Here is a 70690-nt window from a genome sequence, read left to right on the forward strand (position 1 = left end):
GTATTGCATCTGTGCATTGCTTTTGATAGTATGGCCATTTTTACAAAACTACTTCTGCCTGTCTGTGAACATGGAAAATCTTTCCATCTTCTTGTGTCTTCTTCAATTTCTTTCTTCAGTGTTCTATAGTTTTCATTGCAGTAGTTTTTCACCTCCTTGGTTAGATTTATTCCTACTTTTTATCTTACTCCAGTTAGAATGGCAATCATAAATAATACAAACAATGAATTCTGCAGAGGATGTGGAGAAAAGAACACTTTTACACTGTTGATGGGATTGTAGATTAGTACAATCACTATGGAAATCAGTATGGAGGTTCCTCAAAAGACTAAGAGTAAAATCACCACATGACCCCACTTATACCATTCCTAGGCATTTATCCTAAAGAATTAAATGCAGCATACTATACCAATACATGCATACCCATGTTTATAGCAGCACAATTTACAATAGCCTAACTGTGGAACCAGCCTAGTGTCCAACAAGAGATAAATGGACAAAGAAAATGTGGTATAAGTAGACAATGGAGTTTTATTTAGCCATAAAGAAGAATGAAATTATATCATTTGCAAGATAATGGATGGAACTTGAGAACATTAGTTAAGTGAAATAAGTCAAATTCAGAAAGTCAAGTGTCATATGTTTTCTTTCGTATGTGGATGCTCAAGAGAAAAAGAAAAAAGAAAGTAGGGAGGGAGGATCCCATGAAAATCAGAGGAAGATCTGTACAGAAGAGTAAAAAGAGAAGGGAGAGATAGTTAGAAGAGGCATAAAAGAAGAAATGCTAGAAAGTGATATTGGCCAAATTATATTGCTACATTGTGTGCATGTATGAATATGTAACAATGATCCTCTATAAAACACTAATGGAGGGGGGAATGATGTGACACGTAGAAAGCGTACAGAAGTCATCTTGAAAGAGCTGTAAATGGCCAAATGTGGGAAATCTCAAGGAATAAAATAATTAAAGTAATAGATTATAGCTTAAAAGCAAATATTTTCATACTAATATAAATAAATAATTGACCAAATAAAGGAGAAGGCATTATGGAAATAGATTTGGTGGCAAACACCAAAGCAGTAATTTTTGCAGGCAAGAATCAACAGTGAATGCTAACATTAAAAACAGGATATGTGCATAGTCTCAAGATATTTCTGCATGAGAACTTATTAATGCTTACTAATTACAAGGGGAAAAGAATAACTTCTTGCACCTCTTTAGCTAAGAAAACGTCTCTTTAACTAGGGACAACAAGATCCAGTCTGGATCATAGTCACCGGAGATAGATCTTATTGACATTGAGTGCTTCCTCATATGCACTAAAAAGGGCACAAAACCACTTCTGTGGTGTTGCTAAAAAAGCGCAACTTGAGTTTAAGCATAAGAAAATACTAGAAGAAATCCAAATCGAAACACATTCCACAGATTTAATGGTTAAGACTTTTTTTTTTTTTTTTTTTTTTGTACCAAGGATTGAACTCAAGGGCACTTGACCACTGAGCCACATCTCCAGCTTCATTTTGTATTTTTATTTAGAGACAGGGTCTCACTGAGTTGCTTAGCACCTAATTTTTGCTGAGGCTGGCTTTGAACACATACATTGTGATCCTCCTCTCTCAGCCTCCTGAGCCATTGGTATTACAGGCGTGTGCGCCCCCCCACACACACTTGGTTAGGAGTATTCAAATGTACCCTGTAATAAACAGCAAGGAAGACTGAGACCCTCCTGTCTCAGAGGGAATGTCTGGGCTGGGCCAGAAAAAGTGGGACATTGGAATAAGATTTATAGATTAGTTAAGAGTATTATATCTATTTTAATAATTATACTGTAACTATGTGAGGTGTTTATGTTTGAGAGAAGTGGGTAAAAAGTATATGCAGATTCTATTATTTTGCAACATTTTTAAGGCTAAAATTATTTCAAGATGAAATGCTTTACAAATAGCTAAACCAAACATGACAATGGCAGAGAATTTAAAGCTAACAAAGTATTCATTATCTCACCTATAATTCTCTGTAGACTAAAATATTTCAAAGTAAGATAGAAAATGAAGGATGTGTAAATTTTAAAACTGAGCATAAGAGTCTCAGTTTCTCTCTCTCTCTCTCTCTCTCTCTCTCTCTCTCTCTCTCTTTCTTTTTGGCAGTGCTGGAGATCAACTCAGGGGCCTCCTGCATGTTAGGCAAACATTCTACCACTGAGCTACATTTTCAGCCCAGAGTGTAAGGAATTTGATAATCTAAAGAGATACTGTTATCAGAAATCAGTTTTTAAACAATGAGCTACCATAGTGAAGGCCCAGGCATCATCTGTTGGTCAGGAACCTTCATTGAAGACTAGAAATACAAACTCTGGCAAATTGAATAGTCCTAGTCTTCTGAGTCCATTCTAAGCAAAATGGTTAATGATTTTCCTACTCCCCTGCTTGGCTTTCTCTGTGGTTCATGTCATTTTCACTTGGTTCATGTAATTTCACATTACTCTAATATTTTTCCTGATTTACCTTCTATCTAATTCCTCATCAGCCTAAAGACTTGGAGTTCACTTTGTATTTTAGCTTCAGAAGTAATTTTAAATGGGGAATAGGGAAATCAGGTGTACGAAATGAGCTTTGAGAAGATGATGAGCTCTACTGAATCTGAATGGCTTGGTGAGGACCTTCTCCTGGAGATGTCCCATTGACTGTTGGGAAGGCACGTCTGGAATTTGGACTTCAATTAGAGTATGAACTGGGTGATTATCCACAGAAGTTGTGAGATCCAAAGAGACATCACCAGTTAGGGAAAGAACCTTAAAGAACACCTAAATTTAAGGAGCAAGAAAAAAGATATCGGCATTTAATATGAAGGTGGGTGTGAAAATAGAATTGTGTTCTTATTACTAATAGTGTTAAATGTAGTAATAAACTCAAGAAAGATGAGAGCTGAGCAAACACAGTAGACTGAGTTACTAGAATGTGGCCCTCCCTCGGGGCATTGCATCAGATTCACCCAGGAAAGCAACTGCCAGAAGCTAAGGAAAACCAGAGTGAGAGGAAATGGATGGAGCGGATATTTGGTGGTGGTGAGAAGAAAGATGGAATGCATAGTGACCTTGATGAATAGCTGCACTGAGGGAAGGATTTTAGAGAAAGAAACAGGAGCCTCCTTGCAGGATAGAAGGAGGCAATATAAGAGAAAAATTAGATGCTAGAGAGATGGAACAAAGTCAAGGAGGGGATGAGAAAGAATGCAGGGCACAGGCAGAACCCTACAACAAGATGAAAAGGTGAGACAACTATCTTCAGGGCAGGAGTGAATATTAGACTAAAAAGTAAAGATATGAAATGAAGGAGAAAGACTGAAGAAGTTTCAGACTAGAGGGCTTGTAAGAAGTCAGAGTCAGTCAGAGACTGAAGAAAGAATATAGGGTGAGATTGAATGAAAACAGAGAGGGTTAGGAGAAAATTGTGGTTTTTAAATAGATATATTTGACTCCACTGCTACCCTGTTTTTTCAACTGATCATTGAGAAGCTGAGAAACCAGCCTCTACCTCAGAGTAAAGCCTATCCAAGGAAGCGGGCGTGACCTGTGTCCTTGGAAAGACCCACAGAGCACTCCTAGGCACATTCCCACCCTGCTGAGTTGTTTATCTACAAATAACAGGAGAGATCTGTAGAGCCAGGTGTCCCTGACTCAGTCAGGCTAGGTGAGGACCCATAGCAACCCCCTAGCAACCACCAATCAGCATGAGACAGAGAAAATACCTGGGATGCCAGATGACCCCCCAGTAGGTTATGGTGGTTGATAACATGTTGAGAAACCATATAGTTCAGCACGAACTCCCCTCGTGGCTTAAACCAATAAGTTCAAATGAATCCCCCTCTTGTACTAACCAATCACCCCTACCCAACTTGTTCCCATCAGTGACTGTGCTAATCATGTTTTAGAGTTGTTTTATGATTTTCCCACGGTGTGTGATGATTTGCTAAGAGATGCTATGATGTATGTAAGTCCCTGCCTTCTCCAAAGAGTGTATAAAACTGCTGCAAACCCTGGGCTGGGGCCTCTCAGCATCACCGGTTGCTGTGTGCATGGAGGACCGAGCTAGCTTGCAATAAACACCTCTTTGCTGCTTACATCGATCTTGGTCTCTGGTGGTTTTTTGGGGGTCCCGAATTCGAGCATAACACCTGGAGATAAAAGGAATCTATACATGCAGCACTTAATAAGAACTTAATGGGTTAAGCAAACGATAGCATGTCAGTGGCAATTTTATCGCAGACTTGGCCAAATCTTTTGGCTGACAGTTTGCTGTCTTGTCATCATTATCTTGTTACCTCTCTCGTGATCCTCTTCTGGGTTCTTCTTGGTCTTCTTCCAAGAGTGTGTGAGTTCTTCCCTATCTTACTAACTCAGTTTTGTATATTAGGAAATCAAAACTCAGTGGTTAGATGCCTACCAAGATGATACATCCATAAAATCAAAATTAGAACTCTGTCTTCACTATACTCTGTTAACTCTAAGCCTTTTGGGAAGAGGCACTGATTTATCTGCATCCAAAGCAATTTTTTTTTTAAAGCACTCAAGAAAAGCTGCCAATGTGAGCACTGTCAACAGAATCATTCCTAATAATCTTATTGCTTGAAAAAGATTCTTCATTAAATTTGTTATATTATTAGATAGGAGTTTGTAGCAGATGGTAGATACAGAAAGTAGCTCCTTACAGCTGAAAGCTGTTGGCAAGAACATTTAGAAAGTAGAATGATGGATGACATAGTATTCAATTTGGGGAAGACAGTGAGTCTACTAAGGTGACCCAAGAGTCAAGCTCAGGCGTAGTCCTATTTAACATCTCTTATGTTTCTTGCAGCAGGCATAACAGCATGCTAATGGAATCTGAAGATAGTCATCACTGATAGGTGAGGAAAATACTAGCAAGGCAGGGAAAAGAAAGTAAAAGGAACTTGACATTATTTAAAAAGAAGAGGGTTAGGGGTTGCATAAGTTTTAAAGTAGGAGGAGATTTTTTTCACTAAAAGGAAATGCAGATACACTATAGTGGGGAAGAATTCACACACTCTTGGAAGAAAACCAAGAAGTTCCCAGAAAATATTCAGGAGAGAGGTAATGAGATAATGCAGACAAGATAACAAACTGTCAGCCACAAGATTTGGCCGAGTCTCAGGAATAAAATTACAACTGACATGCTATCATTTGTTTAACCCATTAAGTCCTAAGTTTACAATTCCTGTGAATACTTCAATGAAATCAACACAGGTGCAGGTACATTAAAATGTGTCAGAAATCATGATCTAAAGCTTATATATTTTATTATATCAATTAATAAAATTGCATTATAACAAAATTATATTCTTACTATACTATCATATGATTATATTAAATGTTGGTATATATTTAAGTTTTTATAGGTGTTTCATCACCTAAGATGATGGGATAAATGGGTTAAAAAGGGGAGGAGGAGGCACTTTTGTGAGTTTGTATAAAATATATATGTACATACATAAATATAGACTATCTCAGAGAGGATACAGAAGAAAATAATAACCTTGGTTACCTTCTGTGAAATCAACTGGCACCCCACAAATTACACCCAGCCTACACTGTTATATGTGACCACATACTATAGAAATTTTGAGTTATCTTGGGCTAAGTATAAACTCTCCCATTTAACATAATCCTCATCATTCTCTAATTTACCTTACTGAGTTACCAGCTGATTTCACACTTTTATGATAGCTGTTTGATTCTCCCAGGGGACTTAGTTGGCAGAATCACACATGGCCCCCCTACACAGACAAACATAGCCAAATATATAAAAGAAATCTGTACAGATGTATGTGAATATATTTTGAAAGATTAACAACAATAATCTCTGATAGTTAGATCGTAGGTGACTTTTCTGATTATCATCATTTCTAAATGTTTTTCTCTAAAAAGATATTATATTTATAAGGCAAATAATAAAACTGGTCTAGGTTAACATGTGCAAAGCTCTGGATTCAATCCCCAATGCATTAAAAAAAAAAAGATGGCTTATCTTAAATTCATGTTTAAATTAACAGTCATTATCGTTCTCTAACCCAGTGCAATTGCAGCCCTTCCAGGGAGAAACAGTAAGACAATTACCCTGATGGATCTTGCTGTCTGTTTCTCCTTTGCTACTTCTATGCCTGTCTCTGTATCTGTCTTCAACAAAAGCCAGGGAGGATGAATGCATGTGAGTCAATCACACACATCAACTGATAAAGCAAACCAGCTAGCAGGGTACCTCTTTGCAAGAAAGGAAATTATTAAAAGGAATTTGTTTACTGTTAAGAACTAATATTTTAATGAATAGTTTTTAAAGTATTAAGAAATAGCGTGTTTTAACAATCATCCAGTTCCCTTTCTCAGAAGTAGTCAAAGTTACCAGTTTCATGTGCATTATTTCAGAGGTGGCAAATAGATATAGGTCATTATAAATATTTTATCTTTGGGAAAATTTTGTCCAGAGTTAAGTCTATTGTTTTTCTCCGGGTATTATAAAGACGAATTGGAAATATATATATTTAATAATATAAGCAGAGAGGTGCTTTCAATATGTTGTGGAACATCACAGTGGTGCTTGTAACACAGGAATGCATAAAATTGTTTATAATAGCGGCTGCAGGGACCAACCCTTTTCTTACTCTGCTGCAGCCACAGGAAGCAACAAGACAAGCAGCGTCACCAAACATTTCAGCCAGGCAAGCCAACCGCCTTCATGATCTTAATGGTTTTTTCCTAATCTGATCATTATTATCCTATTCCTTTCCTGTTGCTGACAAAAAACCTATAGAGAGTAACTAGTTTTAAAGTGAAATGGGCTTGACTGTAAAAATATGCACCCTTATGTTTTAGTGACAATTTATCTTAGTCAGAGTTAAGTGAATTCAAATCCAATCCATCATATTTCTGCCTCCAAATCTCCTACGTAATCTTGAAAAGACACGGTTGTGTCTGCTTCTCCTAAACCATTTATCATTTTTTAGAGAGAAAGTTTCCCACATAATTAAAAATCCCCTGTGTGAATGCCTGGATTCTGACCCCAGTGGTGTCTCTGCTGAAGAGTTGGAAGAGGGACTGAGAGGTAGGTGTGTGTGTGTGTGTGTGTGTGTGTGTGTGTGTGTGTGTGTGTGTACGATGGCCCAGGTGAGATGGAAAGTCCTTCTTTAACAGCTCCTGCAAACACGGGGCTCAAGGGATTAAGGGAGAGACTTTTCACCTTATCATCAGAATGTTACCACATGACTGGTGACCTCTGTAACCTGGTCCTGACCCAGAGAGAAGCTGGTGTTTACGAAGCAGGAGTGAGCTCTCTCCTCTCCCCTTCCTCACTCCTGCAATCTAAGTGGTGTGATTGAGGCATGCTGAAAGGTAAGCCTGTCACACAGATCTCTCCAGCAGCCTGCCGGAACATGGAAATGTGACAGAAAAGGTCATGACTCCCAAACAGAAGGCTCCCTCGTGATTTTCTGCTGCCACTTTTTAGGGTAGCAAGGCTTTCTTCCACTTACTCCAAAGCCTGGGGGGTAAAGACTTTCCCAGGCTCCCCTTCTGGCAAACCCTCCTCCATTTCTCCTTATTGGGAGCTTGTTGTGTCAGCCACTTGGAAGCCACACTGTGCTCAGAGCCTACCTGGGAGGTCAGAAGCAGGGCTGAGTCAAATTGCTGACGATTCTCACAAGCTTCTTGAATTCACTTGGCTTGACACCTGGGCTGTCTGGTTCACTCCTGACCCACGCACAAGAGGTCCCCGGGACATGGACCCTACCTTCAGGAACAAACCTTTGGCTTTCCTGAAGCCACCTGACACCATCATGCCAATACCTCCTTAACAAGAGTCTCTCCATCACTGTTCCCACTCTTGAAGGCTTGACCCTCTATCTTTAGCAAACGGAAAACAGACCTCAGGAAAAGGCTAAATTTAAGGAGCATCTACTTCAACATTGTGCCAATCGTCTTCAGCCACCCACACCCATTCCCGTTCTACTCTATGTCCTTGAGGCTCAAGTCCCCAGAACTGACAAAGGATATGAACAGCAGAGATGTGGCTTGGAGGTAGGACTCGGGCAATGCATCTGGGAAACTGTAATGAAAAGTGATATTGTTTCAATGGCTGGGCAGCAGCTGCCCCATTTTCCCTGTTAAGAGAAAGACAATATATATATATATATATATATATATATATATATATATATATATATATATAGTCTTCTAGAAATGTGTACGTGTATATATATATTTTTATTTCTATTTGAATCTGCCTGTGTTTCCCTCACTGAATGTGGAAGTCACGTGACAATGCATGAATCTATTGAGTGGTTTTGTATAAGACAAGCACTGCTTTACACAGACCCATACTTTTAAGATTTGTGAAGACCTTCCAATGGAAGTAAGCTAAGCATGATAATGAAGAAGGAGAACACCTATGTAAGTTTCTGGCTGGAGACTGCAGGACTGTTAACACTGGTGTCTTAGCACTCAGCTATGGCCCAAGGCTATTTGTTAAAACAACATTGTACTGGGTTATAGAACCTTATCTTAAGAAAAACAGGAGAAACCTAATGGTTTCAAGATGAGCACTTAGGGATAATCGGAAATCAAGGTGAAACAGTCTGCCTCAGGAGAGAGACAATATTTCTACAAGAACTTCAGAGGGAATGGGGATGAAGACATATCAGGTAGACATTGCTCCAGGAGCCCCAGGTCCCCAGCCACCATCACAGTCAGATCTGATTCCACTCCCTGGGCGTTTTCTGGCCTCTAACTGCCTGCCTATTCACACTCAGAGAAAAGCCGTTGTTCCCCTGGCTCTCATTCCCACTGTACCCCTCTGCACTCTGGACCACACTGCCCTATTCCAGAAGCCCAGGCTCCTTGAAAGCTTACCCATCAACTGGCATCTGACTTTATGGCACATGGTACCAGGCAGCCTGCACCCTCTCCAAAGATCTTTCTTACCCAAGTGATAGGTACTACAGATGGCTAATGTACCTCAGTACTCAATGATAAAGTTCTTTTCAATTTTAACCAAACCTGAAATAGAAAAATAAAACCAAATCATACTAAATATAACAATTGGCCCTATCATAACTTTAGATGTGAAATTTCTATCAGTAGGAACTATAATGGAAAAGTCAGCTGTATGTGGGAAAAGGCAGTATAGGGTGACTTAAATTGACATCCATCTAGAAGCAAAATGGTCCATTAATGTCAGAATGTGTGTGAAAACAAATTTTGTGTGTAATTAGTAGATACAGGTACTGTTTATTTTTATTCAGAGGACTTTTTTTGTGACAGCTTCATTTTATCAGCAAAAACATCTCATTCAGCCTTAAAACTATTTCCAGCTGATCAAAGACACCACCAACCTACAAAGGGACTTTCATGTAAGACCTATGAACCAGGGAGAGACTAGCAAAATGGCAGGGTGAATCTTATTCTAATGACTTTCCGGGCACTAAATACCGAGAACAAATACTTCTGCTCTTTTGTTATAGTTTTTTTACCATGGTGTATTTCTCTGGGAAACATCTGAAATCATTTTCCCTGATAAACAGTAAATGAAAGTTTCCATTGACTTTTTTTCTATCATCCGATGGTTTTCACTGAACACAGAAGACAGCCAACATTTAGAGTTAGTTTTAAGGAGTCCTTAGCAAAATGTTACCCTCCCTTCCAAGCCACACTATGAGCTGGGCAGCTTCCAATGCTTAAGTCACATAGACTTAAATGAGGTAAATGTTGAGGAGGGATTAATCATTTTTTTTGAAACTGGTGGATATGCTATTTTTATTTAGAAAATCAAATCATGCCAATGAATTCCACTAAAATGTATAATTAAAATACATCAATAAAAAACAATAAAAATAAATCAATCAGTAATGCCAAAAAGAAAAGACAAGAAAATCAAATCATGTAATTGAAAACATTTCAGTCTCATATTTGTCAAGAGGCCACTGGACGCCCTGAAGGCAAAAACAGCATAGATATCATATTATGTAATCATTTTCTAGATAACTAGCAACAATTATGACCCAGCCTGCAAATCTAATGTGAATACACTTTGGAAGCAGACATTGAAACTTGAGACCAATGAACAGAAGGTAGAAGGCCTTTTAATGGCACGGAACTGTTGTAAGCTTGGGGAAATGCCAAAGAGTTTAGAAAACCCCTTCAGTCACTGATTTGCCAGAAACAAGAGCTTCTATGACCCAACCTGCCTCCCAAATTAAGAGGAGCTAAAAAGTCCTTCTTGTCCATCCTCCTGCTTGAAGACAGAGCAGGCATCAGTCCAGGGAGACAGGAATCACCTATGCCAAAGTAGCTATAGGAGAAGTCACAGCTTCCTCCTGAGAAATGTCATAAAGCCTGTGTACTCCACCACCATCACCTCTTCCCTTTCATCTAGCCTGATTGCTTTTTGCTGTGAAGAAATATCTCTTCCCTTTTAGTTTAACCTTAGTGAAGACAAAGAACACTTGGTTGCCATTTTCTTCATCACATATTTGTTTATTTCTTAGGGTACACCGTCATCCTTAGATATGTAGCCCAACAGCTAATGGCTTTGACTGATAAAGCACAGATTTCTCCAGTCTCTGACCTCAGTTCCTTTTTAAAAAAAATACTACTCATTTTACCTCCATGACTATTAATAGGAGCAAAGGCTTTGAGACCACTTACGTAAACAAGATCGTCCCCTAGAAACATGAGGCAATTTTCTCATTGCCTTTTCATTTCCCCCTCAACTAAAAAGGTAAAAATGACTTTTCTTAATTTGAGAACTTGTGAATTCTGTGCAAATTTCTACTTCCCTAGCCTTTCAGCATTTTCAAATAGAGTCATACATTGAACAGCAATGTTTTGGCCTATAACAGACTATAAATGACATTAGTACCATAAGATTATAATGGAGCTGAAAACTTCCTATCACCTAGTGATGTCATCATAGCATAACACGTTACTCATGTGCTTATGACGATACTGGTGTAAACAAACCAACTGTGCTGCCAGTCACTTAAAGTATAACACATAGAACTATATATGGTACATGATACTGGATCATAATAATAAACCATTATGTTACTGCTTCATGTAGTTACTATACTGTACTTTTTATTGTTATTTTAAAGGGCACTTCTTCTATTTACAAAAATAAAAATTTGCTATAAAACAGCATGCCTGTTATGCAGGCAGCACCTTATGTATCTTATGTTCACCACATCAGAATGTGGCATCAAGAGGCTACATTGGGCCATGGCAAACATCTGTAATCCTAGCTACTCTGGAATCTGAGGAAGAATAATCACAAGCTCAAGGCCAGCCTACACAGCTTGGTAAGACCCTGTTTCAAAATAAAATGGGGGAGTGGCTGGGAGGTGGCTCAGTGGTGGAGACTTGCCTAGCATGTTCTAGCATGTTGGAGGCCCTGGGTATAATGTATAATCTCCAGTAAAAAAAAAAAAAAAAAAAAAAAAAAACATTGATTCAGTGATACAGCGCATGTTTAGGATGTACAAGTCCCTGAGTTCAATCCCCAGCAGCACCAAAAAGGAAAACAATTAAAAAGAGACCAACCACTATAATTTTTAGATGACAAAATCACCTAATGATGCAATTCTCAGAACATTTCCCCATGATTGTATTTTATTTGCACACCATATGGCTATATGTGCAATGGATTCCCTCCCTTCTTTCTTTCTTATCTTCCTTTCTCTCTGGTTCACATCTCAGTATTTCCCTCTAAATTCTTCTGTTTTTATCTTCAATGACTTCCCCAGTCTATTGTGTGTTATCTAGTCCTAATCTGCTATTCTGACTACATTTAATGTTGACAAATCCCCATTTTAGCATTCTCCAAGATCTTAATCGGGTTTTATTTTAATTTAATTCCCCTTCAATCATTAACATCTCTCCTGAGTGTTCCCCTTTTATGTTAACATTGGGTCCTACCATAGAAAAGTTAGCTTGACTTTCTTGGGCAATTTTCTTGTATATATTTTGTACCTCTTTGTATTTCTAGTCACTTCTCTGTAGTCTACTCACATTTGCTGGAACATTACACCTAATCCATTATCCAGAAAATGGAAATATAATACTAAGTGGTTTACTATAGCCCCCATTTCTTTCATAATGTCATAAAAATTTATAACACTTAAAAGCCAATGATCCCTGAGGTCATTTATCCTCAAGAAAGAAACTAGTTTATTCTTGTGGAGCAAAATCTATATCAGATGTAGTTCTCACATTATAAGATATGTACCCTTAATGCATAACATCAGGGCAGCCTGCAAGGGCCCAGCATCCGGTCAGTGCCCTCGTGGTGCAAAGCCCATTAGAAGGAGGCAGGTGGGCTCTTACCATTCAGAGGTAAAGGACCAGCGTTTCAGAAATTCACTTCAGACTGGATGCCAGATGTGGTTTCCCAGAGAGATAATGATCCCCTCCAAACAAAGGGAAACAACTGAGGAAAGTCATTATGTCACTGTTAAAAAATGTCCTTGATTATCCTGCCCTGGCTGTTACCTAATCTGAGTTTTATTTCTAAAGGCTCCTGAGTGAGAAGACTTAAGCATTGCACATACCTAGTTCATGAAGTAATTGCTTTCTGTATACATCAGATATTGGTAGCAGAATGTGAGCAATGCTGGGGAGTGGAGGGGTGAGGTAACTGGGGAATAAGGTAGTAAATAAAAAGTTTAAAAACTACACCCAGTTTGACAGAGCTCTTACACAAATTGGAGAAAAGGCAAGGATCCAGCAGATGAGGACTGTTTACAGAACACCAGCTGGCCTGAAGTGACTTCTCCAGAGCCATCTGCTTCTAAAGAGGCCCTCACCTGGGCTTCCTGGGAGAGCCACGGGCTATTGGCAGTACGGATCCGGGCGTTGACATGGCTGACAGCCTCGTCTCCAGGCAACCTCCTTTGGGAGTAGCCAGTTGTCCAGGTATTAGATTCAGTCCCTCAGCATTAAGCAACTGTGCAACTAACCTTTTCTGGTGACCTTCTTTCAAGCCTTCTGCTCCTACTCGGCTCCTGTGAGTTAGCAGTTGTCTTAAATCCTTAACCCAAGAAGTGAGTGCTACAGGTATATTTCATATCATTAAGAATTAGTCCTTCACATCTTCTGCCACCAAAATATTATGCCATCATTTGAAGTGATGATGCAGTTTAATTTCTTGACCCCAAAAGGGTTTTTTATTGTAGATTATTACATTTAAAATGCAGATTATAAAATGTTAATTTCATAGCTTTTAAATAAACATTTATGTAACTCTATTTACAAAAAGGTACTGAAAAGTCTGGAAGGACTGTAACAGGGGTCCTCTCTAGAGGGTTGGAATACCAGTTTTTTGTTTTTTGTTTTTTCTTGTTCACTGTTATTTTCTAATTATTTGATGAATGTGTACTACATGCATAATTTTTAAAATAGTAAGTTCAGAGAAAGAAATTTAGCCTCTAAATATGTGGACCAGTTTTTCACTCCTTTCTTTTTTTATGTTTGGGGGGTCTTGAGGCAGCAGCTGTAGAACAGGGGCTCCATAGTTCCCCCGCTCTGGGGAAAATCTGCATTGGCCACAAGAGTTCCTTCAGTGCTCTGTGCCCTGAAAGGGAACAGAAGAGCCTTATGAAGAAAATTGAGGCCTTGGAGAACCACTAATTAAACACAGAAGAACCACAGAAGGTTGGTGGAGGGGTGTCCAAGTAGCATAGCTTTAAAGATTTCTTTAAAGGAGGTAAAGCTATGCTTTAAATAAAATATATTGATTTTGAAACTGTTGCTATGACCTTTTGTTGATGATCAAAAGCAGATAGAATTTTATTCATAACATCATGGTATATTTTTTTATATTTTTACCACTTCTACCAAATATGAAACATATGCTGTCCTTGGGCTAGTCTCCAGTTCTCCCCACTACCCTCCTTGTATCCAGGTCCACCCCATCCAATATGATGGTACTCTTTATTCTTTTATTCAGTCAACCAACATTGTACACAGATCTTTTCTTTCTCTCTGAGCTAATCATTTGTTTCAATAATATACAACTGTGTTTAAAATTTACTCTGCATGTAATTTCACCTCCTAAGAATATTTAAGCTCATTTTCAAGAGATCTGCTAGGTGTCCCCAGAATACATACTTTTCTTCTTCCAGAGTAATAGAACACCCAATTTTGCCCGGGGCACATGGCCATCCATAATAAAGTCCACATTTTCTAGCCTTCTTGCAGCTAGTTGTGCCAATACGTTTAAGTTCTAGCCAATGTGACATAAGTAGAAGGGTCATATGCAAACCCCCGGAAGTGCTCTTAAAGAGAGGGAACATGCCTGCCTGCCCTTTCTCCGTTTTCTTGGAAATACTGATGAGATAGCTTGGAGTCCTGGCAGATGCTGGAATCCTGAAGTAAAAGTAATATGCCAAGGAATGCAGAGCAATGTGTAAGGAATAAGCTAGGTGTTGGCAATATTAGGAAACTTCTCCAACAGCCTAGACTTCTTTTTTCTAGATTGATTTTATGTGAAAAACAAACTTCTATCCAGTTTGAGCTGTTTTTATTTGGGGAGGGGTTCTGTCACTCCCAGCAGAAATTAACTCTGCTTGGTAAGAACAATGGTTATATTTTTTTTTTCATTCATTCTACAAATATTTTCTGAGCACTTACTCTGTGTCAAGCACTGACCTGGCTCTGGAAATGCAGTAGTGAACACACCGGCAGGCCCCCTCTCCTTCTCCTCCCCTCTTGGAGCCTGCTTTCTGCTCAGCATCCACATGGGTACAAACACAGTGCTATGCCCCAGGCAGTGCTAAAACATTTGATGAATGAGTCAACAATGAACACTTTCATTTATCCTTTGCTTTAAAAACTGATGTAGTATTTTTTAAATCTAAGAATCTTTCGCCAGGCACAGTGGCACACTCCAGTAACCCCAGCAGCTCGGGAGGCTGGGACAGGAGGATTATGAGTTCAAAGCCAGCCTCAGCAACTTAGCAAGATCTTAAGCAATTCAGCGAAACCCTACCTCTAAATAAAATACAAAAAAAGGGCTGGGGATGTGGCTCAGTGGTTAAGTGCCCCTGAGTTCAGTCGCTGGTACCAGAAAACAAAACAAAAAACACTAAGAATCTTTGTACAACCAATGCTCAAGAACAAAATTACAACTGTTTTAAAAGAAATTAAAATTGTTAACAAACTTTTCTTGTTACCACATCTTCCCCCTGAAAAAGAAAAACAGGTTAAAAAAAATTAGCAAAACTAAGTAATACCTCCTAAGTTGTAATGACTAATGATGACAACTCTAAATAATGTATTTGTAGTGTTTCCCATGCCTTTGTTTTCTTATCCATTATGGCTATATGTATAGAACCCTTGTAAGAATTAAATGAGAGAATGATTCAGATATAGTTAATAAATAGAAGCTGTATTCAGTTGACAATAAGTTTTAACAGTTTTTAAAATGGTTATACTCTTTGAGTAATTCTATTTCTAGAATCCTGTCCTAAGAAAATAATCCTACGTATGGGAGAAATTTTTATTAAAAAAAAAAAAAAGTTCATCCCAGTGTTTTGTAAAATAGGGAGAAGTCAGAGATTTAGTGCCTTTTCCTGCCCCTCCCACTTCAATCTGTTGGTGGGCCAAGGCCTGGAACTCTCACCCAAGCGGAGATGCCTGAACCCAGGGCTAGCTGGGAAGATGCCAACAGCGTGGAGAGGAGTCAGGGAATCAAGGAGAGCCAATTCCTGGCAAGGCAGATCTATGAGAAGGAATAATTCAAGATGTCAAGTACAACAGGGTAGGGCAGAGCAAGAAAGCCAAAATGAAGCTTGACCCCTGAGATCAGGCCCCTCGTGGAAATGGAACGTTCCAGAATGTGGATCCTGGAGAGATGCCCTGAGAATGGGTGGGAAAGGGAAGAGTCTCAGACACAGTCCGTGGGTGGGCCAGTACACAGGGTCAGAAAAGAAACAAGATAAACTTCCATCAGAAGGGGAATGGCTACATACATGAATGAATACCACAATAAAATATTATGTAACCATTACAAAATGCTGGTGAGAAAGACCATAGCAATCTGAAAAATCCTTGGTTAAAACTAAGCATACCTGTTTAGCACATATAGTCCTTGTGGCATACATGTACTTACAGTGGTGAATGTTTTTATAAATGTACATATGTACTTATATATGAGTACATATTGTGTGTAAAAGTACAACTGCATTTATATGTTTTTTTTAATTAATATTTTTTTAAAGAGAGAGAGAGAGAATTTTTTAATATTTATTTTTTTAGTTCTCGGCAGACACAACATCTTTGTTTGTATGTGGTGCTGAGGATCGAACCAGGGCCGCACACATGCCAGGCGAGCACGCTACCGTTTGAGCCACATCCCCAGCCCCATTTATATGTTTTTGATAGCAACTATGGCATACCCATCGAAAATACTTAGGGCAATCATAAGAGAAAGCTAATAATTGTTTGATTAAGAAAGTAAAATAATGATGATTTGTTGAGAGCCACAGCCAAAGGGGCCCCAGCAGACTTCCAGCTGCCAGCAAACTTCCAGCTGCCAGCTGATGATTGGCTCACAGTAGCCCCAGCAACATCTAGCTGATTGGCTCCTCCACGGAGCTGCTCACTGGGGGACTTTTTTGGCTCCGCCCACACAACCCAGCCAATCGGCCTCAAGAGCAGGAGGATTGTGGGAGGTGGTGAGGCTCCAGTGGGTGAGAGGTTTGTGGAAGCCGGTGGTGGCAGTTGGGCTCTGAGGGTTTTTTCCTGAGGAGCTGTTTTGTTTGGCGTTTGTAGTTCTAAAAATAAAGTTAGTTTCTTTTGACAAGTGGCTCCTGAATTGTGCCCAGCCAGACTGCGGCAATGATTTATGTTTACTTGTTGGGAGCCAGCGACCGCACCCTGAATATGGCGCTGGTCTCTGCTTCCGCTTTGTTAGCGGTTAGAGTTGTTAGAAGTAAACAACTCCTTGTAAGGCTGTGGGGCTGGGCTCTGGCCTGCTTCCACTGCGCTGTACCTATTAGACTTTTCCACGTAGTGCTAGTTCATTGGCGGGGCTGGGTACTTAAGCTAGGGCAGACCGACCGCTCGCTCTCTGTTCCTGTTTTCTCATCGTGCTTCAAGGGTCCTGAATAAACTGCTGAAAGAAGAATCCTGTGTTGTGTTTCCCTTGCTGGCGAGGGGTCGCGACAATTGGTGGCCCGTGCGGGGAAGAATATTCCTCGAACCCAGGATCCAGAACTTTCAGCAATCAGGGTGGTGCACCGGTAAGTTCCCAGGTAAGTGGGAATCCGCAAGTAAATAGCGGGAGGTTCCTCTGTAAATAGAGAGAGCGGGGAAAATAATAGAACGGGCGCTCTTCTGTAGTTAAAGAGAGAGCGGGGCTTTTGTACTTTCACTTTCTTTATAGCTTTGAAAACATTATGGGCGCTACCTCTTCAAGCCCAATTTTGTTGGCCCTGGATGGGCTGCTACATTCAAAAGGACTTAAGGTAAAGCAAAGCACTTTGCAGATGTTTTTAAGAGAAGCTGATATAGCGGCTCCTTGGTTTGCTTTTTCAGGGAGTCTTATGATTCCCAGCTGGGACAAATTAGGGAGAGATCTGGATTTCGCTTATGAGCAAGGTACTTTAGAGGATGGCGTTATACCACTTTGGAAGTTGGTTAGAGGATGTATAGCAGACGGTAAATGCCAGGAAGCTGTGGGTGAGGGTCAGGCCATTCTTGAACAACTACATGAGGAAAAATCTAAGGGGTCATATAGCGAAGTGGCAGAGAGTATTAAGAGTAAGAGTAGTGAAAAGGCAAAAGAGCCTGAAAGTAAAAATAGGAGAAGGCTCTATCCAGACTTGACCGAACTAAAAACACCCGAGGACACAAGTGGCTCAGAGAGTTCTGAGGACCTTGATATATTGTTACAGCAACTACGTAAGATAAAAATGAAAAGGAAAAAAAGGGAGACACAAAGCATGAAAGCCTACCGCGAGAAGGGGGATAAATCTAATTTTGATAAATCTAATTCTGAAGAAGAGGTTGAGAGTTTAGAAGAAGATGCAGTGCCTGTTGCACCGCCCCCATATGTGAGGGGAGTCCAAGGCTCCAGGAGAACTTTTCATACACAAGTTTGGAGAACAGTTAATACAGACATGGGACTAGCGTACCCGGTTTTTCAGGACGCTAATAGGGGAAGATACCATGAGCCTTTGAATTTTAAAATAATTAAAACTTTGGCAGAATCCGTTCGCACTTATGGTGTAGATGCTATTTTCACTCTTACTCAGGTGGAGCGGCTTACACTGATTTAGTACATTTACTACAATCAAAGGGCTTGCTTATTTTACCTGATAAAGTACAGACAGGAGACTCTATTGATTATCTTGGTGCTAGTGTCTCTTGTAAAACTATTACAACCCAAAAGGTAACTCTTAGGACTGATAATTTACATACATTAAATAATTTTCAAAAATTATTGGGTGACATAAATTGGATTAGGGGCTACTTGCATATTCCCAATGTTGAATTAAAACCCTTGTATGAAATTCTTAAAGGTGATTCAGATCTTACTTCTCCTCGACATCTTACTGAGGAAGCCAGGTCAGCGTTGCTTAAAGTGGAAGAGGCTATACAACATGCTAGCCTTTGCAGGCTTCAAGAGGATAAGCCTCTTCAATTATGTGTGCTTGCCACTGTACGGCAACCTACTGGAGTTTTGTGGCAAGATGGTCCTTTGTTGTGGATACATCCACGTATATCCCCTGGAAAATCCCTTGAGTATTATCCTGATGCAGTTGCTTCTTTAGCTGTGTTAGGGATACAACAAAGTATGCAATTTTTTGGTTTTCCTCCAACGTCTGTGATTGTCCCTTATACGTGTCAACAAATTCAAGTTTTGTGTGCTAACCTGGATAATTGGGCTATATTACGATGCTCTTTTCCAGGAGAGATAGATAATCACTATCCTTCACATCCTCTTATTACATTTGTTAAGGAACATCCTGTCATTTTCCCTAAAATCACTTCTTCTATGCCTATTCCACGAGCTGCAAATATCTTTACAGATGGATCTAAAACTGGTATTGGAGCCTATGTGGTAAATGATCAACCTCCTATCCAACATCAGTTTGCTCCTGGCAATCCACAATGGGTGGAGCTGCAAATTGTCATAAAAGTATTTGAACAATGTCCGTTTCCTTTTAATTTAATCTCAGATTCTGTTTATGTAGTTCAAGCTTTAAAGGTGTTGGAAGCAGTGGGTCCCATACACACATCAGGAGTAATGTCTTCCCTTTTTCTCCATCTTCAAACATTGATTTGGAATCGCTCCGCCTGTTTTTACCCCTTGCATATTCGAGCCCACACAGGTTTACCGGGTGCTCTTTCTGCTGGCAATGCCCAAGCTGATCTTGCTACTCGTCCTTCTTGGGTGTTCCCTATTTCCTCCTTAGATCAAGCTAGAAACTTTCATAGTAAATTTCATATTAATGCACGAGCACTTCAGAAGCGCTTTACTATCTCCCATGCTGATGCTCGGCAGATTGTATTGGATTGTCCTAATTGTATCATTTTACATCATCCCCTTTCTGTGGGCGTAAATCCTCGTGGTTTGCAGCCTTTAACTATATGGCAAATGGATGTCACTCATGTTCCCGACTTTGGCAAACTTACATATGTCCATGTGTCTGTAGATACTTGTTCTGGCATTATCCATGCTTCTGCTTTGTCTGGTGAAAAGGCTGGAAATGTTATCACGCATTGCTTGGAAACCTGGGCAGCCTGGGGAGTACCACAGACCATTAAGACGGACAATGGTCCAGCATATACTGGACGACAATTTTCTTCCTTTTGCAACCAGATGGGTATCCAGCTTGTCCATGGTTTACCCTACAATCCACAAGGTCAGGGTATTGTAGAGCGCACTCATAAGACTCTAAAAGAGATGTTAATAAAACAAAAAGGGGGAATTGGCTTAGGCCACACCCCTAAAGAGCGCCTCTCCCTGGCTCTATTCACTATTAATTTTTTGAATCTGGACATCCAAGGGCGCTCTGCTGCGACTAGGCACTGTTCGCCCTCTGCCCCGAACTTTGGGCACGTTAAGTGGAAAGATGTACTTTCTGGACAATGGTATGGGCCTGATCCCGTGCTGGCATGGGCACAAGGTTCTGTCTGTGTTTTCCCACAGGACCAAACGGAACCGTTGTGGGTGCCAGAGCGCCTCGTCAAGCTCCGTCAGGAAGGAAGAATGAAGATGAACAAGATGAGGTGCTTGATGCTTCTCCTGATGGTGATCGGACATGAGGTCGTCTGGACTGCAGAACGACTCCTCTGGGCGGTGGTAAAGACGTGGCCATATCCATTGCTCGTTACTTCTCAGGCTGGTGTACTTCCATTTTTCTTCACTACTAATGGCTCTGCTACCATGGATTGGCCGACCTTGCCTATGGATACTGTAGCAGCTATTGATAACTTTTCTACTGTTTCATTATTTGACACATTGTGTTTCTCTGTACATGTTAATTACTCTGATTCCGTACCTTGTATTATGTTAACCAATCAATCTTTGGGCTGGTTTGATAGTGATGGTTCCCGGGGCTCAACTAGTAATGCTACTGTAATCAATGGTGTTTTTCCTGCTAAGGTATTGAGAGCCAATACTTCTATTCCTCAACAACCGGCATTGTTGCCCCGTAGTAAAGCCATAAAAACTAGTTCACCAGCTTGGACTGGATGTCAGGGCTCATTGACCCCTCAGTTTATTAATTCTAACAAAACCTTTACCTTTTCTTTAACAACCACCTACAAGAATGCTACTTTTCTAGGGTTCAATTTCACTTATAATAATCCTACTCAAGCTGCTTTCCCTCGGATTTATTGATGGAGGTAGTGTTCAAAAATGTAACTACACTTACAATACTTCTGCTGGTAGTTTCAAAGAGCAAGTGAAAGTCAATTTCAGTGACCTATTTAGGTTTGCACCAACACCTGTGTGTGTATGACCCCCATTCATGTTATTGGTGTTCAATTATTCATCTCCTTTACTCAATTGTTCTAACCAGACGTGTAGACTTGTACAATGCTGGAATGCCTCTTTGGAGGACTCTGTTGTGGTAGTACGTGTGCCCTCCTACTTGTGTTTATTGATGATGATAATTTGCCTGTATTATTGCAAAGAAACAAGAGACTTTGGTATAACTGCAGCCATTGTGGCAGCCGTTGCAGCGTCTGCTGTTGCGGCGGCTGCTGTGCCTACTGCTGATGCTGTGAACAAGCTTGCGGGTACTGCTGCAACAGCCATGGAGACTTAGACTATGATGAATCAACACCTACATCGTGGCATTGTGCTTCTAAACCAGCGGGTAGATCTACTACAAGACCAAGTGGACATTTTGAGTCAAGTGCACACTCATGGGTGTTTATTGCCTATGGATGGACTATGCATTACTCCCTTAGCTTTCAATAACTTGACTAGGGCCGCTAATTTGTCTAGACAACTGGGAGCTATGCTTACAGGGGTCTGGTCAGCAGAGTTTGATAATCTGACTATGCTTTTAAGACAAGAAATTGTTAGAGTAAATAATACGCAAGTCCATATTGCTCCCGTGAAAAGATGTAATATCATGGTTGTCTAAGTCTTTTAGTTTCTTGAAGCAATGGGCAGGCATGGGTGCGCTGGCTATGGTCCTGGTACTTGCCATTGGATTGTGCCTGTGGTGTCTGGTTCGTATGCGCAAGTGGCAGCGGGTGCAGAATCTTATGCTTGTACAAGCCTTTGCCGCTTTAGAGGCAGGACAGTCCCCTCAAGCATGGCTCACCATGCTCAAGTGATCGACACAGCACAGGGTGCGAGGCAAGGCACTGCACTTGGGAGCTCTAGGTTTGAGTCCCAAGAAAAGCATGTCCTATTGCATGTGGGTTTGATGTCGACGCCCCACCTCCATGAAAAAGGCATTGGTAGGAATGGTGACTCGCCTGGGGAGGCGCCCCTCAGGAGTGTGCCATTATTTACGGCCACTTTTGCACAATGGAGATAGGACCTCTACTTTTACCTGCTGCTTGTAAAACAAAAAGGGGGAACTGTTGGGAGCCAGCGACCGCACCCTGAATATGGCGCTGGTCTCTGCTTCCGCTTCGTTAGCGGTTAGAGTTGTTAGAAGTAAACAACTCCTTGTAAGGCTGTGGGCTGGGCTCTGGCCTGCTTCCGCTGCGCTGTACCTATTAGACTTTTCCACGTAGTGCTAGTTCATTGGCGGGGCTGGGTACTTAAGCTAGGGCAGACCGACCGCTCTCTCTCTGTTCCTGTTTTCTCATCATGATTCAAAGGTCCTGAGTAAACTGCTGAAAGAAGAATCCTGTGTCGTGTTTCCCTTGCTGGCGAGGGGTCGCGACATTTACTCTCTGATAATTTGTTTTTAATCTATAGGTTTTAGATTAATATTTAAGAACTTGTAGGTAGGTAGGCACAGTAACTCATGCCTATAATTCCAATCACTAGGGAGGCTGAGGCAGGAGGACCACAAGTTTGAAACTGGCCTTGGCAATTTAGCAAGATCTTCTCTCTCTTTCTTCTCTCTCTCTCTCTCTCTCTCTCTCTCTCTCTCACACACACACACACACACACACAGGCTGGGGTGTAGCTCAGTGGTAGAACAGGTCCTGGGTTCAATCCCCAGTGTCACAAAAATAAATAAATACATAAAAATTAAATTAAAAATTGAAAATTTGGGTGGGTAGGGGACAAAAAGAAAATGAAGCAATTTATCTAAAGGTAGTACTGCTTTCCAGAAATTTGCTTTTTGAGAATGAAATTTGTGTTTTAACAAATTTGTGTTTTAAGCTGCATTTTAACCTCCTAAATCCTTTTCTCTAAATATCAGTTGATGAGCTTCTGGAGAAAAACAAATGTTTCTCCTTTAGACCAGTTTTGACTCTTTGGAAATAATTTTAACTCTTGCCTAACATGAAATGTCACGGATGGCCAGCACTTAATGGAGAGAGACCACTTTCAAGGGTCCTCATTTGTTCCCATGGTGAAACTAATTGAAACATTACTGGGAAGGTATATAAAGAAAATATAAAGCTATATTTAATATAACTATATATATATATATATATTCCTATTAGACACTTCTGGACTGAGTAGTGCCATTTCAGTCCCTGAATTCACATTGGTGAATTGGTGAATTGATGAGTGCCCCTTTGGTGCACAAGCAACTATCTATAGTTTTAGTATGTCTATAGCCATGATCAGAAACAAGTGTATGTGACAGATAAACCACACAATGATCAATACCATCTAAATAATGGCATAGTTCTCCTCTATCTTCCAAACTGAAATTCTAAAGCAAATCAATTCAAACAAATATTTTGAATAACAGCCTTAGTTATCAAGATTGATATTTATTTTTTTTAATTTAAACTTTTGACTTTTCTTAATTATTAAAAGCTCCGCTAAGCAATTGGGAAAATCTGATTATGGACTGAGTATAAGATGAAAGATAAGATGAAAATGCATGTGAAAAGGCAGAGATTCTTGACTTTAAAGAGACAGTGGTAAAATAGTATCTGTGATCTCATGCTCAGCATAAAACTGCGCACACGCACTATCAGAGGGGAGTTTGGAAGAACAGACAATAAAAAGGTGGCAGGAACCATCTCTGAATAATAAAAATCATATCTATATTCTTATGTTTTGATCATTTGTGGTTTTTTTTTTACTTTCCATAATACATGTGTACATGTGTATATTTGTAATAGTAAAAGATTATTTTCAGCTGAAAAATATAATTTACCCTCAGTTTTAAAAATCTATACCTTTGCATTTCCTGATTCTGGCAAGGTGCCATATTCAGAATAAAATGCCAAAATCCACTGAGAAGTAAGAAATGTAGGAAAAGCCTTCTTCTAAGAAGGAATATATATTTTGAAGATCTCATGGAAAGAGATTGCTCTATGAAGATTTTCTGCTCAAGTTCAAAAACTTAGTATATTTTACATGATATCTCAATAAATAAATAGAACTTAGGGTTGATTACTAAAACCAAAATCATACCCTGATCATTTTTATTTTGTTCATCATTAGTCATTTCCCAATAAAATTTTCTAGTATCATCCTATCTTTTTATAGTATTCCCTTTAAAATATAACAAATAGATAAACTCACTAGTTTAAGATATGTTTATACTTTGGTAACCCTGAACTATTCATCTGGTATAGTTAAATATCAAGGTAAATTATTCATTGATTGCTTCAGTTATAATGATTCTAAAGCAGCTGTTATTTACCTGGGCAACAGTCCTCAAATTAAAATAATTCTCTGAATCAGCTTTGGGCACCATGCTGTTAGTCCTTATGTTTTACAGATAGGTTGTAATGGCTCCAAAAATACCACTGTGGACCATGGAGTAAATAACCATTTTAAAAACATAATTATAAGCTGTATTTCCATTACAGTCAGAGATACAATGATCAGGTAAATAATTAAAAGTGACAGAACTGAAACCAAACAAAATGACTCCCAATGAAACAAAAGGTACTTTTATGCCACCTCTCTCAGTCAATATGCACATGTGTAAAGAATGCTTTCTCTTAGCCCCAAAAGAAAGATTTATCTAGAACTAAATAATGGCATAGCTCTCCTCTGACTTCCAAATTGAAGATTTTCACCTAAAAGAAAGTAAAATACAAGTTACTGTGCCAATCCTAAATACACTCTTCAACATAAAGGATTTCCTTAATTTTTAATGACTTTTACTATTACATCAGATTTTAAAACCAGACACAGAAAGACTATGTAGGGGGCTGGGATTGGGGGAGAAGCATAGGACCCGCTGACCTACGCTTCTACTGGGTCTTTGAATTGTATTCATATGAAAAATAAATGGGTTGTTGGAGTTTGGGTTCTGCCAGGTCAGTGTGCAGGCCATGCCTATCCCTCCTGCTGATTACAGCTAAAGACTCTGACAAAAACATGAGGGGGGGGGGGGCGTGTACCTGAGGACTGTGAAAATAACCAAGCTCAGGTGGACTTGAGGGGAATGGTGAGTTTCCAGACGGTGGGGAGTTGTTTTGTTTTGTTTTGTTTTGATTTGATTTGTTCTTTTCCTTTCTGATGGTAGACCCCAGTTTCTGAGCAGTGTGGCTTATCTGCTACTAAAATACCAATAAAAACTTGTCTTTCTGGCCAGAGAAGGACATGTTGACTCTATAGGGGGAAGTGAGTGGGAGAAATTGCAGAGGGCAAAGAACTAGAGAAAATCATTCCCTAATTCTGTATATGAACCCTAGGCTCAGTCTACATCTGAGCCAAGAATGAAAGGAACAGACACAAACCAATGATGCAAAGGTTTTGAGAATTTGCTGGAGATAGGAACCACCAGCATAAATCTCAGACTAGCTCTTGAACCATGCATGTGCTAGACAGACGCAAAGCAGCATTGAAACCACTGCTCACAGAGGATGGACAGAACTTGATAGTAAAAGCCTCATCGGGCTAATTGTCTGCTAAAATTACAAAAGGACTTGGAACCAACCCAATATAACATTGATAATATTTAGGATACAATTTGAAATTATTTAACTGAAGAAACAAGGAAAAATGACTGTCTCAAAAGGAAAATAATAAACAGATGCCAACTCAAAAATGACCTAGATGTTATAACTATCAAACAAAGAGTTTAAAGGATCTATGACAACTGTTTTCCATGAGATAAAGGAAATTAGAGACAGAATTTCTCAAAGGAGACATAGAAACTTTTTAAAAGAGCCAATTAGAAACTTTAGAACTGAAAAATACAATATCCAAAACTTAAAAACAAAAACAAAACCTCATTGGATAGGTTCTATAGCAGGATGAAGATAACAAAGAAAACAATGAATGAGGAAGATAGATTGATAGAAATTATCCACACTGAAGAACTGAAATAGAAGAGATTGAAAAAAATGAACAGCCAGATCCGATGGCACATGCATGTAATCCCAGCAACTCTGCAGTGGCAGGAAGATAGCAAGTTCAAAGCCATCCTCAGCAACTGAATAAGGCCCTAAGCAATTTAGTGGGACCCTGTCTCAAAAAAAAATTTTTAAGGGCTGGGGATATAGCTTAGTAGTAAAGCATACTTAGGTTCAATCCTTAGTACCAAAAAGAAAAAGATAAACAAAGACTCCAGAACTTTAAGACAATATCAGAAGGTGACTTCAAAAAAAAATCACTAGATCTAGGGGCTGGGGTTGTAGTTCAGTGGTAGAGTGCTTGCCTAGCATGTGTGAGGCACTGGGTTCAATCCTCAGCACCACATAAATAAAACAAATGCCTTGTGTCCATCTACAACTACAAAAAAAAATTACTAGAACTAATAAGTAAATTTAGCAAAGTTCCATGTTCAAAATTAATATACAAACATCACTAGCCATGGTGGCACATGCCTATAATCCAACCTACTTGGGAGGCTGAGGCTGGAAGATCAAAAGCCAGCTTCAGCAATTTAATATGACCCTGTATCAAAATAAAAGAAAACAGGCTGGAGATGTAGCTATTGGTAGAGTTTGCCTATCATGTGTGAGGTACTGGGTTCAATCCCCAGTACCGCACAGACAGATATATATGTGTGTAAATTGAATTTTTGTACACCACCAGCAAACACTTGGAAAATAAAGTTTTAAAACTTTTATTCACAATATCAACAAAAATCATAAAACACATAGGAATAAATCTAATGAAAGTTGATCAAGACCTTAACATTAAAAACTATAAAACACTGCTAAATAAAATTTAAATTGACCTAATAAGTTGAAAGATACAGCATACTTATAGATTTAAAGACTTGTTATTTTTAAGAGGTAATATCCATATAGGATACCAGTAAAATTTTCAGCTGACCTTTTTTTCCCTAGTAGAAACTAACAACCTAATTCCAAAATTTACATAATGTAAAACTTCTAGAATAATCGAAGGATTTCAGAAGAAGAAGAAATTGAAGCGCAAAATTGGAGGGCTTGATTCTGAGACAACAGAAAACTACAGAAATTGAGATAGTTCAATATTGGTGGAAAAAACTGATTTTCTGAAAAGATTATATAAGGGTAAGTCATTTTAACAAATAGTGCTAGCCAATAAGATATCTGGAAAAACTGAATATCTTTATCACACATCATACACAAAAACTGATTCAAAATAGGTCCCTGATCTATATGTAAACAGAAAATCATAAACACTTCACAAATAGGAAGAAAATTTTTGCAACATTGGATTAAGCAAAGTTTTCTTAGATGGGACACCAAAATCAAGAAGCATAAAAGAAAAAACAGAAAATTGGATTTGATAAAAATTGAAAGCTGGGCTGGGGCTGTAGCTCAATGGCAAAGCACTTTGCCTAGTATGTGTGGGGCACTGGGTTTGATCCTTAGCACCACATAAAAATAAATAAAATAAAGGCATTCCGTCCATCTACCACTATAATTTTTTTAAGGTTTTTTAAAAAGATTAAAGGCTTTTGTTCTTCATAAATCACTGTTAATAAACTAAAAGGCAAGTCACAGACTGGAAAAAAAATATTCACACTATAAATCAAAGGACTTTTACAGAGAATTTATAAAGAACTCTTACAACTTAATAATGATAAGTCAAACAACCCAATTGTTTGAATGGACAAAATATTTGAACAGACACTTAAACAAAGATATACAGGTGGCCAATAAGCACATGAAAACATACTCAACACAGTTATCAAGAAAATGCAAATTAAAATCATAATGAAATATCACTACACATTCATTAGTTTGACTAAAATTAAAAAGACTGAGCATACCAAGTTCTGAGAAGGATGTAAAACAACTGAAACGCTCATGCACAGCTGGTAGGACTGTAAAATAGCACAATAAGTTTGGAAAATACTTTTCAGATTCTCAAAAAGTTAAACATGATAAGACCCAGGCATTCAATTCCTCATTATATACCCAAGAGAAACAAAGACTCCTGGGTTCGTAAATGTTCATTCACCTGTGCATAAATGTTCATTGTAGCTTTGTTTGTAATTGCCCCAAATTGAAAATAACCCAAGTGTTCATCAACAAGCAAGAAAGCAATATAATCCAGCAATAAAAAGGAATGAACTATTGATACAAGAAACAACATGGATGGATCTAAACATCATTATGTTCAATGAAAATTCAGGCATAAGAGCATACAGTTTAATTTCATTCATTTATAACAGAATGCTAAAAAATACAAAGTAATCTATAATGATAGAAAACAGATCAGTAGTTTTCTGGGGAAGAGATGAATCACAAAGGGGCTCAAGGAAAATATTAAAAGTAATGGAAATGCTTTTTATATTGATTGTATTGGTTACATACATGTCAAAACTAATTAAACTGCATACTTCAAATATGTGCATTTGATTTTACTTCAATTTTACCTCAATAAAGCTATTAAAAAAAAAAGAGGAGCAAGGGATCCCACAAATTGGCAAGAGCAATGGGTGGCTATGTGGTTTGCTTTCAGCCATGTAGTGGAAAAGAAAACCTATTGTCATTCTAAAGCACTTTTAAATGTTGGATAAACTATTAACAAACATTTCCTTAAGTGTGTAGCTCAGGTTACCCTTGAGAACCAGAGGGGAAGTTGTGGTCTTTTAAGCTGGGGAATTTGAGTTTGACTGTCACTTGGGGACTAGGATTTGATCTTCACAGGAGAGGATTTAGGACTATTCCTATGCCCCTATTCCTGAGATCCCTGAAGGGTTATCCCCCTTAATGAAAGACTAGACTAGAATACATGAATATAAATACACAAACACAAACACACACACAACACATGGAGAGAGAAAAAGAGGTGAGTGTGTGTGGTGTGTGTGTGTGTGTGTGTAATTTTGTTTTGTTTCTTTTTCTTTTTTTCTCCCCACTTGCTGGCCCAGGACAAAAATAATGAAGATTGCCTTGGGAAATTCTCCTCTGAGAACACATAACCACAGCCTGTCCTCATATGGATTTAGGATTTTAATTTATTCCTGTAGTCAGGGAACCCCAAAGTAGATAAATTAACTTAAAAAGTGGTCCAGCCTGGAAATATCCCTGAGGCACTTGGCAGAAAAATCACAAAATTTCTCTGTGTGGCAAATCTTTAACCAAACCTCACAGAATGTCTTCCATAAAACCCCACTGAAAGGGAACTCACAACACAAAATAACAAAATACATGAGAAAAGTAGAAAGGTAACGTGTGTGCAAATGTAACCCTTAGGTTACACTTTGTGTAACACTTTGTGCTTAAGTATTATAAGATTTTTAAGCAGGGCAAACATGAATAGCCCATAAAATCTGGTGCCTTTTTTCTCAGTGAGGAAAACTTGGAACCCTTTAAAAAGAATTGGGAAAAATATCTACCGTACAGGTCCATGAAATGAAGGGTGAAAGCAATGGAATAATATATATAGCATGAGACTTTGTTTTAAAGAAAAAGTGTAAAGGTTATATATTTGTTTGTGCATATAAAAGTATGGAAATATATACATTCAACTTTTTGAAGAGTAGAATTTGGAGAAGTTTGAGGAAGAATTTTAAAATTTGTTTATTGAGTAGATGTATTTTTTTTTCTTTTCACAATGAGCATTAGTAATTTTTTTAAATAAAGGAAAATATTTTAAAGAGTTCTTTTGTTTATAACAACAATAGCAGCTATTTTGTCACTGAAAATAATGGACAAAACCCCATTTTTCCAAGTACAGTAGTACTGCCAGCTACAGGGAAGTCAAGTGATGGATTAGGACAAACCCAGTGTTCTTTGAAAATCCTGTTTTTCACGCTTCTCTTAAGTTTGGCATTGTCACCTAAAATGCAATTGCTCAAAAGCTGGTTTTCAGAGTGTCCCCTTCTGAAAATAATGCTCATTGAGAACAACTTGGAAATGATTCAAGAACTGACTGCACTTCACAGTCAGTTACACAATGAACTTTATAGTCATGCACCCAAAAGATGGGATTGCAGCATTAGAAATGATGAGATCAACCCTCTCTTGTGTTTAGATTTAGTCAGGTAATCAAAGAAATTCTGAAAAGCAGAATAACTTCTTAAATACAAAAACATATAATAAGAGAATAGCAACTCTATAACATTTTAAAGAATTATCTGTTTTGCAAAAAAGATGCTGGGGGGGGAAAAAGATATCTTGCTACTAGATATGACCTTTATAAACCATAGGGAAATAATTTGCTATGCTCCAAAGATGAAAGCCTTGCTAGAAATAAGATATATATGAAATGCAGAAAAAAAGAACTCTGCTAAGACAGAACTTAAAAGTGGATAGTTAGGGGATTTTTGTTTCATCTGAAATCTAGCATTTGAAAATTAATTTTATTTGGATACATGTCACAATAAATATCTGAGTTTTGGGACTGAGTTGATTCTGTAAGTTTCCTTTTAACAAAATGTATCCTCCTACTGTCCAAGTTTGGGACATGTCAAGCATCAAAAAGAAGAAACTTAAAATGATTATAAGATATCAAATAAAAACCCATGAGTACACTGTGGACATTGAAAGAGAAAGGAAGAAAAATAAGAACAACTCTTTTTTTTTTTGAATGTCATCAAATAAAAGAAGGAAAGATACTTTTAAAATTACCACTTTTGTATCCCCAAAGCAATAACTGATTGGGGCAAGGATCAGCAATGTAAACTAAAGCCAAAATTGGAATTGGAGAGAGAGTATATTTACACTGTACCAAAGAATCTCCCACAACCAACCATTTACAAAAAAAAAAAAAAAAAAAAAAAAAAAAAAAAAAAGCTTTTATAATGGAGACATCTATATTCATCAACTTAATTCAGTCTTAAATTCAGCAATGATGGAATGGTGGAGCAACCTGATATATTTCCTGTTGTGAAGCAAAAAACATACACAACATCTCTAGTAAAATCTTGCCAAGAATGTTTAACCTGAATCCAATCAAGTTTCACATTGTTTATAGAAAATTGAGGAGTTAGACTATATTAAAACACAATGTAAGGAAACACATCCAGAAAGTGTGCCCCCTTATATAAGACAACTATCCTGACTTTAGAAAAACCAATGCCACTGGGCATGGTGGCCCACACATGTAACCCCAGCTACTCAGAAGTTTGAGACAGGAGGATAGCAAGTTTGAGGACAGCCTGAACAATTTATCGAGACCTTGCCTCAAAATAAAAAATAAAAAAGCTGGAGATGTAGCTCAATGGTGGAGCATCCCTAGGTTCAATCTCCAACACTGGGTGGGTGGGGGGGGGGAAGAACAAGAAAAAAGAAAAAGCCAATGTGATTTTTCTTAAATGAGAGGAGATATTCTAGATTAAAAAGAGTAGAATAGAACCCTTCAAGCTATAACCAACTGCAGTGCATAACACTGACAAAACCATGGTTGGGGGAAAAGGAAGCTGTTATTTAGGAATTCTTGAAACAGACTGGTAAATTTAAATATAAATATTTGATATCATGAATTACTATTAATTTTCCTTAGATGTGATCATGATATTGTGGCTATACAAGAGAATCTTCTTGCTCTTGAGAAATGCCTGCTTAAATTTTTAAGAGAAAATATCAAAATACATGATATTCACCTTAAAGGGAGGCAGCAGTATAGAGTGGGGAGAGGGAAGGATTGCCAGTATCTGTCTTTAACCTTCAAAATCAGTAATATGGTTTAACCTAATACATACATAATAGAGAGCTAAAGCAAACATGGAAAACTATGTCAGCAATAGTTGAATCTAGTTTAATTGTACCACTTTTTCAACTTTTCCACGTGTTTAATTTTTTTTATAAAAAAGAGTTGGGGGAGATTCTTCTCAGAAATGTTTTCCTTAAGAGACATCTATAAAATTTACCTTAATTTTAAATTACCTTACTATCCTAAAGAAGTGATTTGCTTTTCCAGATTTGCTTACTCATTATCCATACCAAGAACATTAAAACCTGTCTTAATTATTGCAAATAATATTCTAATTCTAGAGTAGGCGTAATACAAATCTAACAAACATCACCAATAATCAGCACAAGATTTATAGGTGTAAACATCTGGTTTTATACCCAAATAACAAACTTAACAGCAGTAAAACAAATTGTTTATTACAGCATATAATGTGTTATATTAAATTTACACAATGATATATATAAAACACATACTGTTTATATCATACAGTAATTTAACAACAGGAATATCAAAACAAATACTACTCATGCACAAAACATGCAAATATTGGTATTAAAAAGCATTTTACACAATACTGTTTACTAAAAAAAAAGCCCTTCCAGATAGGGTCAGTGGTCCAATCTGGGCTGGATTGCACTAATGTTCAGGCCAATGCTTAGGTGGCACCATGCTCAGTGAGCAATTCTAAGCTTGGTGTCACGCCCAAAGGTTATTTCATTAAGACTGAATTTCCTTGTACCAGAGGACCAACATTTTAACCCAAAGGCAAGTCCCTCATGGGACAGATGGTTGAATTAGCTACAAATCAGGGACGGAGAGAAAGGCATCAAAATTATAGCCCAAGAAGGGGTTACTGTAACGGGGGCTAGGCACCAAGTATGGCAAAAGTTTTTGTGAATCCTGTCAAGGTATTACCAGCCTCCCTATCCAGTTTGCCATCTCTGGATTTAAGGTCTGGTCTACAAGTTTTGAGTCCAGTAAACATAAAAGTTCTGAGAAGAAAATAGGATCGGAAGACATCTGAGAAATGTAGACTACACTATTTAAAAATAAAAAATTAAAGAAACAATGACTCTTTCTTGTACTTACTTCACACAATTGTATGGAATGCCCCTCAACAGGAAAGACCTTACAGAGACACTGCCCTAAGAATCACGGAGCAAATGCACATCCTAAGATTCCATCCACCTGACCTTGAAATCAAAAGGTCTCATTCCAATAAAATTGATCAAAACCTGTCCCTTGTCAGATGCTCATAAAATTTACAAGTCAGTTGATACCACAAAATTCATTCACTATCACCACCATTAAAACGTCAATATTTACTTACAACTAGCAATATATCCTTTACCTTCCATTAAAGGCACTAGAGACCATACATGATGAAGATGAGACATAATTTACCTTGGTTTTATCTTAATAAAAGAAAAACATTCTATGAAAGTATCACACAAAAATTAAGACATCATCTTTTCCCCCCTTTTTTCCCCTCTTTGTTCCCCCCACCCACCCCCCGCACCCCAGTAACAGGGGGGAAAGACACTTTCTACTCAAACTGTGGTCATCAGTTTCAAAGAGCCAGAACGAAAGCGGAGGATCTTCTTCTTGAGGTTGTGCGAAGCCTTAATTTTGACAAAGGTTTTTGTGGGGTTGTTATGAAGGTCAGGGGCCGTGACCGATTGAATTGGGAGGGTCTGGACAAACTGGGACCAAATTAAGCCCCCGCTTTCTTCGGAGTCGCTGGTGGTGGTGCTCTCGCCCACGAACTCGCCCTCGCTCACGCTGGACTCGCTGTCCCCGAAGCAGTTGGTGGTGTAGTTGCTCTGCTCGTCCTCGCTGGTGTCCACCACGGTGGAGTGGAAGAGGGACTCGCACTCGGCCGAGTACTCGGAGTCACTGGCTACGTAGGCATAGGGACTGGCGTAGGACATGGCCACCGGCACCGGGTACACACCCACGTGCTCCCTGCGAGCCCTCCGGGCCCTCCTCAGGGCCTCTTCGTAAGAAATCTCCGCCGAGGACTTCCACCGCCGGTAGTCGGTTCGCTTGTGCTTAGGTTTGGCCACCACCGGCTCCCGTCCGTGGCCGTGCGCCTTGTTTCCCGACCTGTGGCCGCTGCCCAGGGGCCTGCCGGGAAGACCCACATCGGAAGGCCCACTCCCGCTCTTCCGTCCCTTGGTAGTCGCTTTCTTGAGTTTCTTATTTGTATCCAAGTCGTCGGAGAAACGACACTTCTTGCTCCCTGACCGGGTTTTCTCCCGGACGGTCGGCAGACTGTTCTCCAGACCCTGCAGGGCCTGGCCTCGGTGCTTCAGGGTGGAGCTTCTCGAGACGCCCATGTTCCTGTGGCCCCGGTGGAGCCTGCCACCCGGTGCCTGCCCCGGAATGAACTGAGCTTTGACCAGATGCCCTTCCTCCAGGCTTTGCGAAGAAGAGCCCTCGCTTTTGAAATCCAATGTAGGCCTCTCCTCCAAAGGAAAGGCAGGCGGCAGCAGTGGAGGAGGAACGGGCGCGGGGACAGCCTGCAGGCTGTTTTTCTGCGGTATTTTTTTCAGGGACTGCACAGCCTTGTTCTCCTGCAAGGGAACAGGACCTCTGCCGGGGCTCTCTTTTGGAGAGGCAGCTGAGATCTGACAGCTTTCTTTCAGAGACTCACCTTTCCCAGCGGCTGGACACTGCGCATGCTCTTGGGAAGCTGCCTTGGCATTTGGGGGCAGATGCTTGCTTTGGAGCTCCGTGCTTGCCAAGCAGCTCTCCGGTGGCGGCAACCTTTTACTTTCCAGTTGCTCTCCTTTTGATTCTTTTGACCATTGCTTCAGTGGGGAGAATACCCCATTGTCCGAAGAGGGTATCCCCCCAGTGGGCAAACACGCCTGTTTGGAATTCTTAAGGTTTACGGCGTTGCCCTGCGAGAGGCCGCCAATGGCCCTGACACACACACTCCCATTTCTCAGAAGCCCTTTCGTGGGGTCAGCCTTCACACTGGTTCTGGGTTTGTTGGTCCTTACAGGATGTGTTTTTTTCTGAACCAGGCTCAGAATATAGCCATCCATTTTACTGGGTGAAGGATGGGAAGCAGACCACAGACTGCTTGGAGATGGTAAAGAACTCTCTGTTTTGGTGGCATCCAGTTCAGATCCAACGCAAATGTCATTTGCATGGTTCCCAAGCCTGTCCTCTTCCCTCAGGGGGTTGCCCGTCAGACAAAGGAGAAACATTGGGCTCTGCACAGCCACAGCATGAAGTGGACTGGGATAGCGATATACATCATTCCCGTTTTTAGACACCAGATCGCACTGGTACTTGGGATTCACATCTGCAATGACATCAAGGGAATTAAATTGTGGTGTGGAGGGGGAACAGCAAATTGCCCCTGAGGCCTGGTCTTCACAGTGGCCTTCTTTATATTCCAACCATCCTATGAGATCTGAAAAACATTTAAAGGTACACTCTGAAGAAATTAATTAGTAGCACCATCTTGTCTCTGACCAGTTTTTATTAAGACAAGTTCATGGGTAGAGAATGAATAACAAAGGAATAAAAAAAATACTCCACTAGTTACTCTACCAGTTTACATAAGGTTCATATAACTGAATGAATGAGAAACAAATTTAACAAAAATTTGGCAAGATATGATATGTTCTTTAAAGGAAATACATTTAGCCATTAGAAATGTTTTCAAATTATTGAAAAGGGAAAACACTATAAATGTTAGTGAAAATCATGATATAAGAGTATGATTATTTGTGTTTATACAAAGAAAGTCTAAGATGAAGTCATACCAAGGTTCTAATAGTAGCACCTCAGTGTGATGGGGAAAAAGTTGATGTTCACTTTCATCTTTAAATTTTCAACAATAACTATTGCGTTTTTAACTGGAAAAAAATCAATGAGTCTGTTCTGGCTTCCTTTTAAAATTCTTTTAAAGTTTCTATGGACTTTTTCCTCATTTTGTACTTTTTAAAACTTGATTCCTAATGATATCTGTTCAGATAAAACACCTACAAGGTCAAATAAACTGATCAAATTTCAATAATAATAACAGCATATTTTCAATAGTGATATTAAAAAACAAAACATTGTTTAACAGGATAGGGAGTTCTTCATAAGACTTTTTAAAAGATTGAGTACTAGTGATGGATAAATTTCCCACATCTTAAAATTGTTGATACCAAAATATAATGAAATCAAATTTTTTCTTAGTTAAATGATTTTAATTTCTTTTCTTTTTTTTGGGGGGGGGGGGTGGGATTACTAGGCATTGAATTTAGGGGCACTCAACCACTAAGCTACATCCCCAGCCCTATTTTGTATTTTGTTTAGAGACAGGGTCTCACTGAGTTGCTTAGCACCTCTCCATTGCTGAGGTTAGCTTTGAATTCACGATCCTCCTGCCTCAGCCTCCCAAGCCACTGGGATTACAGGTGTGGGCCACAGCACCTGGTGATGATTTTGATTTCTTGGTGAATATTATAAACATCAAATCCTTTTAATGACCTTAAGTTATCAGAGAAAAATCAAAGTTGAGTCCATCATTGATTTATATTCCATTATATTTATTTATCCAGATATTAAAAACCTATGTACCTGTAATAAATTTCTTTTATAAAGAAAATATTTTAAAAAGCAAAATGATAATCTTCATCTACTCAACCCCCAATAAATAAATAGTGTGTTCTAAGAAAAGGAAACCTCTATCCTTTCCCATCCCTCCTCCTCCACTACCCTAAGTCCTATCTTTGCCTTACTTTTTTCTCTTTTTCAGTGCTGAAGATTGAACTCAGGGACATTCAATCACTGAGCCACATCCCTAGCTCCCTATTTTGTATTTTATTGGAGATGAAAGGGTCTCACTGAGTTGCTTATTGCCCTGCCAAGTTGCTGAGGCTGGCTTTGAACTCATGATCCTCCTACTTCCGCCTCCCTCATGCTTCATCTTCCAGAGCCACTGGGATTACAAACCCACAAGACCACACCCAGCTTTTGCCTTACTTAAAGCCACATTTACCTACATTTCACCACTGATCCCTTGTCCTTATTTAAGAGTTGAACCAGAGAGCTCAAGGCCCAGCCCAACTGTCTCAATGATGCAAGGAGGGCATTTGAGAGAGACAGAGGTCTGTCTTCAAGGAAAACCTGTACAAAAGTACCTTTCAATGGGCTTATAAATTTTACCTCTGAAACCAGATTTACAGAGTTAGGAAGAACAATTATCAATGAACTTGAGGCCCAGACACTCTAGATAACACAGTTCTGTGTTTCCCCAAATGATTGCTGTTGGAACACATATTGTACAAATACAAACCAATTAGCAACCTCAGCTGCTCAGTGTTAGGTTTTCCTTGCCTGAACTCAAAAGTTCAGTCTCATACCCAAGTGAAAAATAGATAAACACTGAGTACAGTGTCTTGTGCCAGCACCTGCAGCATCTCTTATCTTCTCTGCTCTTTCATAGGACCAAAGGTGTAGTTGTGAATTTCAGCAACAACTCTGCCATTCAGCCCATGGGGAGTTTCTGACAACAGCTTATAAGCCAAAATTCCTCCTCTATTAGATGAGATTGTTAAATATAAAAATTTTGAATTCCGGGTTGGGGATGTGGCTCAAGCGGTAGCGCACTCGCCTGGCATGCGTGCGGCCCAGGTTCAATCCTCAGCACCACATACAAACAAAGATGTTGTGTCCGCCGAAAACTAAAAAATAAATATTAAAATTCTCTCTCTCTCTCTCTCTCTAAAAAAAAAAAAAAAAAAAAAAAAAAAAAAAAAAAAAAATTTTGAATTCCCTTGGGATGGTAAACATGGACCTGGCAGTTAGACATGAGCTTGAATCCTGCCTCTGCCACTTACTATGTAAATAGCTTAAAGAACTTCAATTGGCCTCAGTTTTTTAATACATAAAATAGAGCTAAAAATACCTACACACTCTGCAGAACTATTTCGAGGATCAAAAGAGATATGCAGAGCATCTAGTGGTGCATGCCACATAGTAGAAATGCAAAAACTGCCAGTACTAACAATATGATTCTCTCAGGAGGTCATAGCAAGTATAGTCCCAAGTGGGGAATTATGGGCTGGGTGGGGGAGGGTGCCCATCATACAGAGTATTCTAGGAAACATGGAAGGGCCAGAGCTTTCTGAGGTGCCAGTTCTTGACAAGGATGATGGACGTATTTAACTTAATGTACACTTTAGTTTTAAGTGATTAAAGGAAGAAGAAAACTGTTCCAAAATGGTTTTCAAAAGAAATGCAATGGGATTAGAGATATAGCACAGTGGTAGAACACGTGTTCAGCATGCCACAACACTCTAGATTCAATCCCCAGCACCAAAACAAAAAAGAAAAGAAAATACAGACAAATTAAACAGCAAAAACTCAGAAATTCAGTTCAAGACTTATAATATTGGTGCAGTATCTCCACTGTTAAATTGTCTTGCTACTATGAGAATACAAAGCCAAATGAGACCCAAAGAAGACTAAATTAATCCTAGACATTCATCTAGATAAAGCTATAAATTTAGACATATTATGGCACTCAGTGAAGTAAATTGATGAACTTTTGGTTTTCCATTAGCAAAAGAGGTCAGAGCTACATAACTCTAAGGGTCCTTAACCCTGCCAGTTAAAATTTCTATCAATGCTAACAATTCTTACCTGCAGATTTGGGGCAACCATCTGAGATAGTCAAGGTTGCCTCCAAGGGACTGCAAAAGCAAGTGCTGGAATGACAACTGGATAAACACTCACTGAACACCGAGTTAGAGGAATTAGAAAGGGATCCTGAAGCCCCATCACTCAGCTCATAAAACCCTACAAATAAAAAAATTGTAGGAATTAAAATTATGTCAAGGATAATACACATTCATGCTTAAAAGGAAAAAGGGAAGAGGGTTTTATTTTTTGGTGTTTTGGGCCATTTTATTTCACTGGATTTTAGAGTCCAATAGCTGATAATATGGTTTTATTTCAAACAATCATCATGAAAAGGCAAAGAGTGTATAACTATGGTTATGTTTCAAAGCTACTCTCACCATCAAATTGACCTTCCTCCTTGGCCTTGCTTTTAAAGATGTGTAAGAAAGGAACTTAGATCTGCCAAAGCTTCAACTTTATCATGAATCTTTCAGAAGGAATAGCCTTAAGAGAAAATAAAATCTAAGGAGCCAAATGGTTTAAAAGAAAAAAAAAAAAAAAAACTTTTGAAGTGATCTCAGGAAGTTGAAGTGTGACTAATTTTCTCGCCCAATTCTGACTTTCTCAAGTTTCAAAGGACTGCTCTTCCAAAAATTTGAATAGAACCTTTTTTTTTTTTTAACTCAGGGGACTGCAGTCAGATCGATCTCATTATTAAAAATTTTATCATCTGACTTTATTTCTTTCTCACGCAACTGAATAGTAAACTACTCTTAGTTCTCTCAGCAATGGAAACAAACCCCACTGCCATTTGCAAGTCTGTAACTACCAACCACAGGGGGCTACCTGTGAGTGCAGAATTCTGTCCTTGTGTACACACACTCACCTGAGCTAGGCCGGCTGTCTGTCTCCAGATGTTCTTCAGATGTCTTCTCTACATCCAGTCTCAAGTCACTTATCTGTTTGTCAAGTTCTTGCAACTGATTCAACAAGCCAGCATCTCTTCTCCTTAAACAATTCTAATTAGGAAGAAACAGGGAAAGGAAAAATGGATATACTTTAGTGACAAAGAACCAGAAAGTCTTAAGTTTTCAAGGTTCACTAACCCTTCCCAAAACCAAAATTTTACTGGATAACCTGAAGTAAAGAAAAATTTCAGTAACTGGAAAATATGTCCTATCTTTAATTCTACTTTCTCTTGTTTTGTGATGATGCAGTTTCTTCATTTTTCTAAAGAACTTTTTTTGTTGTTTGTTTTAACTAATATATACAATCTGTGACTTTTTATAGGGAGAGGCAAGAAAACTACAGAGAGACTTTAATCCATCTGGTATATAGCCAGTTTAAAATAAAGCTTCATGGTAGACTTTTGAATTTGAAGTCAGAGTAACAAGTTTCCTACAATACATTATAATCTTACTTAGGTGAGGTTTTCTGGCCTGCAGAGTTTTGTTTTCTATTAGTTGCTTTGTGGGGTTTAATCAGTCTTAGGGCCTTTGAAAGTGAGAAACTAATACTAATAGCCAGTGCCAAGTATAATGTGAGCTGGCAGAATCCAAAACCCTCAAGGGAAGGTCCATCAAGATTTGAACTCAGCTCAGGTTTCCAAAGGTGACAGATTGGTTGTGCTAACTCACACCGCCACCTAGTGCTTCCTAGAGCTGGCTGGAAAGGCAAAAGAACTCAAAAGGCATCTGGTTCAAATCATGAATGCCAAGTCTACAAATGAAAATAGTACCATAAACACTGACTGGACTGGAATTCTCCTTGCTCCCCTCAGACAGACAATAGGAATGCATCACTTGCAATCCTGACAGTCATGAAGCCCAAAATGTGCTATTGCACAAGGCACTGCATAAAATGTAAATGACCAGGCATAACCAGTGAGAATTGGTTCAAATTGTTGTTACATATGATCCTGGTCTGTTCAAAGAAACAGTAAAACGCCCAAACCAGAGCTATCACACAAAAACCACAGCATACATCCTTACAAAATAGATGCACATGAATACCTACTCCTCTTGACGGTTCTTTGATTTAAAAAGCTAGGGGACATAAATCAGATGCTTGTTTGCTAAAATTTGAGTTTCTTCAGGAAAAATGAATCAAATAAGTAAAGGCACTTAGATGCTCAAAAAATAAATTGTCTGAAAAGAGACAAAACAAGAAAACACATGACACTGACAGCCTCCCGACACTTTATTTTAAGAGGGCCATTATCTAGCATGTGTCTACTTTCAGATAGTATCACATGGTCAGATAAGGATCTTTTTGCCGTTTTCCAAAACTACATTTTGAGGTCACCGAAACAAAGCTGCCGCCATTATTCTGAGGCGGGGTCAAAAGCTGTTCTCAATACACTAAGGTCCAAAGTTCCTTTTCTTTCCATTAATGAAGACTGCATAGAGTGCCTGGGACGCTGACAGAAATCCTGTAAGATAAATGCTCCTCGAGAGCAAGTTCTCTCTTCTCCCACCTCTACCACCAATCACAGCTAGCAGAACGCATAAAGAAGAGGAGGCACGTTCTCCAGCCAAATTGCCATCAATTGCAATCTAGTTTTAGCTGCCTTATACAAAGGACTTCTATTTGAAACTAAGCACCGGTCCAGGAGAAAGCTGGTATGCTGGGGAGAGTCCTGGGAGGGGCAGGGCTCCCTACAGGCGCTTCAGTGTAATCGTAAAACTCGGTGTTAGTTAGCCAAGCCACAAGCCCCCTCCTCGCTTTTGTCCCCTCTCTGCGGGAGGAGATGAAACTAGGGAGACCTCCTAATGAAATGGCATTTTAAGTGGGGGGTTGCGAACCTCTGGGGAAAGGGCATGTACTCATTTAACTATGGAGACAAGGTAAGAACTAGCGACTCCAAGAATCTCGAATGCAGAGGAGGAGGGGAGAGCAGCCACCCCCTCCCCGCAATCCGCGCGAGGTCGCCAGCCCCTCACCTGACACAAAGCAGGCACACGCCAGAACGACGCGCCGCAGGCACACAGCACTGGGGGTTAGGGAGGTATGAGGCGGGGGTGGGGGTGGGGGCTCAAGACTGCAAGAATTTCCCCAGCCAGAGGCAACCCCGCGCCCACACCAGACCACCTGCCCGACGGCAGGGGCAGCCTTGCCTCACCTCCGGGCACGACTTACCAATTGCTTCCGCAGCAGCAAGATGTTCTCCTCCAAGAACTTCTCCTCCAGGCGGCTGCGCTGCGCCGCCTCGGCAGGCAGCTCCCCTGCTCGGGGCGCAGCGGTCCCCGCGCCCCCGACGCCGCGCAGGGCGCCCCGGACCAGCAGCTCCTGGCGCTGGCGCAGGTACTCCAGCTCCGCCAGCCCGGCCAGCGTGGCCTCCTGCCGTTCTCGGGTGCGCTGCCGCTCGGTATCCGCCTCGCCCTTCTCCCGCCAGCGCCCCTCGGGCTCCGCCGCACGCTGCTCGCCCCGGGCGGGTGCCTGAGGCTCCAGCTCCCTCGCGGTGCCGGCTGGACTCGGCTTCATGGCCCCCAGCCCAGGAGCAAAGACCGGTCACCGCAGCCGGGCTGCCAGGGTGGAGGAGCGAGGCGCTAGGGCTGCAGCTGCGAGTTCATGCCTCCCCGCACTGGGGCACAGCTGCGGGGACCAAAGCACAAGCGCTCGGGACCCGCTCGCGGCAGCCGGCTGCCGAGGACCCGGCCCGAGCGGCGCCGTCCGCTGTCGCCGCGAGTCCCTAGCCACGGCCCCGCAGCTGATAACGCCCAGCCCGGCGCTACGTCACGCGCGGTGGCCGGGCCACCCCCGCCTGGCGCCCGCCTCCCCGCGCCGGCCCCTGTGCTCTAGGTTCGCCCCCCTCGTTCACCGGTCTTCTGTCAGGCGCACCGCTCGCGCTCGCGGCCGGCCTCCTCCTCCCCGCCCCTCCGTGTCTCCTCCCCCGCTCTTCCCGCGGGCCTGCTAGCCCCCTTTCCGACTTCACTGCACCCGATTTTTCCTCGTTGCTCATTGGCTCTTTTCCATCACCCAAAAGCGAGCGGCGAGCGCCTGGAGCCCCAGCATCCTGTTACAGTCAGCCTAGCCGGCAGGGTCCGCGAAGGGACACGGCAGTTGGGCTCCCCAGAGAACTTTCTGAAACTCGACCAAGTTGCAGTACACAATCTTAACCCTTTCCCCACACGTCCACTCTCCGGGTCCGCTCACACTGGTTTAGGTTTCTTTCACCTTCCCAAGCAAGTTACTGCGAGTGTATTCGAAGACAATTTCTATGAGTTGAGCTTTTGGTTTTGTTTCTGTTTTTTTTTTTTTTTTTTTTTAACTCCATTTTGTAAAAGCATCCATAGAAAGCACATTGCAGGGTTGTTTTAGAAACGTTTTTAAGTCTTGCTCTTTTTAATTTTTGACGGAAATCTCACTTTAGAAGGCATTTAAAACCAAGCAGGAGGATGTCATCTTAGGGCGAGCCGGTGGCATCAGTTCTTTTAAAGCCTAAAGTTTATGAGTGTGCGTGCTTATGCGACTGGGGTTTTGTTTGCTTTTTAATGTTGTTATTTAGTCTCTGTTCACTAGAGCCAGACTCTGAAACCAGAGTACCTGAATTTGAAATCCTGTTTCACTCTTGAATAGTTGTATGGGCAAATTACTTGCCCTCTCTGCATGTTTCCCCAAAGGTGAAATGGAGCTACTATCAGAACTTGCCTGTTGCAAGAATTTTGATAATGTACATCATACAACATACATCTCTTGAAAGAGTGTGTTTACAACATAGCTGGCGCAAAGATTTTAAGGTTTTATGACTTGTGCCTCTTGCCCCACCCCACCAGAGGAACTTATCAAATTTTCCCCTGAAGTATCATTTGTGGGATGATCATTTAGGCTTAGGACACTGGACACAGGGAATTTCAGTGACCTAGGGATCTGCAAATGCCACTAGCTGGCCTGTTTATGGGACAGTACCACACGATTGTTAAAAGCACGTAGGCAAGCAACACGGAAATTGAAACCAGCATGTCACATTTTGCTGAAGTTCAGGCAAAGTGTTGTGTGAAGGAATACTTCTTATATCATTATGGCAGACTCTTGCACCTTTGACCAGCTGCTTACCCCTGCCAGGAATTTTCTTTGTCCCTTCACTGTGTGGTCTAATCTTCCTTCCAAAATCAGCTCACTCTCTTCCCTCCTTTGAACTCCTTAACTGAATGAATATTTGGACCTTTCCATAAGCTATTGTTTGGTTATTTACCTGGGTGTGTGCACACACATCTGTGTATGTAGGTGTTTATGTGTATCTCTTCTCTCCAGCTATTTTATAAAAGCTCCCTGAAGGCAGTCTACCCTGGTAGACTAACTGTTCCCAGCACAGTGCACTGCAAGCATTCAACTGATAATTGCTAGAAACTCAAGAGGATGTAGGTTAGTTGTAGATTGTTTATTTATTAACATACTTTTTAACTAACTTTTAAACTTAATAGTACCCATTTAATCTCCATTAAAAATGTAACTAAGTCGACATTTACCAAAAAGACAAAAAACAAAAACAAAAGCAAAAGCTCCTTTGCCACCCTTCACTCTCCTCCCCATTTTACCTTCTCCATACATGAAAGGAACTACAACCTTGATAATTAACAAGATTCCATAGTAGATCTAAAAATGAAATTGTATTCCAGGTGTTCCTAAGCTGACAAAATAAATTCTATTCAGGTCACCTATTCTTCCTGCCTACTGTGTACCAACCCCTATTTGATAATACAGGAACTAATTTTGCTCCCTAAATTTAGTAAGACTAACAAATAATGACTTCTCCTGCCTGCCAAATACCACTCACCCGTGTCTTCTGTCATTGTTTCATTCTGTTCTCTTCTAAACAAGCATCTTGCTTTCTAGTCTAAATCAGATTCCGCCTGGCTGGGCGGAGTCTATTATTGTGGCCTGTGTTATGTCACACATTGACAACTATATTTATATAGTTGAGGAGGGGGAAGAAGCTGAAACATGTTTTTACACACTACTAATAAATCTTGCTAAAGCAGACAGACAAGTTGCTATGTCTCCAAACCTCCCTAACCTTCCCAACCCCCCTCCCACCAAATGCCACTTTGAGCTGGCTCATTACTCCAAAGCAAACCATTTGCCATAACAGCTTGTACATCTCCATGAAAAAGTGTTTCCAGCAAGTTTAAATATTAAAACTAATGCGCTCTGATGGTTCCTCCAATAAAATGGTCACAAATAGGAAAAAAGGTTATGCTTTCCAAAGTATCCATTGCACATTAATATATAATGCTGTTCATTCACATGCCAATTAAAACAAACTTGGGCTGTCAAATGAAGTTAGAAGCAAGGAGCTCAATGGTGTAATTGTTTTTTCCAGGAAAACCCCCAATGTCATATTAAGCATGACTGGTTGCCCCTATGCTCTTCTTAACCTAACAGTCTCCTCCTCCCTGTTCTTGTTCCCGGGATTTTTTTTTCCTCTTTGATTCTTTGATTTGGTTGCAGGTATTTGGAAGACAATTGAAAGAAATCACCCACTGCTTCCTTCCTTCTTCTGCTGATAAAGTCTTACTTCCCTCTATGGTTTTGATTTTTTTTTCCTTTCTCTTTCTTTTTAAAGCAGGTACTGGTGCTTCTTTCTCCACTAGTACTACTTCATTATCTCCTTTCAAGTTAGTTCTTTCACTTTCCCTGAAGGCTTCTTGTCTTATGGACACTCAGAACAGAATGTGTGGCACTAAAGATACAGTGGATCTGCTACCCAGAGGAGCTGGCCAGTAAGCTATAGTTGCCAGCATGAAAAAAGAGTCTTGATTGAATGCACTACAGTTGTGTAGCCTTTTATTTAAAGATATTTCCTAGGCAGAGCCAGCAACAGTCTCTCAGATCACAGTCTGGCGTTTTTGCCCTTGGGCAGAACAATTCCTAAGAGCACACTCACCAAACTCTGAGCATCATTCTACAAATTCCTTATCGGGCTGTGAACATTCTATTGCAGACAAGCAAAGTAAGGAGCATCAATTGTACATTTTGCTATAGAGAAAAGCAACAAAATGATGCCTTGCAACTTTTATGGCCAAACAAACACAAATGATGTAATTGGGAAAAGCTGTCTCCAAATAGGAGAGAAAAAAAAGTAAAGGGCAATCCTTTTAGTTTGGGTGATGACCACCATTTGAGAGCCTGGGATCAAAGCTCCAGCCAGACATCAAAGCCCATTTGAGTCTAATGCCAAAAGAGCCACAGTGAATTAAACTTCATATATAAACTAATTATAGCTTGACCCCACAATCAGGCTTCAGTGAGCACATTGGGGAAAGCAAGCAGACATTGAAACAAAAGATCAGGGAAAAGGAAAGTTGGTAGCAAAACTGGGCAACATCATGGCTCTGGCCACTTTAAAAATCCTTAGAGGGCACAAGGAATACCAGAACGGCAGAGGAAATAGCAAACTTTTGACAAAGCTGGTTTTGTTTGAAAGATGATGAAACTGCTTCTTCCACCCTCTCTGATAGCAGGACCAAACACATCCTTATTCTTGGAAGAAAAGATTATCTTTTATCTGTGTTTTAGTGTTGTGAGAGGGTTTCTGAGTCACCAGGCTTCTGTTGAAGAAGCCCAAGGTGAGTCCATAAAGTTTCCTTTTTAAAGAGAACTCAGGCTTCCTCTTACAGAGCACTGTGAGTTTCAGACTGTCCTGTGTGTCACAGTGACTTGCCTTGCCTGGGATCTTCATCACTAAGGCCTCCCATTGACCTTGTACATCAGTTGCTTACCTTTGCCTTTTCTACTAGTCATCTTTACAGATGGAAGGTGCAGTGTGTCAACTGTGCAAATGCCCTGATACTAACTCTATGAAATGATGAAGACCCCTGCATTCTCCAGAAAAACTTAAAAATATTCAGAAACAAGTGGCTTTCAAAAATAATTGTATTAGGTGGGTTTTGCCTTTACTTGATTTTATTGGGTTGTTCTCCAATTATTTAAAATTATCAGACTCGTAAACTGGCAAACCATTAGACACATGATTTGATAACCCACAGAATATGTCTTTGCAGATAAACAGATTTCTTAAAGTAACAAAGTCTAAATGTATAAAGCGAATCTTTAATAAGATAAAAAAAAATGTAAAACAAACAAAAAGCAGGCCCTTCATAGAATAAAAGAAAATAAAAGTACCATCATCATTACTTTGTACCTTTTTAAATTCACTTATTCAAGGAATATTTATTGAATATGGAATACATCTCAGGTACCAAGGATATAATGGTGAACAAATCAGACCTAATCCCTACCATCATGGAGTTTATAATCCAGGCAGTATACTGGTCCTAATTAAACAATTATATATCTGTTTGTGTGCATGTGTATTTCCAAATTATGAAACAATTACTGCAATTTGCAAATAATATTTTAAAAGCAGATGTATTCTTCAGGGAAATGCAAATCATAACCATAATGAAATATCATCTAATTCCAGTTAGAATATCTATTATAAAAATGGGGGGGAATCACACACACATGCTATCATGTGGACAAAGAGGAACTCTGACACAACATTGATGGTAAATTAAATTACTACAGGCTTTGTGGAAAACCATATGGAAAGTTTCTCAAAAAATTAAAAATAGAACTATATGTAATTCAGCAATTCCACCACTGGGTATATATCCAAAGGAAAAGAAATAAGAATATCAAAAAGACAACTTCCATTTTAAATTTATTGTAGAACTATTCAACATAGCCAAGATATGGGATCAATCTTGGTGTCCATAACAGATGAATAGGTTAAAAAAAATGGTCTACACAACACAATGGAATATTAATCAGCCATATAAAATTAAATCCTGTCATTTGTGGCAACATGGATGAAACTGGAAATGTGTTAAGTGATATAAGCCAAGCACAGAAAGGCAAATTCTACATGTTCTCATTTATGTGTGGAGGTTAAAAAAAAGTTGATCACATAGAATTAGAGAGTAGAACAGAGTCTGGGAAACATGGGGGAATGGAGAGAAGAGAGTAACAAGTACAGGGATACAGCTGGATAGGAGGAATTGTTTCTAATGTTTTATAAAACAGTAGGGTAACCATGGTTGACAACAATTAATTGTGTATTTCAGTACAGCTAGTAGAGAACAAATCAGACCTAATCCTAAATGTATGAACTAATGAATATGCCAGTTACCCTGATATGATTATTATACATTGAATCATGTATTGAAATATTACAGTGTACCCAATAAATATAGACAATTATGTGCCAATTAAACATTTTAAAAAGCAGACATATTCTCTGCTTATATAAAAAGAGTTAAATTCAAATGAAATCACAAAACTGTGTTGCTGATTTTTATAATTAACTTTTCCATAATTATGTTTTACTTTTTAAATTTTTTTTTCTTTTGTAATTGCAGATGCCCAGCATGCTTTATTTCATTTGTTTATTTTTAGGTGGTGCTGAGGACCAAACCCATTGCCTCACAGGTGCTAGGCAAGTGCTCTGCCACTGAGCTACAGTATGTTTCACTTTTTATCTTTAGTATTTTCCTTAAAGCCGCATTTGAAATTTCTATAGGATGATACGTACTATATTAGCAAAACGGTGCAATATCTCCATGTAAATATCATACATTGAAAGATAGTAACTGAAATCACAGAACGATGAGCAATTTCCAATACAGGTTACTCATCATTTCTACCTTGGCACAGAGAAATGATCAACTGGGTGATGTTTTGTGGGCCCGGTCCAGATTTGAAACTCAGAAGCATCTGCTTTAGGGTACACTCAACTGGTGCAGTTCTTCCATTTCCTTGGGTTCCTGTGAACCCAGTTCTCTGACGCCAGGCAGAAACCAGAACTCAAAACCAGCTCCCACATGGAGTTCTTGGCCTCTGTTTGCCTCCAAACATCCTTTAATTAAGACCCCTCCGGGAGCCTATGGATCCCCGTGGAAAAGCCCAGAATGCTATTATCACCTAGAGAAGCTGGAAGCACACAGCTGGCCCAGGTTTAGGTGGCCTCGCCCCTGGGGGAGCCGCTTCCGCTAATCCCTTGCACCTCGCAGCTGCGCAGTGTGAAGAGTCGCACATCCGCTTCAAACGGGAGTTGGGCCCTTGGCATTTGGGGACTGAGGGGAAGGATGGGTGGGGGTTGTGAAGAGCCTCAGATTCAAAGAGGAGTCAGCTGGGATGACAATCTGTAGCTGCGCCACCAGCTCCTGGAGACCTGCAGGGGCCGATAGGAAGCCTAGGAGCCCCACTCCACCCTGGGGATGTCTCCTTCCTGAGCTGGGATTCTTTGAAGTCTGTGAGGATGGTTCGGACAACAGATGGGACAATTCAGCTTCTGTTCAGTTTGGTCCAGGCAGACTAAATTCAAACAGTCCAGGGAGTTTTGCCTAATAATAAAGAAACCCTGCCATTTTGTTCCTGCTCCCACGCCCTGTGGAGGAATTCGGTTGACCCACTCTTGGCTGTAATAGAAGCTGTTTTCATCAGAGAATCAGATTCTAACAGGGAACTTAAGGGTGTGGTAGAAAGCTGTACGTTTGGGGATTGGACCAGTTTGGATTTGAACTCCAACTACATCACACCCTACCATCACACCCAGCATGCTCACCACACCTTGGCTTGCCTCATTTTTTTCATCTGTAGCATGGAATTTATATCTGACCTCATAGGGAGGTTGTGAGATGAAGTCTGGTTACCAGCCCTCCCCCGCACCAGGGTCCCAGCCTCTATACACACATGGGGATGGACACATCCATGCATAGTTTTCAACTAAGGATATATCCTTTAAAAAAAAAAATATATATATATATATATATATTAGTTATAGTTGGACACAATATTTTATTTATTTATTTTTATGTGGTGCTGAGGTTTGAACCTAGGGCCTCACACATGCTAGGTGAGCACTCTGGCTGAACCACAACCCAGCCCCAGGATATATCCTTTTTTTTTTTTTTTTTTTAAAGACAGAGGGAGAGGGAGAGGGAGAGAGTGAGAGGGAGGGAGGGAGGGAGAGAGAGAGAGAGAGAGAGAGAGAGAGAGAATTTTAATATCTATTTTTTAGTTTTCGGAGGACACAACATCTTTATTTGTATGTGGTGCTGAGGATCCAACCCAGGCCGCCCGAGTGCCAGGCGAGTGCGCTACCGCTTGAGCCATATCCCCAGCCCCCCAGGATATATCCTTAAGATCAAAATTACCATTAACCATCCTAGTTGCTTTGAAAGTTTTCGTAAAGCACACATGTCATGTTCTTCATAGAACAACTTATTTGATTTTGAACTACAAGTACATCCACTTATTTGGGATCACCAAGAAAACACAGGGATCCTGCCCTCAGAAACCTTATGGACCAAAGGAGCTATGTGTTGTATTGGAAAGATCATACACTTTGGCCAGAGTTCAACTCCTTGTGCAAGTTAATTAACTTCTCTGAATCTCAGCTTCCTCGTTGCTTCAAAATGGGCATGTATTTAATTCCAGCCAATATGAAGAGTCGGACACATAGTAGATGCTAGAAAACATTGGCCTACATGTTTCTTCTTTTTTATATTTTATCTGAAACATTATTTAGGTTAATGTACAGCTTGCTCAGTTTTGTTGTTGTTTTTGTTTTTGCATAATCTCTTACTATGGAAAGTTTCAAAAGACAAAAATAGATTTGCACCATGTACAGCCAGAGAAATAGGAAATTGTGCTCCATTTGTGTACAATATGTCAAAATGCATTCTACTGTCATGTATAACTAATTAGAACAAATTGTAAAAATTGAAAAAAAGTTGAATTCCTTTTTCCAATGAATGCTCCATGATGTCCAATGGTGATGTACCACCATTGTTCCCTCTGACCTCAAATACTCATATTGTTGGATAGGTTTTCAATTCTAGAGCCCTTGAATTTAAAATGTGGTTCTTAATAAACCGAAAGTGGAACCCAGATCAAAAATTTTTTTTAAAGTAGAAAAAAATAGTATAATGTACCTCTATAAACCTATCATCCAAGTTAACAATTGCAAACAGATTATAAAGATATCTCATTTAGTAATTTAGAAATGAATATTTTGACAATTTGGGGACCAGCAGATATAAAACTGAGTTACAGAAAAGAGATGTGTTTTCATCATTAGTTTAGTACCAGATGTGTAATAAACACTCAATATAATTGCTAGATTATTATTACCATTATTATTAATATTTTTCTAGAATCTATCCAAACCTTTTTATGATAAATAACACATCTTTCATCCAAAGAGCACAAAACCTTTCCTATAATCGTTATAGCATATCATAGTGTGGGAAGATCAAGCTACCCTGAACTAAATGCAGTGAAGTGATTCAGTTCTTTGGGGACCAGACCCCAGTTAGTGATCAGTTTTACTTCTCCAGGGTGAGTGGCAGGACTGGGTGAATCCTTAAAGTTCAAAGTCATACAGAACTACTAGGAAAAGAACCAAGAAAACCAAAGTAGCTTGAAAATTAGCTGAAGCATCTCCAATGTCTACACTAGGTACCTTTCCTTGGAGTTCTGGGGACTTTTTCATGAAAAACTAAATTTAGAGTGCTACTTAGATTAAAACTAATAGTGATTATGCATAGAAACACTAGAGCCAAAGTGTGACTTGAAAACCTCAGAAGTGCTGGGCACAGTGGCATACTCCTATAATCCCTGCTATTCTGAGGATCTAGGCTGAGGCAGGAGGATCTGAAGTCGGAGACCAGCCAAAACTAACAAGTTCCTATCACAAAATAAATAAAGGGCTGGTGATATTGCTCAGTGGTAGAGCACCCCTGGGTTCAATTCCCAGTACAACAAACAAACAAGCAAATAAGCAAAAAACCTCAGAAGCGAATTCTTGGCTTAATTAGATTTTACAGTATTCAATAGAGACAAATCCTAATTCAACTCAAATTCTTTCAGATCAGAGCCAGATACAACGCAGATACTCAACAAATCCTTGTCTAATTCACTCACCTTTCAAGACAGATTGAGATGGAATCTCATCTGTGATGTCCCAGAAAGAATGACTTTGGATAATTCTATAAATAGAAACAAACCAAAATTGGGTACTTTTCCTGTCTGTTTCACTTTCAGAAATGTCTGAGATATTGTGCTTCAGGAAAATATGAGGAAACAGGAAAAAGAGAAACAGTCCCATTTCTGTAAAGATAAGAACAAAGTCTGATAACGACAAAAAGGCATTTGGGGTCAGTAGAGTTAAAACAAACTCAGACAACTCAGCCTGTTTGAAGTTGACAAGAAACAGAGAATGACCCATGGCCCATTGTGGAACACACTCAGCAGATTAATCAGCATTTTGTCACTGGGGCGACACCAGGGGGGTAGCCCAGGCAAGGCTGCCTGGCCCTGTGTAAAAAGACCTGACTATGTTTATGCCTAGAGACCACTTCCACCGGAGCCCATCTCTGTGCTTCCTGTGTGCAGGTGAGGAAGGGAGTATCACTTATTTGGAGTTCAGACTTTCTCACTGCTTACAATAACTAAATTAATTCCTAAAGAAGACTCTGGAATGATGGTTTCACTATGTTTTGTCCTTAATTCGGGTGTTCTTTTTCGTTATAGCCCACATCACCTCACAGAGTCCTAAACACCCTCTAGGAGTTTAGTAAAATTTTGTTGAATTGGGTAGGGGCAAGGAGGAGAAGTCATCAGCATAGTATTCAACAAATGCCATGCCCACTGAGGATCTTACTTTAAAGAAGCTCTTCTAACTGAAAAGAGTTCCTTTTCCAAAGACGGGTGTATGTGTGCTCCCTCTTTGAGCAGGAAAACATTTACTAAAAAAAAAAAAACTGTTCAAGTGGTAGGGGGAGGGGTGGTGCACACCTGTGATCCCAGCAACTCAGGATTGCAAGTTTGAGACCAGGCTCAGCGAATTAGTGAGACCTTGCCTCAAAGTAAAGAACAAAAAGGGCTGGGGATTAACTCAGTGTTCCAGTGCCCCTGGTTCAATCCCCAGCATAAAAGGAAGGAAGGAAACTAGGAAGGAAGAAAGGAGAGAGGGAGGGAAGGAGGGAAGGAGGGCAGGAAGACCTATTGGAACCTGATCCTCTGTCCTACTGAATGTGGACTCATCAGATCCAAATATACCCTTGGCTGATGGTGGCCTCTTCCCAGGGTCTTTCTGGGAAGCCAGGCTCTTACCTTGCCAACAGCTGGCTGTTATGGTCGCCCTTGCTTCAGTCATCTCAAAGGGAGGGAATCCTGGTTCTGCTACACAACGGGTATCCATTTGTGCATCATTTGGCACCAGGGAGATCTCATTGCGTTAGAGACAGCAAAGCAAAACAACAACAACAACAACAAGCATCAAAATTCACATGCACACCTTCCCCTTTGCTCTCAGTTCATCTTCATACCAAGGAATCAGGTTTTTCTGTTTTAAATAGATCTGAGCCCAATTTAGAGTTACAGCGTATGCCACTCTGTACCATTTGTGTATTCTGACATTATCCAAACCATGTCTCCCGCCTCCCGCCTGTCTCCCCACTTCTCTTTGGAATAACAGTAGAAAGCAGTGGAAATTAAAGTGGATCTTTGGCACACCAGTGTCTGTTGTAGAAAGGATGATAACAGTTTAGCATGTGACCCAAGCAAACACTTCATTAATCATCTGAATCCTTGGTCTTTACCAAAAGTCATCCTGTCCAATTTGTCTCCCAAGAAATAATAAAATCAGGCCTTTTGCCTTTCCTCCATGCCATCACAAAAAAAGCACTCAGCTCCAAAGCTAAGTGACAGTGTTTTGGGTCTTCTCTCTAACCCACTACCCTCTGTGCTGACTGCCAGCCTATCAAAAGAATGTAAATAATAAGGCTACATTTCCTATTGACCCAGCTGTTTATAAACAAAGCTCTTCCTTCTAGGACAGGAAAGGACATTTAAATTGCTGAAAACTAACAGCCCTGGCCCATCTGAATTTCAACTTGGGTGCAACTCTTTCAGGAAACAGGAACCACTAGAAGTTTCCCTTTTTTTGCAAATTGACTCCAGATGTGACGTACAGGAGAATCTTTATTAAAATATCACACAGTAGCCAGTGCCCCATAATTTCTTCTTTTGTCACCTTGTTCAGAAGATGAATAACAAACCACTGATCATAGGGGAAAAAAAGAGCTGGGTGCTGTCTGGGATCAGTTTTAAAATTGCAACAGCCTTGCCCTGCTTCCATAGCCTCCAGACACTGTGCCCTGCCTTGCCTTGTCTTTCTTTCCATAAAACTTTATTTTTACTCTATCATTTACTTATTTATTATGTTCATTGTTTATTGCCTGTCTCCCTTGCTAGAATGCAAGCTCCACAAAAGCAGGGATCTTTGTTTTGTTCACTGTTATACCTTAAGGGTCTGGAACTGTTCCTGGCACACTGTGCTCGCTCAGATAAATATGTGTTGAGTGAATGAATGAGCTAATCTGTAACAAACTTTCATTAGATACAAATCTCTAATCCTAACCTCAAAACTGACACTAATGCCACAATGTTTTATTAGGTTCAGGCCACTAAAATGGCATAAGGATAATCTCACTCTCATTTTCAGACACCCTTCACTTTCTGTCATCCCTTTATCCTGCTTCTTTTCCCAAAGTACTCATTTTTTTTATTAGTATTAACACAATCTACTCGTCTTTGTGTTGAAATAGTTGTTATTTATTATAAGAACAATTACTGTTATTATGAGGGATTACAAGGTAAAAATAATACCTTGTCACTAACTTATCAGATGTTTCCTTTTAATATTTTGTCCCTTGTTGAGGGCCACAGCTGAGTCGGGATGACGCAAGGCATATTGCCAGAAGGGAGTGGTTGAGAGGTGACGCCAACCCAGCCAGACTGAGGCAGTCCCTTCCTCTCTGTTCCTATTGCCCTAGTCCACACAATTAGCACCTCAAATAGACTTCTAATTGGCCTTCTAGTCTCCAGTCTCTCCCCCCTATGGGCTCCTTTGCATGTCATAAGCCTTGTTTTGATTGCAGCAGGCCTCTCTCAAAGTGGTCTGTGATCTGGCCCCGCTATCAAACCCAACCTTCCTGAGCGGTCAAATGGTCAGGAGTTAAGTCTTGAAAAAATAGAAAGTGTTGCATAGCCCAGTAAGTTACTGTAAGCCCCAGGTGGAGGAAAAGAACTGGGGCTAACACAGTGCTAAGGAGTTTGAACTCACTCCATCTTGGAAGACATAAAGGACAGAGCTGGGAATGAGCAGATATGAAAACCGTGTTTGATCGGAACACAATCCAGAGAACCAGTGGAGGTGCCATGTGAGGGGAGACTGACCAAAGACAGAATTTATGGGATAATTTTCAGATATATAACTATTCAACGATTACCTATTAAGTGTCCATTATATCTCAAGCAGTGTTCAAGGTGTTGGGGTTATAGCAGATCCCCAGGATTCTGGGAACAAATAGGGAAAAAAGCACCAAAGACCATGAAGGAGCCATAGGCAGCTTCTGCCCTTATATTCACGTCCTGGCCCCAGACAATCTGTCAAATTTAAAATAGGCTCCAAGGTGCTGCACCTGAAGACCTGGAACACAGATTAGTTAGGAAAACAGAAAAGAGCTGCTTCCTCCAAGACATGAATTAATGCACTTTTTCTATAAATAGCCAAATAGTAAATATTTTAGTGTCTTGTACCCTACAGGCTTGGTCAAGATGCAACTCTGTAATTGTAGCACAAAAGTAGCCCAGACAATAAGTAAACAAGAAAGCATGCTGTATTCCAATAAAACTTTATTTATAAAAACAGGTAATGGGCAAACTTCTCCTACAGACCAGAGTTCACATGTGTATGATATTAGGATATTCTAAATCTAATACGCAGGGGTTGTTTGTTTTGTTTTTGCTTTTTTGGCTTGTTCATATTGTTTTTCTTTCCTTTTTGTTTCTTTTTGTTTGTTTGCCGATTGGTTGGTACTAGGAATTGAATCAAGGGTCCTCTATCACTGAGTTATATTCATTTTTATTTTGAGACAGAGTCTTGCTAAGTTGTCAAGGCTGGTCTTGAGCTTGAAATCCTACTGCCTTAACCCCCTGAGTTACTAGGATTACAAGCGTGCCACACTGCACCAGGCTAATGCTCAGCTTTAATTAGGAGGGGTACAATGGAAGAACATAAAGAAAATGAGTTTCAGAGCCCAGAAAGCTGGAATAGAATCCCAACTTTAAGTGATGTAGCTCAGTGGTAGAGTGCTGGCCTGGCAAATGCAGGTGAGGCCCTGTTTCCACCCCCAGTACACACATCCTTCACTCCCTCCCTGCAAGTAAAAAGGAACCCAACTCTACAAGAAGCCAAGGCATATTCGGAAACAAAACCACAGTTTCTTAATGTCTAAATGAGAAGTAGCACAGCATGGTGGTCAGAGTCAGATTCCCTGGGTTTAAATGCCAGCTCTATCACTTTCTACCTTTGTGATCCTGAGTGAGTTTCATAGTCTCCACGAGCTTTAGTCCCCTCAACTGTTTTTAATGAGGATAAAAAATATCACTTCCCTCATCAAGAGGATTAAATGAAATCATGCACATCAAGGGCCTGGCACAAATTAAATACCTCATAACTTTAGCTGCTATTATTATTATTATCATTAATTATATTACTATGAATTTCTCCAAGCAGAAACTATTGAGACAATTGGTGAAAGTAATTGTTTCCTTATTTCAAAGATTAAAAACAGAGGAGCTATTCTGTTTCTATACTCCAGTACTTGCTAAACATTTCCACAGAACTACAAGAAGCTGTAGTCTCCTTATAAACCAGCCATTGCTTTTTCAGATGATTGCCTTTAAGTGGCTTTCACATTCTGAAGATTAACATGCATAATGTATTATGTCAGGATTAAAATTTTCCTATTGATTGGCCTATTGCTTCCATCAAGGGTTTGGCTGGACAGCACTTTGTCTCTATAGAGAAAGCTGTGTTTGCTTTCTCAGGATTGTGAGCACAAAGAGTTTCTTTCAGGGTTGGTGTCTTTAAATCAACTAATGTGATTTTTGTCTCCTGTTACAACCAAGTTAAAATTCTCTAATACCCTAGGCTCCCTAGCTAGACATATGAGCATCCCAATCAGTCCTGCACCTCCAGGTTGAATCTGAGGATTGGGTTATGGGTGGCTCCTCCCAGGGTAATGGGTTTTCCTGGGAATTGGCACCTGGACTGAAAAAAGCAAGTAGACTCAAGCCTTTTGATCCTGGGCACAGTGGTCACAGTTGAATTGCATATGCAAGTAGCCTTTCAAAGAGAAAAATATGTATATATATATATGTGTGTGTGTGTGTGTGTGTGTGTACATACATATTTTTAAGTGTGTGTGTGTATATATATATATACACACACACACATATGTAAGTGTGTGTGTGTGTGTGTGTGTGTATATATATTTTTCACATTGTATTGCAATGTGGAATATTATTACTCCAAAATACATCAAAGCAAAGATGATCTTATCTGTGCAAGAATCTCTAGGACCATCTTTGTTGTCTGTTGTTCTTTATTAAAATGCATCACAGAAATTTTTATGGCTATTCACATAATGATTTCCAGAGCTGGAGGCGTGGACCATTCCCTGTGGTCATGTCACCACTAGTCAGCATAGTGGCCTTCTTGCCTGCTCACAGATTGGAGGGCTGCATTTCAGGTTGTCTCCTGTCTATCAGACAATCCAAGTCACTGTATATGTCATGCTCTTTGTCAGAAGTAATCAGCAGCAAGGGCAAAGGCAGTAAACAGTAATTAATATGCAAATTTGCAAGTAACTTGCCTCTTGATGCTAAGCTTCTTTGTTTGTTTGCACAGTTGTGGACAAGCTGGGGTTTGTCTTAACCATAATTAGCAGGGTAAATATAAAATTATGGCATTAATTGTTAGCTGTCTTTTTTAAAATGGTAGTATAACCCCTGCTGTGTCTGAGATGCTGTAGCTCTGTAGGAAGTGCCTTCAAAAACAAATTTTAAAATGCTGAAATACCCATTTTAATTAAAAGGCAAACACCAAAATGAGTTTTTCACTTAGAAAATCATTGTTACTGGGCAACAAATCATTGATGCATATATTAAAAATCAGTATCTTTATATCAGTTGATCTTATCCCAATATAAAAAAGAAATAAATAAAGGTCACTGTTTTCTAGCAATAATGATGAAGAGTAATATTTATTAAGTGCTCAGCACCAGTTAGTGTACTAATGTTACCACTGTTGACCGGTGAGTCCTTGCTTCCCCGATGTTGAAGAATAACACCAGAGAAGCACGCCGAGGCAAGGTCAGAGTGGAAAATTAGAAGTTTATTAAAGGACACCAGAAAAGACTTCTCCTGGAGGAAGAAGGGGACCCAAGAGATGGAATCCATGGAAGTGCAGTTGTTTCCCCTTTTTATAGTTTTTGGTGTTGGAATGTAGGTGGGAAGGCCCAAGGGGTGGGACACAGGTGGGCCAAAGTAATCTGGGCAGGAAGGACTCCTGAGGCAGCATCTTCAAGTTTGTTGTTCATTAACATTTTTTTGGGATGGGCTATCTTCAAATCTGTTGGGGCTGTTTCCTGGACTTCATTAACATTTCAAGAGTTGCTCAACTTTTCGGGGAATTCATTCTCATGGCCTCTATTTTAGATTTCACTCGATATTAGACCCGATTTACCTAACTACACTGACTACCTAACTTTAAATCTGGCTTCACTAAGCACTTTCTTGCATTATTTCAATGAATCCTCCCAGCAGCAGATATTTTTTTTTTTTTTTTTTTTTTTTTTTTTTGTGGTACCAGGGATTGAGCCAAGGGCCTTGTTCATTCTAGGACACACTCTATCACTCAACTACACCCACCAGCACATTTAAGAAATTTTTTTTTTCCTTTGGTACTGAACTGGCACCCTCTTTCTCCACAGAAAAGCCCTCTTCACCATGGCTGATTTTAGGACTGTCAGCAAAAGAGTCCATTGTAGATAAACTTCCTATTTTCATGTCACCCTGCTTACTTGGCCACTGGCCGAGAAGATACCAGCACTCCAGGTGCTGGAGACCCCCCTTACTAGTTTTTCACAAACGTATCCAGTATAGTACTTTGAAGAAATGTGCAAACAAGGCCTCTGGCCTTGAGCTGGGCTTCACAGAGATGTCTACATTTTTAAGACAAGTTACAAATGGGCCCATGGTAACAGCTGGCAGGGGGAGGAAAGAAAGGGGAGGAAAAGCTCCCCCCTTCTCAGGTGTTGTCCTTGAAGAGTTAACATGCCCAGAACAGTGAAAGAAAAAACTGCTTTTATGTGAACTTCTGCAGACTGTGAATTTCTGAGCCCCTCCCATTACATGCTGGGTATAAAACTCTGAAACTCCCTGAACTCGGGGTTCAGGGGATTGATTGGTGACAGCAAAGGCTGTACCCTCTGAACCTGGCTGCAGCCAAATAAAACTGTTTCCTTCTATCTTCGGTGCCTTGCCTCGTTTGTCCCTACAACATTTTTGGCAACCCAGATGGGACAGAGGAGGTAAGGAAGGCTGTTCTGCCTCTCTTGTCTCCAGGGACCGGCTTCCCTGGGGCGATGGGGGACAGCGGTCCCCTTGGTGCGCCCAGGCCACTCTTAGCCTGAAGGAGGATAGACTCACCCAGCGCCCTGGGGCTGCCACCCTGGAGCACAACAGAACCCACAAGCAGCAGGAGCCAGAATTAGGGTCTTGGAGCACCGCCCATCTGAACAGGTAGGACCCGGGTCCATTTGGTTTTGTAGCCCACCTGACTTCCCCTTGAGGCCTAAGCGGGTGGAAGAGAGGCTTGATCAACCTCTGTTGGGTCCCGAGTACCCTCCAAAGTGGTTGGAGCTGAAACGGACCCGGGAGTCGCCCGAGTAGTCTCTGTTCGGGGTCAGCGAGCAGAGGGGAAACCGTGACTCCCCTTTCTGTTTGGTTTGGAATTGTTGGAATTTGGGCAGTATAGAAATTCTGTCCTGGCCATGTCTGTGTGAAAGTGTGTGAAAGTGTGTGAATGAGAGGGACAAAGGGAAGGGTTCCGACCCAACCCAAAGGCCGAAGTGAGTGCAGAGCCCTGATCCGCAATTCCGTAGCACCTCATACAGTCTATGTTGGAATTTCACCAACCAACATGTAGGTGAAAAAGCTCCAGGAGGTTGGGGGGGGGGGGTTGATACCGACCCGCAAGGCTAAGAGGGCCCTAAGTCCCTGCGAGGGGAGCGGCCAGAGATGGACTAAGCGAGTCTTGTCCTAAGTGTGTTTTGTTCTAAGTATGCGACACCGATGCAGGGTGGAACATGGGAGGCACCTAAGGAAACCGAGCCTTCTGAAATGTGTGTGAGAAAAAACCTTCCTTTAGGAAGGTTTTCCTGGTTACAGTGGGGTGAAACTCACTCCACAAAGGTTGCATACTCTGTGAATTAGAGTGGCTCACCCAAGATGTGGGCTGCCCACCAGAAGGATCTTTAGATGAGAGAGTCATTGCTGAGGTCCTTTGATTGTTGTTGGAACCCCTGAACCATTTCTCTTACATTGATTACTATCAAGAGATAGTACAGAAACAGTCCCCTTGGTTGAGAGCCTGTCTAGATGGACAGTCCAAGCTGAGCTTAGCCAGGAGCATAGTGGTCTCTAAGACCCAGCGGAAAGCAGCTTCACAGAAAACCTGACTAGGAAAGACTGGAAAGGGAACAGTTTTCCCCCTGAGCCAGAAGAGGACCCAAGACCAACTTTGCCAAGACCACTGGGACAACAGACTGTCCCCTAGCCCCCTTGTCCTCAGAGGCAACAAATGATGGCCCTCAATACTAGCTATTCCTTCCTCTGTGATGGCTTCATAGCCAAAGGCTTCCTAGGACCAAAGACTCTTTCACCTCCCAAGATGAAGGTGGAAGATTTGTCCTGAGACCAGAGCCAGAACTCAGATGAGAACTCTCCAGATGCTCCTGCAAGGGACTAAAGGACATACCCATGTTGACCAGAAGGGAAATGTCTGAGGGAGACAAGGCAGTTTTGTGTGCCAGCCTTTCACCACCATTGAGCTCATAAGCTGGAAAAACCATACTCCCTCCTACACAGAGAAACCCTGAGCCATGACTGATCTGAACAGCCCATTATCCTGACCTAGGATGGGACTCCAACAAAGAAGAAGGTCTAAAGATTAAGAGATGTCAAGAAGCCCTCAGAGAAAGTCTAAAAAAAAAATAGAAAAAAAAAGAGAACAAAACACACTGTCTGTGCCTAAGAGTTAGAAGGAATTGGAGCGAACCCTGAGCCCCAGCCTAAGCCAAGCACATCTGCAGACAAACAGAGCGAGATAAGCCTCCGGCTGCTCCAGCATCTCCCTCTCACATCCTCCACAGCCCTGAACATTTTCTCGGCCCCACATCTGCCCAAGGCCCCACTGCCCTATGAAACTGGCAGCAATGATCAAAAGAGATGTGCCCAACTGACTCAGAGCTCAATGTCTAGGCCACCACTGCTGTCGCCCCTCTCCTTGCCCAGAGGTGCCCTGGGGAGGAAGGGCACCATACAAGTGTAGCAGCCACAATGCAAGTTTATCAGTGAAGAAATGCACAGGCGCAAGCAACAGGTGATCAGTGCAGCCTTTGTGGGACAGGCTCAAAGAGCCATTTGCCAAAATTTACAATCCTAGAGGGCTTTACTGAGAAGTGTGCCAGTGAGCTGATTAAGGTGGCCACCACAGTTTTCATCAATCGAGATCCAGATACTCAAAGACTGGCAGACCAAAAAGATGAATTGGAGTATGGATCTTCTTACAGCTGCCCTCACCACAAACTCAGAGGACACTCAAAGGGGGGTCTCACTAGAACAAAGCCAATGGTCCAAATGTTTATAAGAAGAAAAAAAAAAAAGCATGGCCAGATGAAATGGGAAGCCTCCAGTGGCCCTGGTGGGCAAGCACCCACTGCCATGCTCAAATGCTAAGCCTTGAACAGAGAAAGAATGAATGTTTTGGCCCCAGCCTCTCCTTTCAGTTTCTTCCCACTTGCTCGGAGTTGATGATTGACGAATATGGCAGGGGTCCCATAGACACACAGAACTGCATCTGATGCTCGGGACCCAGCGCCTCAGGAGGGCTCAGCTGCTGCAAGCCTCCAGATGAACCAGAAATATGTTCATGTTAACAGCCAGTAGTGGGCCATAGAATGCTCACTCCAAAAGGACATGCCACCCTGGCTCCAAGCCACACGCTGTGAGCCACCAGCAGAAAGGGCCACAGAGCCCCATGCACCCAGGCATACTGAACAAAAACACAAGCAGGCAGCTACTATAGACAATTAGTGCAGGCTCCCACCTGACAAGAGGAGAAAAGCCACACAGACAAGGAGAAACACCTAGATAGGCACAATGTGGCTGCCACACTGGGACCTGCACGGAACCGCACTGCTGCCCTCCAAACTTGGCAGACGACCCACGGCAAGATTGACATAGGTGCCTTTTATACAAATGATGTCCCAGGTCATCAGTCTCTGCTAAGATTTAAGAGTTGGAGAATCCCAGCAACCAAGATCCTGCACTGGGAGATAACAAAAAAATTCCTGCATCTTAAAGCGCCAGACACTCTATGTACACCTCCCTTCCCTAAATGACAGTTCCTTCCAGGGGCTTAAGTACACCATCCTTGGGACAGCACTGGACTCTGACTTAAAAGCCCATATCTACCAAGAAAAAGGTCAAATACTTTGGTTGCCATCTGACTCGGCAACAGAACAGACAATAGCAACTGGACCTCAAAAGAATCAGGAGATCTGCTCAATTCCAGTCCCTTCAACCTGCCATCAGACTAGAGAATTCTTAGGGGCTACTAGGTTCAGACATGTATGGATCCCCAAGTTTAAGTTATTACAAAAGCCCTCTATGAAGCCACAAAGGGGGGAGAATAGGATCCTCTTATATGGGGGTCAACTAAGCAAAAGGCCTTTGAGGACATTAAATAAGCACTCACCTGTGCACCTGGATTATGGCTCCCTGACCTCACAAAGCCTTTCTTTCTGTATGTCTATGATTGGTCTGGAGTACCTATAGGAGTTTTGACTCAGATGCTGGGGACATGGCACCGTCCAATGGCCTATTTGTCCAAACAGCTGGACTCTGTAGCCCAGGGCTGGCCACCTTGTTTATGGGCTCTTGCAGCCACAGCTTTTCTGATGTTAGAAGCTGTTAAACTGGCCATGGGACAAGAACTGGTTGTCAGAGATCCCTCATTCAATTTTGACATTGTTAAAATATAAAGGACACTATTGGTTGACTAATGAAAGAATGGCCAAATATCAGGGCATGTTATGTGAAAACCCATGAATCCTCATTGAGGTCATCAGAACTCTAAACCCAGCAACTTTGCTGCCCATTGGACCTGGAAAACCTGATCACAAATGTGTTGAGGTCATGGATGAAGTGTTCTCCGCAGACCAGACCTAACAGACCAGCCTCTCAAGGACGCTGATGCAGAGTACTTCACAGATGGAAGCAGTTTTATAAAAGATGGGGTATATTTTGCTGGATATGCAATGGTCACTCTGGACTCTACTCTCGAGGCAGAACCTCTGCCTCAGGGAACTTCAGCACAAAAAGTAAGTCTTATTGCTTTGACTGGAGCACCTCAGTTGACAGCAGGAGTCTGTATGGATATTTACATAGACTCAAAATATGCATTAGCTACCCTTCATGTTCATAGAGCCTTATGTAGTCTAATTAACTCAGGAGAGGAAAAAAAAGGGGGGGCATGATGTATGGGCAAGAAATTCTTGAACTTTTGGATGCACTATGGGCTCCCAGGAAAGTTGTGATTATAGATTGCCAAGGTCATCGAAAGGGAAACACTGTGGTTTCTCAGGGCAACTGGAGAGCTGACAGAGAGGCCAAGTTAGCTCTCTGCAAGAAATGAAAAGAAAATCCAGTCCCAGGTTTAAATGTTGCCCTTCTGCCTGGCCGACTATTTAACAGAATGGGAGCCAATATACTCCTAACATGAAAGTAAGTGATTTAAGACTGAAAAAGGAAATTTTCTCCCAGGTGGATGGTGGAGATTATCTGATGGCCGGAATAGCCATCCCAGAAATTCTAGCCCTAGCCTTTATCAAGACAGTTTCGCAGGAAAACATGCTGGACATACAGCACTTGAGACAGTTCTGAGCCGACATTTCTATGTCTCCCGGCTCACAAGCAACACCCGGATGATCTGAAAACAATGTGAGGTTTGTGTTCACGACAATCCTTGTCAGGGGCCAAAGCTCCCACCAGGAATCCAAACTATAGGAGGAGCACCCTTTGAAGACTTGGAAGTAAACTTCACTGAACTGCCACGCTCACAGGGCTATAAGTAACTTTTGTTTTTTATGTGTTCATACTCTAACGGGTGGAAGCCTTCCCCACAGACACTGAAAAGGCTAGGGAAATACTAGGATGCTTCTCTGGGAAATTATTCCCAGATTTGGTGTCCCAATAATTATTGGCTCAAACAATGGGCTAGCTTTGGGGCAGAAGTGATACGATTATTAACCAAGGGTTTAAATATCAGAAGAAAGTTACATACTGTCTATAGCTGCAGAGTTCTGGTAAAATTCAAAGGATGAACAGGACTTTAAGGCTCAATTGGGTAAGCTGTGTCAGGAGACTCACATTGTGATGAACTTCTCCCTATTACACTGCTGAGGATTAGATCCATTCCCACTAGGAAGACTGGATTCTTTTCTTTTGAGATAATATATGGGAGGGCCCCCCTTATTAGGGTACTACAGGGAGACTTAAGAGAGATAAGAAAATTAACCCTGAGACGACAGCTTCAGGTTTTAGGGAAAACTTTACAGGTTCTCAACCAATGGGTTAGAGAAAGATTGCCACTAAGTTTGACCCAGGTGCACACTCCTTCAAGCCTGGAGATTGAGTCTGAGTCAAAGAATGAAATATTCAACGCCTGAACTTCTTTGGAAGGGTCCTTTCACTGTTATTTTATCCACCCCAACTGCAGTAAAGTTTGCAGAAATAGGTCCCTGGATTCGCTACACCAGACTCACGCCTGCAGCTGCGGACTGGGAGTGCTCTCCAGATGCTGCTATGCCCTTGAAGCTGACCATCCTGAAGAAAAAGGAGCACCAGAGAAGCTTGAAGATCAGAAGGACAACAGCCCTGCTCCAGTCACTCCGGAAGCTGACTGGTCTACACATGGCCGAAGCTTGAGGAGACTACGGCCCTGTTTCAGCCACACAGGAGGGACTGGCTGATCAATGCACAGTGAAAGATAAACTTCCCACCAGGACTAATGGACTCTTTCAACCTCTGAGATAGTTCTTATATTGTAATGCATTTCCACCCCTTGCTTCTAGATATATAAGTAATTCTCTGTTTGATTTTTGCTACTGGTTTCATAACAGTAACTCCTACTGACTGGACTCTGGGTAACAAAATTTCACTTATACTTTTTATCTTGTTTTATATACGTTTTCTAGGATTAGTTGGGTATTATTAGTTTGGCTTTGTTAATTTATGCTGTTTAACCCATGCTAACCAAAATGTTAGTCTATTATTTAGTTTGGTTTTCTTTGATAACCTTAAGACATTCTGTTCTACTCCTATTCCAACCATGGAGATCACGTGAACCATGTGTCAAGGCAATCCACTCTAACCAAGAGGTGGTAAAACATATATTTAGGACCCACAGAGGAAAGCTATAGATGGATGACTGTTTGGAAAGGAAAAAGAGGTCTATGGAAAGAAAATTGATTTAGGAGGTCACCAATCTTGGGGTAAAGGTAACTGGCCACCCTAGAGGATTATTGCCACTTATGGTCCTGCTACCTGGGCACAAAATGGCAGTTGGAGTTATGGAACTCCTATTTACATGTTAAACAGAATTATTCACTTACAAGCTGTACTAAAATTTATTATTAATCAGACTGCCATATCCTTTGACCTCCTAGCCACACAACATACCTGATGCAAGTGGCTAACTATCAAAACCGCTTGGCATTAGATTACCTACTGGTTGAGGAAAAAGAAATATGTGGAGAGTTCAACAGCTCAGATTGTTACATCCAAATGGATGACAATAGACAAGCAGTTAAGAATATAGCCAACAACACAAGAGAGCTAGCACATGCGCTCATTCATACCTAGAAGGGCATTAAAGTTCGGGTCCCAATCATGCTTTTGAGAGATGGTTTTCAACTCTTGGTAGATTTAAAAGCTTAACTGGTGTAATGGGTATTCTGCTGTTAACCTGTTCATTGCTCCCATGTCTGGCTCCTCTGTGCATTAAAACTATTGGGTCCACTAAAGAAAACTGCTGTTGAAAGGATGACAATAACTAAGGTTTTGACATTCTATAAGGCTTTAAGCCAAGATAATTGTAATGATGCTCTTAAATTTAAAGGATTAAATTATAGGGAACATCATTAAAGGGGGGAATTGAAGTGGCACCCTCTTTCTCCACAGAAAAGCCCTCTTCACCATGGCTGATTTTAGGACTGTCAGCAAAAGAGTCCATTGTAGATAAACTTCCTATTTTCGTGTCACCCTGTTTACTTGGCCACTGGCCGAGAAGATACTAGCACTCCAGGTGCTGGAGACCCCCTTACTAGTTTTTCACAAAAGTATCCAGTATGGTACTTTGAAGAAATGTGCAAACAAGGCCTCTGGCCTTGAACTGGGCTTCACAGGGATGTCTACATTTTTAAGACAAGTTACAAATGGGCCCATGGTAACAGCTGGCAGGGGGAAGAAAGAAAGGGGAGGAAAAGCTCCCCCCTTCTCAGGTGTTGTCCTTGAAGAGTTAACATGCCCAGAACAGTGAAAGAAAAAACTGCTTTTATGTGAACTTCTGCAGACTGTGAACTTCTGAGCCCCTCCCCTTACATGCCGGGTATAAAACTCTGAAACTCCCTGAACTCAGGGTTCAGGGGATTTATTGATGACAGCAAAGGCTGTACCCTCTGAAGCTGGCTGCAGCCAAATAAAATTGTTTCCTGCTATCTTCGGTGCTTTGCCTCGTTTGTCCCTACAACAGTACCAGGGGTTTAATCCAAGGGCACTGGATTAAAACCACTGAGTCATATCCTCAGCCCTTTTTATGTGTTAGAGACAGGATCTTGATAAATTGCTGAGAGCCTCGATAAATTGCTGAGGCTGGCTTTAAACTTGTGATTTTTCTGCCTCAGCCTCCTGAATAGCTGGGATTATAAGTATCTATGCTTATAAGCCACTATACTGGGCAAAGTGAGCAATTAATATCCATACAGATGAGAAAGCTAAAGCTTTGATAAGTTTTCATAAGTTAAGCCTTTCTGGTTCCATTATCTAATGGTGGTGTCCTCAAAACTCTTAGCTGTAGCTCTCGGGGATTTTGTTGTTGTTCTGATTCTACCATCTACCATTTAGCTGCTTTCAATGAATTCATTATCAAGCTGGTGATGAACCCATATCTCTAACTCTGACTCCTCTCCTTAATTCTTGCCACAACACACTGACATTTCTGCTACCAAGTAAAGCTTGGACTTCTTAGCCTAATACTAGGATCTCACCTACTTTCCAACTTTTATTTCCCATTTTGACCTTTCTTTATTCAATTCAGTTTCCATTAAGTCGTGCTCATTGGAAAAGGGTGAATTGGAAGGGGAAAGAGGAAAGTTGACATTTAAAAAAGTCCTCAGCCACTCAGGAGGCTGAGGCAGGAGGATTGCTTGATCTCAGGAGGGTGAGGCCATCCTGGGCAACATAGCCAGACCCTCCACCTAATAAAAAAGAAAAGAAAAAGAAAAAAAGAAAGGCACTTATTCCAGCTTAGGATGTAGTTTAGTGATAGAGCACTTGCCTGGCATATTTGAAGAAGTGGGGTGGATCCCCAGCCCCCAAACAAAACAAACAAAAATCCACATTTATTCTCCAGGGGGTTTTGATAAAAACTCAAAGCAAGCAAAAAACTAAATTCTAAACCAAATACTTCACATGCCCAAAAGTTAGAAAAGTAGGAATAAGAAACCAGTGCCTCTCTCTTTTGGTGACACAACCCAGTACCCTTAAATAAAGCCCAATTCCTCCCAAAGCTCTTGGAATTGCTTTTTTTCTTTCCTGACCCCCCTACAGGCTCTCTCTGTGGTCATGATGTATTGGCCTGTCTCCACTCAGACTCTGAGAACCTGGAGGTTAGAAAAAGGACCTTTTAACCTTCGCTTCTCCCCTGACTAGCCCAGTGCTTGGCGTCTAGTTGGTGCCAGAAGCCAGTGTCAGACCTGCTAACAAAATTAGAATGAGCCTTCAGAGAGGAGATTAACAATTCAAAGCAAAGATCAGTGGTAAGGAACTAGGAAGTAGAGGTGGGGGAGCCACCCCTAGGCTGGCCTTGAGAAACTAATCTCCAAATCATCAGCTGACTGCCAAAGGCTGGGAATAGCTGTAGTTCAAGATCAAGGCTTAACAAAATGACTTCCTAGACTGTTCCACTCCAGGGCTTTCTGAAACCAAACAGCTTGGACATAGCCCTGAAGTTTCTCTCTCTCTCTCTCTCTCTCTCTCTCTCTCTTCTTTTTCTTTTTTTCTTTTTTCTTTCTTTTTTTTTTTTTTTTTTTTTGTGATGCTGGGGATTGAACCTATGGTATCAAGCATTTTAGGCAAGGAAGTTCTCTACCACTGAGCTACGTCCCCATCCCTTGGACAGACTTCTGGGGGAGGACGAAGGATGGTTATTTTAGTCAGCTTTTTTGCTGCTGGGACTAAAAGACCTGACAAGAACAGTTTTAGAAGAGGAAAAGTTTATGTGGGGGCTCACAGTTTCAGAGGTCTTAGTCCATAGATGGCAGACTCCATTCCTCGGGGTCTAGGTGAGGCAGAACTTCATGATGGAGGAAAGCAGCTCAACGCATTATACCAGGAAGCAGAGAGAGACTCTACTTGCCAGATTCAAAATATATACTCCAAAGGCATAACCCCAGTGCCCTCCTCCTCCAGCCATACTACCTGCCTTCAGTTACCAGTTAATCCTCATCTGGGAATCAATTCATTGATCCAGTTAAGGCTCTCATAACCCCATTATTTCACCTCTGAATGTTCTTGCAATGTCTCACACATGAGTTTTTGGGGAACACCTAATATCTAAACCATAACAGTGGTATTTATTTATTTATTTATTCATTTATTTATTTATCTGTTTATTTATTTTTGTACCAGAAATTGAACCCAGGGGTACTTAACCACTAAGCCACATCCCCAGCCCTTTTTATTTATTTTTTTTTATTTTGAGACAGAGTCTTCCTAAGTTTCTGAGGCTGACTTTGAACTTGCAATCCCCCTGCCTCAGCCTTCTGAGCTGCTGGCATGAGCACTGTGCCTGGCTTTCTTTTCTTTCTTTCTTTCTTTCATTTTCTTTTTTAAGGAAACAATAGAATAAAGATGCCACTAGAAGGCAATTTCCTGAATACTACCATAGCAGTCATTGAAAAATCTGCAGGATCTTAAGCTCAGTGTTTGCTTAAACATATGTGTGTGTGTATATACATGTATATATATACACATAGATACACACACATACACACACAGATCTAGATCTATGTATGAATATATATAGTTCATGTATGTATCTAGATATAGCTCTAGATATACATACGTATGTAGATAGATAGATATTTATGGCTTCTTTCTTTTTAATCAGGTTTCAGCATTTTTAAAAATGTTTATTTATTTTAGTTTTAGGTGGACACAATACCTTTATTTTATTTTTATGTGGTGCTGAGTATCGGACCCAGTGCCTCATGCATGCCAGGCAAGCGCTCTACCACTGAGCCACATTCCCAGCCCCTATGGTTTCTTTCTGACATTGTCTGCAGCTCCATGGTGCATTCAAGACAGGAAGCAAGAAAAGGAAGTACAGGAGGAAGCAAAGCCCCAAGTTTACAATATGTCTTCAACATGCCCCTCTGCCTTCTATTAGACCCTGTCCCATTGGTCACAGAAAACTGGCACGTTATTCTCAAAGATAGGAGACTGCCCCAAAACAGACATTTTGCTCAGACTGAGCCCTCTTCCCTCAGCACTGACCTAGACACCTTGTTCTCCAGGTTTTCTTGCTTCCCCTCCAGTTCTAGAGCCTTGCTGTAGAGCACAAGGGACTATGTGGACTGAGGAGAGGAGCGAGGGCATTTGGGAGCAAGTGTCTCTTGGCTCAGCTTCTGTCCCCTTCAAATGATCTCTGTGGACTCACTATTGTTCTTCTGCTCCATCCTCACCTTCTTCATCAAGAATCGGTCTACTTTTAATATATTATTTTTTGGTACTCTACACAGAAGCTTATTTTTTCAAAAAGGAAGCATTGTTCTGCTTAAAGAAAATAGAGAAAACAGTAGCTTTACTGTCACTATGAATCAGGCAATCAAATAGTTAAAAGCAAGAGGTCAAAGCCAAATGGTCAAGGGTAGCTCCTGGATTGGTCATTTACTAGTCCCATGATCTTGAGCAAGGTGTGTGTGTGTGTGTGTGTGTGTGTGTGTGTGCTCGCGCACGAGAACATGCTGGGGTGGAACCCAGGGCCTTGTGCATGGGAAGCATGTACTTACCAGTGAGCTACATCCCGAGCCCTAGTTACTTAATTTTTTTTTTCCTGTTCCTTAGTTCATTCACCTGCAAAATGAGGTTAATGATTGTACTTACCTCACCGGGTTGTGAGGATAGAATAGTTAATACATATCGTTTAAAATAGCGCTAGGGACACAGTAAGTTTTGTGTATTCACTTTCACTGTTACTCCAAGGCTTTGTAACAACCAGGTTTTGTTCATTTCTGTGTCCTAAGTACCTAAAACATTCTCTGGCAATAAATGAATTGAATGGATTGGATGAATGAATTGCATCATTCCTTGCAGCTTCAAAGTAATATCACTTCTGACTGGCCAGATACGGCTCTTAGCAATAGGTCCAGGGTGCTCTGACGTCCTGCACCTTAGAAAGGCAGTGCCTCAGTAAAGGGGATGGCCTGGAGGAAAGGGCATTGCAATGACAAGGACAAGTCCTGCTATTTCTATGGCCTCAGTTTTTCCTCCATGTAAAATTTAAAGATTGGATTCCATCTCTTGGGTCCCCTTCTTCCTCCAGGAGAAGTCTTTTCTGCTGTCCTTTAATAAACTTTTATTTTCCACTCTAAAAATAAAATAAAATTTAAAAGTTGAAACCAGAAGATGTGACTCAGTCGAGGGACAGACTGTTAAAGAAAACTGACAACACACAGCTTTTTTTTTTTATCTAAAAAAATTAGATAAGCTCACAGAAAACCATGACCCTGGAAAATAATTGTTCAACTATAAAAATGTCCCAAAGAGACATAAAAAATTATTCTAAAATCTGTAACTCTGCTCTAAAATTACAATATACTACTTCTCCATTAGCACAGATTAAATATTTTATTAGGATTGC

General features: G+C 40.7%; 1 protein-coding gene across 2 annotated transcripts; it reads right to left on the reverse strand.

Annotated features, from left to right (window-relative positions):
• Window positions 1-33257: 33257 nt before the first annotated feature.
• Dact1 (dishevelled binding antagonist of beta catenin 1) lies at window positions 33258-42011 on the reverse strand. 2 transcript variants are annotated; one of them, XM_026410056.2, is made up of 4 exons: window positions 41485-42011; window positions 39233-39365; window positions 38368-38523; window positions 33258-35029 (listed from the first exon to the last, which is right to left on the reverse strand). In XM_026410056.2, exons 1-4 carry the CDS (start codon window positions 41827-41829, stop codon window positions 33264-33266), a joined length of 2400 nt encoding a protein of 799 aa, XP_026265841.2. In that variant the 5' UTR covers window positions 41830-42011; the 3' UTR covers window positions 33258-33263. The 2 variants fall into 2 exon arrangements, with proteins under 2 accessions (XP_026265841.2, XP_026265840.2); XM_026410055.2 differs by having other exon boundaries at window positions 33258-35140.
• Between the last annotated feature and the right edge of the window lie 28679 nt (window positions 42012-70690).

The sequence above is a fragment of the Urocitellus parryii genome, chromosome 6 (genome assembly GCF_045843805.1).
Source record: "Urocitellus parryii isolate mUroPar1 chromosome 6, mUroPar1.hap1, whole genome shotgun sequence".
NCBI classification, from domain to species: Eukaryota; Metazoa; Chordata; class Mammalia; order Rodentia; family Sciuridae; genus Urocitellus; species Urocitellus parryii.

Coding starts and splice junctions, on each gene's coding strand:
- Dact1 (XM_026410055.2), bottom strand. CDS start 41,829: ATGAAGCCGAGTCCAGCCGGCACCGCGAGGGAGCTGGAGCCTCAGGCA. Junction 38,524..39,232: donor AGACAGCCGGCCTAGCTCAG/GTGAGTGTGTGT, acceptor TTTTATTTGTAG/GGTTTTATGAGCTGAGTGAT. Junction 35,141..38,367: donor TGGTTGCCCCAAATCTGCAG/GTAAGAATTGTT, acceptor AATGTTTTTCAG/ATCTCATAGGATGGTTGGAA.